This window comes from Triticum aestivum, chromosome 5D (genome assembly GCF_018294505.1).
Source record: "Triticum aestivum cultivar Chinese Spring chromosome 5D, IWGSC CS RefSeq v2.1, whole genome shotgun sequence".
NCBI classification, from domain to species: Eukaryota; Viridiplantae; Streptophyta; class Magnoliopsida; order Poales; family Poaceae; genus Triticum; species Triticum aestivum.
Genome location: NC_057808.1, coordinates 222,541,690 through 222,613,778, shown reverse-complemented (window position 1 = coordinate 222,613,778; position 72,089 = coordinate 222,541,690).

The following is a 72,089-nucleotide window of genomic DNA, read 5'->3' as shown; positions in this document are numbered from 1 at the left end:
CTCGAACCCTCTCACCAGTCTCCATGGGGGCTTTTTCCCCCGTGTGTCCGGTGGCCGAGGAGCCATCCTGGGGCATCACCCCGATGATCTCTGGAACCTCCCCCGGCCTGGGAAGGCCTTTTTGGACACCACCTCGTCATCACCCCTGGGTGAGACGGAATGGGCAGGTGGCGGAGATATGCTAGCCATCTCCTCTGTGTCCAGCGAATCCTCTGTCGAGGATCGCGGGGAGTCACCGCGCGCCGGACTGCAATGACAAAAGTTTACAATGTGTCAATATTACAAACCAGGAAGGCCAGACTTTTGTGAATTCTGGTACTTACGAAGCGGCCCGAGGCTTGGTCCGGCGAGGTCGTTTCGGACTGCTGTCGACGTCCCATGCGGAGTTATCCGCGAGGGAGCTTTAACCCTTTTAGGAGATTCCGCCTCCGGGCTTGTGGGGGCCGCTCTCTTCTTCCTCCCCGCTACGGGAGGGGAGTCGTTTTCTTCTTCCTCTTCATCGCCACCGTCAGTGGACGAAGAGGAAGTCTCTCTTTCGGACGTCTCGTCCAGAGTGCTTCTCCAGCGAAGGTCCTTCTTGGCCCCTTGGGCCGCCTTTTTATCCGTCTTCTCCGGCACCTCATAAGGCGCGGGGAACATCATCTTCTCCAATAATGGAAATACCTGGTCCTCAGGTAGCGGAGCCGGACAGTTAATCTTCTCGGCCAACTTAATCTAGGCCTGAAAATAGAGGAAGGAAGCTTAAGTTTTCCCTCAAAATATGCTAGTAGGGGGTACTCCTTGAAAACATTGAAGGAACTGACCGGATTGGGTTGGCGCTTTAAGCTAAGCCCGCGGTCTTCAGTCACAGGCGGTGGCGTCTCGCCGGCCTTGAAGAGCACCTTCCAGATTTCTTCATGCATTGTGCCGAAGAGCTCCAGTAGCGTCTGATGCTTGGCCGGCTCGAACGCCCACAAACTATAAGTTCGGCGTTGGCACGGAAGGACCCGACGAACAAGCATAACCTGGACTACGGTGAAAAGTTTGATCTTGTTCTCTATCATGTTCTGGATGCACGTCTAGAGCCCTGTCAGCTCGGCCAAGGGACCCCAGGTTAGGCCCCGCTCTTGCCAAGAAGTGAGCCGCATCGGGATTCTGGATCGGAATTCGGGGGCCGCCACCCAGTTGGCGTCGCGTGGCTCAGTGATATAAAACTACCCCGATTGCCACCCCTTCACCGTCTCCGCGAACGAGCCTCCAGGTGACGTTGGGCATCTTGCCTACCATGGCGCCTCCGCACTCTGGTTGTTGACCGCGCACTACCTTCGGCCTCACATTGAAGGTCTTCAGCCACAGGCCGAAGTGAGGCGGGATGCGGAGAAAAGCCTCGCAAACGACGATAAACGCCAAAATGTTGAGGATGAAGTTGGGGGCTAGGTCATGAAAATCCAGCCCATAGTAAAACATCAACCCGTAGACGAATGGGTGAAGAGGGAACCCAAGCCCGTGGACAAAATGTGTAAGGAACACAACCCTCTCGTGGGGCTCGGGAGTGGGGATGATCTGTCCCCTGGCCGGGAGTCGATGAGCGATCTCTTTGGCCAGATACCCGGCCTCCCGGAGCTCCTTGATGTCCTTCTTCTTGACGGAAGAGGCCATCCACTTACCTCCAGCTCCGGATCCGGACATCTTTGGAGTATTTTCTCGAACAAGAGAAGCTAAGGCTTGGGCGCTGGAGCTCAAGGACGGAAGGGCTGAGGAAGAGAAAGGGCGTGGGTGGAAGAAGGTAGTCCTTACCCCCTTATAGAGGTCGCGAATGTCAAAAGCCTCTCTACTCGCCTTAAACTCGCCTATTCCCAAGGGCCGTGTAAACGGCACGGTTGGGTTACCCATGCCCGCATTGATGAGAATCCCGCAATAAGGGGACACGATCTCTGCTTCGACAAGACATGCCAGTAGCAACCGCGTTTTGAAACGTGGGATGGCAGAAGAACAACGGTTCGAAATTATGACCGGACAGGCGTGATATCACGTTGCCGGAAGCTGTCAGCGGATGGAACTCGTGTGGAATATATATATTCTCTCTGCGGTTGTGCATGGTGTGTAACAGGTCCGGATACAATCATCACGTCCGAAGACTATCTTGGAAGCTCGGAAGAAGGGGAACCCGCCTTGCAATGCCGAAGACAAACTGCGCGCCGGACTCCTCGTCATTGAAGCCAGGTTCAGGGGCTACTGACGGAGTCCTGGACTAAGGGGTCCTCGGGCGTCGGACCTGTTATCCATGGGCCGGACTGATGGGCTGTGAAGACACGAAGACCGAAGACTATACCCGTGTCCGGATTGGACTCTACTTGGCGTGGAAGGCAAGCTAGGCGACCGACTATGAATATTCCCTCCTATGTAACCGACCTCATGTCACCCTAGATCTCTCTGGTGTCTATATAAACCGGAGGGCAGAGTCAGGATAGGACAGATTCATTACCATATACTCATAGGCTAGACTTCTAGGGTTTAGCCATAACGATCTCGTGGTAGATCAACTCTTGTAACACTCATATTCATCAAGATCAATCAAGCAAGAAGTAGGGTATTACCTCCATAGAGAGGGCCCGAACCTGGGTAAACATTGTGTCCCCTGTCTCCTGTTACCATCGATCCTAGACGCACAGTTCGGGACCCCCTACCCGAGATCCGCTGGTTTTGACACCGACAGTGACCCATCATGGTTACAATGTCCTCAAATGCCAGGGAGCTGCGGCATCATCACAGTCGCTTGCGAGGAAAAAGATGTGATGTGCTCTCTCGAGCGCGCCTACCAGGCTGCGGCGGCCGAAGACCTAGACAACTAAGGTGCCACCTACCCTCCTAAGGTTGTCCCCAAGAAGAAGAAGCGGTTGTGCTGTCAAGAGCCTCAGGAGAGCGGTGTCTCTAGCGGCACCACCTCAGGACCTGCGCCCACGGCATGGGCGCCTCCATTTATCGCATAGGAAGGTGCGCCCGGTGCCCTCCTCAGGCTGGGCTTAGGGGCTCTCTTCTGGAGGGCCTCTGACTTAGCCAATGTAATGAGGGAGGCGCTCGGGCACCACGTGGAGGCATGCTTCATCGCACGCTTCCCTCATGAGGGCACAAGGCATGGAGTGCCATGTGCTCAGGAGTTCATCACCAAGGCGACTGAGGAGCTTATAGAGGCGAGAACCATGCGCGGCGACCGCCGCCCACCACCTGGCGCAGCTCCTTGTCCTGGCGAGGATGACGAGCTGCGCGTCTGCGTCAACATCCCAGGGCTCAACAGGGCCGCATCCCAGGAGTGTTTCTGTCCTTCGCGCGTTGGTTAGTGCGAGGGTCCGCCTCACAGCTATGTTCGCATGCCATTCGGCCTGCCGAACGCGGCTGTCACCTTCCAGCGCCACCTTCAGAGCGTTTTGGCGGCTCAGGAGGCTAGGCATCACACAGTCCTGGTGGAGATGGCGACGGTTCTTCATGAGCCTCCTGGGCCCCCAAAGCCTCCCGAGGCTCTGGACTCAGGTGGCTCATGAGGAGCAACTTCTTCGGCATGCGTCTTCAGCTACTTCAACACCTCTTCAGCAATGGGGCCAGGTGACATTTTCTGGTTTATTCAGTTGGGGCGCCCCTCGGGCTGCATCATCCCCAGGTCGCGCGGGCCTATCCCTGCGACACGTAACCTTTTGCATCTCTAGCTTACTCTGTTGGGGGCGCCCCTCGGGCTGCATCATCCCCAGGCCGCATGGGTCCGTCCCTGTGGCATGTATCGCATTTACCTGAGCTAGCTTGCCTCCCCCCATGAGTTACTTTATAATTATCACCTGCTTTCCTGTTGCCCTTCACGACCTCCCGCGTTGCTGACCGGCCTCTTGCTCATCCCACAATGGGGGCTACACATGCTGGCACGATGCTTGTGCTCGGGTCCGTCCCTGCAACGCTGACAAACCTGAGAGATCGAGCTCTGGCTCGCGGCCGCCCCGCGCACGTCACCTCAGCAGATCCTGAGTGCCTTCATCTTCTTGCGGAAAGATCAGCCGCAGGACAGCAAACGCGATTACGGGTTGTATTCTCCCCTCGAACTAACCCGCAGGGACCTCTGGAGCTTGGCTACTGGTGGCCTCGCCGGTCGCCCTCCTTTCGCGTGATTTGCTTGCGTGTTAAAGGGGGGCTCTTGAGCATCGCGCCTCAGGAGCTCCTACTGACTCTCCAGCCCTCACCCCTGGCCTTGACCACGACATCGCGACCTGTCATACCAGCGGCGGCTGAGCTTGCTCAAGGGTCGGGACCCGAGGATACAGAGCACTTAGATGAGCAAGGAAGGGGGAAGCCGGCGTGAGCCTCACCCAGTAACACTGCTGCTGAAGCGCGAATCAGATGCTGTACAAGGAACCACCTTGGGCTCGACAATATAAGTCACATATTCGCGTTAGCACGACATCGCAATTGGAATTTTTGGTTCGGGTAGCCTTGCTCCGGCAGTGCCGCCTTCCTTTTTTGCCTTCGGGACGCTACTTGCATGCTAAAGGGGACCTCTTGAGCATCGCGCCTCAACAGCTCTTACCGGACCTTGGGCCGCTCACCTCCTGGCCTTGACCATGGCATCGCGACCTGGCATACCAGCGACGACTGAAGCCTGCCTGGGGACTGGGACCTGCCGGCGTAGAGCGATAAGCTACCACAAGGATGAAAAGGGGGAACAATGCCAAAGCAAGATACGCAACCACAGCCTAGAAGTATGAATAATAAACATCGGGGCAAAAGCATTATAGGTTCTTTACATACACCCACGGGGTTCGTTCCGATTCCTCGCAGGGAACAAAAGAAGAAAAACTTCAGGGGTCCTAGCTACGGGCGTCACCGCCGACGCCATCATCAACAGTGGGCCACGAGGGGCCGACGCCAGCCCCATCCAGATCATCGACGACGACGAGCAGACGCCGCTGCCGCGCTCCGGGCACGACGAGAGCTCGGTGGCACGTAGCTGTCATCGCTCATCTCCGGAGACTCGTCAGGCTCGGGAGATTCGCTGGACTCCCAGGAGCCGCCGCTGCTGCTGGAGGAACTGCCGGCAGGGCCGGGGGCGGGCTCGGCGCCTGCTGTTGCGCCATCCAGGCGGCCCCCTCCAGGGCAGCACTCCAGGCGGCGGCCTTCCTCGTTGAAGACCTTGAAGAACATCGTGGATGGCGAGGGCCCCCTCCGCGCGGCAAGTGCGGGCGACCTCGCCCCATCTAGGAGTCATGAAGATCTTGCCCGGGGAGACGACCTCAACCTCCACCCCCGTTGCCGTCATGCTGCACTCGCCGTGCTGCAACCACAGCTCGAGCGGCCCTCTCGGCGGCATCTCTTCGGCAAAGAACCACGCAAGCTTGATCCATGTGCGTGGTGGCATCACCGCCCATACCACGAACTCGCGCGAGGAGCCCTCGACGTGGGTTCGTGGGCCGGAGGCTCGTGCAACCACAGCGTGGCAACCATGGCCGCAGCGTGAGCAGCTCGGGGCGCTGCCTCCTCCTCCGGAGCCTTGCACTTGGGCGTACAAGGGCAGCGGGTAGCCAGGAGGAGGCTGCTCGTACCAAGGCCTCGTCCCCTCCAGCCTCACACCAACATCGCGGGAGCAGCCGAACCTCTTATTCGGCAGAAGTGGCCCCTGCTCCTCGCTGGGGATTTTCTCCTTCTCAGTGTCAGAGAATCTCCTTATCGACGCCATGAGTGACGCTGCAAGACGGTGAGGCAAGGAGGAAGAAGGAGAAGCAGGCGGCGAGAAGAAGGAGATGAGCAACGGGGGCTCTGCCCCTCCCCTCGTTTATAACCAGAAGGAGGCCAATCGCCGGCCTCCACGATCGCAGGTAATGTGGTTTTCTTCTGCATGCAGTAGGGTCTCGTCAAGTCGAATAGTTGCCGAGGCAGCGTGGGGAAGCGGAGGCGCCCACGTTCCATCAATCACCACGCGTCAATCAAGGCCGCAGGCGGTTGGGGCCCGCCGCACTCCGCAGTTGCCCCTTGGCTTCGCCTCAAAGCCAAGTTCGAGCGTGCCTTGCGCCCGGGGGTACTATCGGCGTCCTTGGAACGGGAGTGCCCAGACTTGCCTGCCTGCGGCCCGTGGCATGGCTTCGTCAACGGCCCGGTACGGCCCAGCTCCAGCAGCAACAAGCAAGACCCTCGTGAGGGGCCAAGCCTCGCGAGGCGGACGACACCAAGACCTCCCTAGGGGTGGCCTCACTAGGCTGGCTCCCAAGGAGCGGAGATATCTATGCAAGGGGCACCTCGCGAGGTTCATGTGACGTGAGCCATGACGACCAAGGACAGGCGGGCTCCAGCGGGCACGGTGTACCAGTTTTCTCTTTGGTGCTAAGGAGGCAAGCGCAGGCGCGGGGTCCCGAGGTATCAGGCAAAGGTTTCTATATCGGTGCAACAAGACCAAGACCAGCAGGACGGCAGGACGGAGGTCATCGCGGATCCCACAGCAGCATCACAACTAGAGCCTTTGGTAGGCGAAGACTACTTTTGTCAGGGTAGCTTGTACTAGTTGTCCCCCTTCAAACTTGGCCGTTGTGGGATCCCTTCCCGCCTAAACATTTAGGAAGAGAACCAAGGCCACTATAAGTAGGACCTAGCCACCACCGTAGCAAGGGGGAGGGGGATTCGGACAGATCACTCAGATCATCCTCACACCCACCAGCTCATCGAGTTCAAGAACACCTCACCTCCCGAGGCTGTTACATCCACTGTACTAGTTCATCCTCAGCCCCTCGAGGCAATCCACCACACACTGGAGTAGGGTATTACACCGCAAGGTGGCCCGAACCAGTATAAACCCCTGTGTCTCTCTGTTCTTCGGGTTCGTCGAGCTAAGCCGTGGAATCATTGAGCGAGCGAGTTAGGGAGAGAGTGTTCTTCGTGCGCACCCCTGAGTTCGAACCTCTCAAGGGTCTGCGGAACCCGTAATCCAACATATACTATTAACCATGCTCACTGATCTCTCTTGGGTGATGTTCAAATAAGATAGTAGAAAAATCTCATGATATATGATCATCATGATCTCCGTGGGAGACTTCGGAGAAGAGTTGTGAGATTAGCGGTGATCGAGCGAACGGTAGGGTGATGCGAACATCAAGCTTTTTTATCGACGCATAAAAGCTCGTATTAGGGCATTGTCAACGCCGACTCTAGAATTGTCTGCAACCATCCGGACCGTGTGGTCCAGACATGTTTTGCATCCAACACGGTCCTGTATCTGTCTGTCAACCAGTCATGCGGTCTGGACGTGTTTTGCATCCAAAACAGTCCTGTATCGGTCCGTCAACCATTCCATACATGTTTTTCTCGCAAGCGGAAAACAAACTGGGGTCTTTGCGGTGTCCGAACCACTGCCACGCTCGCTTCTGATTGCCCTGGCCCATTCAAAACACTTCTCCCGAAGCCAGTTGCCCGCATTCATGTCGGCCCAGTGAAGGAAATATGCCCTAGAGGCAATAATAAAGTTGATATTTATATTTCATTATATCATGATAAATGTTTATTATTCATGCCAGAATTGTATTAACCGGAAACTTAGTACATGTGCGCATACATAGACAAAACAGAGTGTCCCTAGTATGCCTCTACTTGACTAGCTCGTTAATCAAAGATGGTTATTTTCCTGACCATAGACATGTCTTGTCATTTGATGAACGGGATCGCATCATTAGAGAATGATGTGATGGACAAGAGCCGTCCGTTAGCTTAGCATTATGATCGTTGAGTTTTATTGCTATTGCTTTCTTCATGACTTATACATGTTCCTCTGACTATGAGATTATGCAACTCCCGAATACCGGAGAACACCTTGTGTGCTATCAAACGTCACAACATAACTGGGTGATTATAAAGATGCTCTACATGTGTCTCCGAAGGTGTTTGTTGGGTTGGCATAGATCGAGATTAGGATTTGTCACTCCGTGTATCGGAGAGGTATCTCTGGGCCCTCTCGGTAATGCACATCACTATAAGCCTTGCAAGCAATGTGACTAATTAGTTAGTTGCGGGATGATGCATTACGGAACGATTAAAGAGACTTGCCGGTAACGAGATTGAAATAGGTATGATGATACCGATGATCAAATCTCGGGCAAGTAACATACCAATGACAAAGGGAACAACGTATGTTGTTATGCGGTTTGACCGATAAAGATCTTCATCGAATATGTAGGAGCCAGTATGAGCATCCAGGTTCCGCTACTGGTTATTGACCGGAGATGAGTCTCGGTCAAGTGCACATAGTTCTCGAACCCGTAGGGTCCGCACGCTTCACGTTCGATGACGATCGATATTATGAGTTTATGTGTTTTGATGTACCGAAGGTAGTTCGGAGTCTTGGATGAGATCACGGACATGACGAGGAGTCTCAAAATGGTCGAGACATAAAGATTGATATATTGGATGACTATATTCGGACACCGGAATGGTTCCGAGGAGTATCAGGTATTTACCGGAGTACCGGGGGGTTACCGGAACCCCCCGGGGGGTTAATGGGCCTTCATGGGCCTTAGTGGTAGAGAGGAGGAGGAGGCCAAGTGGATGCGTGTGCCCCCCAGGCCCAATCCGAATTGGGGGGGGGCTTTCCTTCTCTCCCTCTTCCCCTTTCCTTCCCCTCCTAGTTGGACTAGGAAAGGGGGGAACCTACTCCTAGTAGGAGTAGGATTCCCCCCTTGGGGCGCGCCCCATGAGGCCGGCCGGCCCCCTCCTCCCCTCCTTTATATACGGGGGAGGGGGGCACCTCATAGACACACAAGTTGATTTCTTAGCCGTGTGCGGTGCCCCTCCACAGATTTCCACCTCGGTCATATTGTCGTAGTGCTTAGGCGAAGCCCTGCGTCAGTAACTTCATCATCACCGTCACCATGCCATCGTGCTGACGAAACTCTCCCTCGGCCTCAGCTGGATCTAGAGTTCAAGGGACGTCACCGAGCTGAACGTGTGCAGATCACGGAGGTGTCGTCCGTTCGGTACTTGATCGGTTGGATCGTGAAGACGTTCGACTACATCAACCGCGTTACTTAACTCTTACGCTTTCGGTCTACGAGGGTACGTGGACACACTCTCCCTGCTCGTTGCTATGCTTCTCCTAGATAGGTCTTGCGTGATCGTAGGAATTTTTTTGAAATACTACATTCCCCAACACCCAGAGCAGACGCGACCGCTCACTAGAGCCGGCATTGAAGCGGCTTGCCGATCGGCAGTGTCGCCCGCTGCGCACACCTTCTCTCTGGATTGAAACGGCATTTGTCTGCACGCCCACCTCCATAAAACTAGTGCGTGCGCCAAGTGTTGGGAAACATAGTAGAAAACAAAAAATCGCTCTACGATCACGATCTCAGGAACACTATGAAGATGCAATAGAGGTTTAGAATGGATCATTACCAACTTCGGGTTGTTGTGGAAGAATATTTGGTCTAGATCATTGATGAAGCCACTCGAACCGTTCACAGATGATCGCTCAAACCGAAAACCAAAAGCACAACCTCTTTATAAATTACATGTTTCATGATCCGGCAGCGCTTCGCCGTTCAGAGCAAATCATCGCCTGAGAGTCAGAGGAGGAGAAGAGAACCTCACGGGGCTTGTCTATTATGAGGATTAGAGAGAACTAGAACTAGTTCAAGTCTAGATCAAAAAACTAGAACTAGAGAGAGGGGGGCAAGATCATGGGAGAACTTGTGTCTCTCAAAGGGGGTGCCTCCCTCACATATATATAGGTGGAGGGAGGGGCTAGGTTGACTTGGAGGAGGGAAAACCCTCCCTTGTGGCATGGCCAAGGTAGAGGAGTCCTCCTCCAACTCCCCTGCACCCCCTTAGCTTGTCCAATAAGATAAAGGGGGGCGTCATCCCTACATGGGCCTTCAAGGCCCATTACCTCTCCACTAATAGCTCAATTGATATTTCCCTTAGCCTATTGACTCTAAAAAAAATCTAGGGACTCCTTGATCATTATCTAAGTCCTTTATTGTTTATATGGAATTTCTATTTTCATCCCCTGATTGCTTACTTGTGCTTAGCTTTGCCCAAGCCAACAAGCTTTGCTCACTTTTCCCCTCCCCGTCCACCACCTGCTCGCAAAAGCCAAAACGGAGCACTGCCATCCAGTCAAAGCCTTTGACCGTTACCTCCTGACTAGTGGGGCCACGTTATATCCTGGCAAGTGGGGCAACTTTACCTCTTGTGTGACATTTTTCATGCGTATTGGACAAAAAGTGACGTTTTAGAAGGTAGAAATAACCAAGGCCCGACCGGGCGATAAAACGGTCGTCGAAGAAGTGAGGTTAGGTTAAGACAAGTGGGTCCCACTTAATTTGGCAGTGCATCAAGCGAAACGCACCCGACTGAACCTGCTCTGCTCCCCTCTTTGTTCTCGACGGTAGGCGGCAGATGTGGTGAGTGAATTCAGAACCCTACTCCATGTCAATTTAGATTTGACTGTGTCACCTCTATTTTTGTCCGATTTGGATCTAGATTGTAGGGGGTGAGGGTGGGCTGAACGAGATGGAGCCGCCATTGACAAACAGGGAGGGTGATGTTGCAGGGTTTCTTGTGTTGATTGGAATTCAATAGAATTAGATGACCCTACAGATTTTCTCATTGCACCAATGTCTGACACTGAGATGGCAAAAAAATTGGCATTCCCGTAGATGATAGAGATAAGGAGGAGAGGGGTGAATCTATTTTGCCTGCTGATGCTAATAGAGTTTCTCTGAAGATGTGGATGGAGAGTTGATGGAAGATGCTGCAGATGATGTAGATAATGGACACATGATGATGAGCCGGTAAATGTCTATGACAAAGAAAACCATGTTATTGAAGTGAGGAAGTTGTGGCCAAACATGGATGAGTTTAGGGTGTGTTTCAAGACTTATGCAGTGGAACATGAGTTTGATGTCAAGACTAAGTGGACTAATAGAAAGAAGTTGTATGCGATGTGCAGAGGTTTTGATGGAAGTGCCTAGCCTTGCAAGTGGTACATATCTGCTAGACGCCAAGCTGATGGAAGTACCATCAGGATTAATCAAAGCCCACATCAACATACTTGCATTACAACTTCACAGAGAGTATCAACCATGACATCACACCTTTAGGTTGTAGAAAAGATCGGTCCTATTTTAGCCAAGAAACAAAACACTACTGCAGAGAAACTTTTAGTAGACTTAGAAAATTAGTACCACATTAAGCTGAAATATAACACATTGTGGAAGGCAAAACAAAGAGCAATGAAACAATTATATGTTGATTGGGCAAATACTTTTAGGATCCTTTATAACTTCAAAGCAGAGGTGGAGAAGAGGTTGCCTGGTGCTAACTCTTGAGCTTGCGTTGGTTTTTCCCTTGAAGAGGAAAGGGTGATGCAGCAAAGTAGAGTAAGTATTTCCCTCAGTTTGAGAACCAAGGTATCAATCCAGTAGGAGACAACGAACAAGTCACTGAATACATGCACAAACAATCAACAACTTGCACCCAACGCGATAAAAGGGTTGTCAATCTCTTCACGGTTACTTGCAAAAGTGAGATCTGATGGAGATAGATAAACGGTAAAGTAAATATTTTTGGTATTTTTGGTTTATAGATCGGAAAGTAAAAGATTGCAAAATAGTAGATCAGAAACTTATATGATGGAAAATAGACCCGGGGGGCCATAGGTTTCACTAGAGGCTTCTCTCAAGATAGACAATATTACGGTGGGTGAACAAATTACTGCCGAGCAATTGATAGAAAAGCGCAAAGTTATGACGATATCTAAGGCAATGATCATGAACATAGGCATCACGTCCGTATCAAGTAGACCGCCTCCTGCCTGAATCTACTACTATTACTCCACACATCGACCGACTCCTGCCTGCATCTAGAGTATTAAGTTCATGAAGAACAGAGTAACACATTAAGTAAGATGACATGATGTAGAGGAATAAACTCAAGCAATATGATGTAAACCCCATCTTTTTATCCTCGATGGCAACAATACAATATGTGCCTTGCTGCCCCTACTGTCACTGGGAAAGGACACCGCAAGATTGAAACCAAAGCTAAGCACTTCTCCCATTGCAAGAAAAACCAATCTAGTTGGCCAAACCAAATCGATAGTTCGAAGGGACTTGCAAAGATATCAAATCATGCATATAAGAATTCAGAGAGGATTCAAATAAATATTCATAGATAAGCTGATCATAAATCCACAATTCATCGGATCTCGGCTAACGCACTGCTAAAAAAGTATTACATCGAATAGATCTCCAAGAACATCGAGGAGAACATGGTATTGAGAATCAAAGAGAGAGAAGAAGCCATCTAGCTACTAGCTATGGACCCGTAGGTCTGTGGTAAAGTACTCATGCTTCATCGGAAGGGCAATGGTGTTGATGTAGAAGCCCTCCGTGATCGAATCCCCCTCCGGCGGGATGCCGGAAAAGGCCCCTAGATGGGATCTCACGGGTACAGAAGGTTGCGGCGGTGGAAAAGTGTTTTCGTGGCTCTCTCTGTTGGTTTTGGGATATACGAGAATATATAGGCGGAAGAAATAGGTCGGCGGAGTCACGAGGGGCCCACAAGGGTGGGGGCGCGCTCTACCCCCCTGGGCACGCCCTTCGTCCTTGTGGCCGACTCGTGGCTTCTCTAACTTGCACTCCAAGTCCTCTGAATGTCTTCTGGTCCAAGAAAAATCATCGCGAAAGTTTTATTCTGTTTGGACTCCGTTTGGTATTCCTTTTCTGCGAAACTCTAAAACAAGGAAAAAACATAAACTGGCACTGGGCTCTAGGTTAATAGGTTAGTCCCAAAAATAATACAAAATAGCATATTAATGCATATAAAACATCCAAAACAGATAATATAATAGCATGGAACAATCAAAAATTATAGATACGTTGGAGACGTATCAAGCATCCCCAAGCTTAATTCCTGCTCGTCCTCGAGTAGGTAAATGATAAAAACAGAACTTTTGATGTGGAATGCTACCTAACATATTTATCCATGTAATTTCTTTATTGTGGCATGAATGTTCAGATCCGTATGATTCAAAACAAAAGTTTAATATTGACATAAAAAAAGTAATACATCAAGCATACCAACAAGGCAATTATGTCTTCTCAAATTAACATGGCCAAATAAAGCTTATCCCTACAAAATCATATAGTCTGGCTATGCTCCATCTTCATCACACAAAATACTTAAATCATGCACAACCCCGATGACAAGCCAAGCAATTGTTTCATACTTTTGATGTTCTCAAACCTTTTCAACTTTCACGCAATACATGAGCGTGAGCCATGGATATAGCACTATAGGTGGAATAGACGGTGGTTGTGAAGAAGACAAAACGAGGGAGATAGTCTCACATCAACTAGGCGTATCAACGCACTATGAAGATGCCCATCAATAGATATCAATGTGGGTGAGTAGGGATTGCCATGCAACTGATGCACTAGAGCTATAAGTTTATGAAAGCTCAAAAAGAAAACTAAGTGGGTGTGCATCCAACTTGCTTGCTCATGAAGACCTAGGGCAATTTGATAAAGCCCATCGTTGGAATATACAAGCCAACTTCTATAATGAAAAGTTCCCACTAGTATATGAAAGTGACGAAAATAGGAGACTCTCTATCATGAAGATCATGGTGCTACTTTGGAGCACAAGTGTGGAAAAAGGATAGTAACATTGCCCCTTCTATCTTTTTATTTTTGGGCCTTCTCTTTTTTTGGACTTTCTCTCTTTATTTATTTATTTTATTTCCTCACATGGGACAATGCTCTAGTAATGAAGACCATCCTACTTTTATTTACTTACAACTCAAGAATTACAACTCGATACTAGAACAAAATATGACTCTAAAAGAATGCCTCCGGTGGTGTACCGGGATGTGCAATGAATCAATAGTGACATGTATGAAAGAATTATGAACTGTGGCTTTGCCACAAATACAATGTCAACTACATGATCATGCAAAGTAATATGACAATCATGGAGCATGTCATAATAAATGGAACGGTGGAAAGTTGCATGGAAATGTATCTCGGAATGGCTATGGAAATGCCATAATAGCTAGGTATGGTGGCTGTTTTGAGGAAGGTATATGGTGGGTTTATGGTACCGGCGAAAGTTGTGCTGCACAAGAGAGGCTAGCAATGGTGGAAGGGTGAGAGTGCATATAATCCATGGACTCAACATTAGTCAAAAGAACTCACATACTTATTGCAAAAATATATTAGTCATCGAAACAAAGTAATACGCGCATGCTCCTAGGGGGATAGATTGGTAGGGAAAGACCATCGCTCGTCCCTGACCGCCACTCATAAGGAAGTCAACCAAAAAATATCCCATGCTCCAACTTCGTTACATAACCGTTCACCATACGTGCATGCTACGGGACTCACAAACGTCAACACAAGTATTTCTCAAATGCACAACTACTCACTAGCATGACTCTAATAATACCATCTTCATATCTCAAAACAATCATAAGGAATCAAACTTCTCATAGTATTCAATACATTTTATATGAAAGTTTTTATTATATCCCTCTTGGATGCCTATCATATTAGGACTAAATTTATAACCAAAGCAAATTACCATGCTATTTAGAGACTCTCAAAATAATATAAGTGAAGCACGAGAGTTCATCGATTTCTATAAAATAAAACCACCGCCGTGCTCTAAAAAGATATAAGTGAAGCACTAGAGCAAAATTGCCTAGCTCAAAAAATATAAGTGAAGCACATAGAGTATTATAATAAATCACGATTCATGCGTGTCTCTCTCAAAAGGTGTGTACAGCAAGGATGATTGTGGCAAACTAAAAATCAAAGACTCAAATCATACAAGACGCTCCAAGCAAAACACATATCATGTGGTGAATAAAAATATAGCCTCAAGTAAAGTTACCGATAGACGAAGACGAAAGAGGGGATGCCTTCCGATCCCCAAGCTTAGGCTCTTGGTTGTCCTTGAATATTACCTTGGGGTGCCTTGGGCATCCCCAATCTTAGGCTCTTGCCACTCCTTATTCCATAGTCCATCAAATCCTTACCCAAAACTTGAAAACTTCACAACACAAAACTCAACGGAAAATGTCATAAGCTCCGTTAGTATAAGAAAATAAATCACCACTTTTGGTACTGTTGTGAACTCATTATTTATTTATATTGGTGTAATGTCTAATGTATTCCAACTTTTCCATGGTTCATACCCCCCGATACTAGCCATAGATTTATCAAAATAAGCAAACAACACAAAGAAAATAGAATCTGTCAAAAACAGAATAGTCTGTAGCAATCTTGATAGTTCGAATACTTCTGTAATTGAAAAAATTCTGAAAAATTAGGAAAACAGGGGAAATTTGTTTATCAATCTACTGTAAAAAATTAAGAATTTTATCACGCTTTTGTGATTTTTAAAAATTCTGGGACTGGGCGCAAAAGTTTCTATTTTTTAGCAAGATCAAATCAACTATCACCATAAGCTATCCCAAAGGTCTTACTTGGCACAAACACTAATTAAAACACAAAAACACATCTAACGAGAGGCTAGATGAAATATTTACTGCAAAACAGAACTTAAAAAGCAAAAAAAAAGTTGGGTTGCCTCCCAATAAGCGCTATTGTTTAACGCCCTTAGCTAGGCATAAAACACGAACAGATCTAAATATTGTCATCCCTCTCCTTTGGGAAACAAAGAGAGAATTTCTTATCCATGGCATTTATCATTCTAATTTTGTGAAAGCACATGGCCGTTAATAGTAGAAGAAAGATTAAGCACATTACAAAATTTTACATCTAAACTAGCCTTCATCTCTTTGATTATTTCATTTTGATAAATAAACACATGATAGCAGTTGATTCAACATTTTCTCCCTTGGGGTGCCCAAATATGGTTTTGATCTTCTCATAAGTGTCGATGGCATCCCCTCCAAGAAAACCATTTTCAAATATAGAATCCAAAACTTGCTTAAAAGAAGGAGGTAGGCCAATACAAAAGCTTTTCAAATATATCTCAATCTAATATTGGGGCACATAACTAGCTCGAATCCTCAACGGCCTATCCCAAACATCTTTCAAAGATTCATCAAGCAAATAACGAAAAATTCCGGGATCATCTTCATCAAAATTATTGGAATCTTCCTTAACCACCCCAGTAAGTCTTTCCATAGCATCATTTTTTATGAGCTTAGAAAGGAGAGAGGGGCTATCTAAAGTACTAAAACCTGGTAGAAAACCCATAGTCCTTCTAGAGTCGGCCATAGCGATAGAAAGACGAACGGAAGAGGGGCGAAGAAAAGGCAAATCTTTTCGAAAATCGTTTTAGAAGTGGGGGAGAGGAAAACGAGAGGCGAATGGCAAATAATGTAATGCAAGAGATGAGAGTTTATGATGGGTACTTGGTATGTCTTGACTTGTCGTAGATCACCCCGGCAACGGCGCCAGAAATTCTTCCGGCTACCTCTTGAGTTTGCGTTGGTTTTTCCCTTGAAGAGGAAAGGGTGATGCAGCAAAGTAGAGTACGTATTTACCTCAGTTTGAGAACCAGGGTATCAATCTAGTAGGAGAAAACGAACAAGTCACCGAATACCTGGACAAACAATCAACAACTTGCACCCAACGCGATAAAGGGGTTGTCGATCCCTTCACGGTTACTTGCAGAAGTGAGATCTGATAGAGATAGATAAACGGTAAACTAAATATTTTTGGTATTTTTGGTTTATAGATCGGAAACTTATATGATGGAAAATACACCCGGGGGCCATAGGTTCCACTAGAGGCTTCTCTCAAGATAGAAAATATTACTGTGGGTGAACAAATTACTGCCGAGCAATTGATAGAAAAGCGCAAAGTTATGACGATGTCTAAGGCAATGATCATGAAGATAGGCATCACGTCCGTATCAAGTAGACCGACTCCTGCCTGCATCTACTACAATTACTCAACACATCGGCCGACTCCTGCCTGCATCTAGATTATTAAGTTCATGAAGAACAGAGTAACGCATTAAGTAAGATGACATGATGGAGAGGAATAAACTCAAGCAATATGATGTAAAACCCATCTTTTTATCCTCGATGGCAACAATACAATACGTGCCTTGCTGCCCCTACTGTCACTGGGAGGACACCGCAAGATTGAACCCAAAGCTAAGCACTTCTCCCATTGCAAGAAAAACAATCTAGTTGGCCAAACCAAATCGATAGTTCGAAGAGACTTGCAAAGATATCAAATCATGCATATAAGAATTCAGAGAGGATTCAAATAAACATTCATAGATAAGCTAATCATAAATACAGAATTCATCGGATCTCGGCAAACACACTGCAAAAAAAGTATTACATCGAATAGATCTCCAAGAACATTGAGGCGAACATGGTATTGAGAACCAAAGAGAGAGAAGAAGCCATCTAGCTACTAGCTATGGACCCGTAGGTCTGTGGTAAACTACTCACGCTTCATCGGAAGGGCAATGGTGTTGATGTAGAAGCCCTCCATGATCGAATCCCCCTCCGGCAGGACGTCGGAAAAGGCCCCTAGATGGGATCTCACTGGTACAGAAGGTTGTGGTAGTGGAAAAGTGTTTTCGTGGGTCTCTGTTGGTTTTGGGATATATGAGAATATATAGGTGGAAGAAATAGGTCGGTGGAGTCACGAGGGGCCCACAAGGGTGGGGGCGCGCCCTCCGTCCTTGTGGCTGCCTCGTGGCTTCTCTGACTTGCACTCCAAGTCCTCTGGATGTCTTCTGGTCCAAGAAAAATCGCCGCGAAAGTTTTATTCCATTTGGTATTCCTTTTCTGCGAAACTCTAAAACAACGAAAAAATAGAAACTGGCACTGGGCTCTAGGTTAATAGTTTAGTCCCAAAAATAATATAAAATAGCATATTAATGCATATAAAACATCCAAAACGGATAATATAATAGCATGGAACAATCAAAAATTATAGATACGTTGGAGATGTATGACCTGACAGTGTTTTTTGAGATAGATACTGAGGTAAATGAGGATGGGAAAGTCGTTTTCTCTAAGTTCTTTATGGCATTAAAGCCTTGCATCGACGGCTGCAAAGTAGGGGGTCATCCATATTTGAGCATAAACTCATTTTTTTTACTAGCAAGTGGAATGGTCAATTGGCAGCATGCAATGCTCTAGATGGCCACAATTGGATGTTCCCTGTTGATATTGGCTTATTTCTGTTAGAGACAAGGGTTCCATGGACATGCTTCATGATGTAGTTGAAAAGATGCATAGGGCCAGTGTCACCTTTGGCATTCCACATAGATGCGTGTAAAGGGCTAGAAAATGCAGTCAAGAATGTTCTCCACATGCTGAGTAGAGGGAGTGCTTCAACCATATGTTGATGAATTTGATCAAAAAATTCAGTGGAGAAGAATTTGGGAGCATGTGGCCAGCAGCAAGATCTTACACTAATCAGACACATTCATATCATCTTGGTAAAATAATGGTAGCATGCACTGAGTTTTGTCCATGGATGAACACCCATCATTCTCTATTATGGTACAAGTCAGGATTTAACACTGCCATCAAGTGTGATCATACCAACAACTTGGCAGAAAGTTTTAACAACAAGGAGAAGCTGTTTAAATACCTGCATGTGCATGAAATGGTTGACCAAATCAGAATCATGATCATGCCCTTGTGGAAATTGAGAAGAAGGATTCGTGATTGTCTACAAGGGGACAAGCTTCCTGTAGTGGTACAACAGGTGTTCAACAGGAGCAGAAATCTTACACATTTGAATGTTGAAAAAATCTTCAATGTGGGGTACTGAAGTTAGAAATACCAAGACTGGAAGGCGGCATGTTGTTAACACTGAAATGCATTACTACACTTGCCTCAAGTTGCAACACATTGGGAAACCATGTGAGCATGCCATACTTTTTTGGCTTCCCAATCGATGATAAACATGCACCAATATTTGCATGAATATTACTTAGTCACAAGATTCAAGACTACGCATGCAGCTCCAATTCCAGCACTTACAGATCAGTCTCAGTGGCCTGAAGTGGAAACCAAAATTTCCATGCATCCTCCCATAACGAAAAGAAAGGCTGCGAGGCCTAAAGAGAGTATATCCAAGGCATGGTTTGAGAATGGAGAGAAAGATGCAAATCCTAAAAGGTCCCCAAAAGGTAACAAAAATAGATGTAAGGTGTGCTAGGAACTTGGGCACCGAAAAGGATCTCCAAAATGCTGTTACACTCCTGAAAGGCCAAAGTATGTTCATGTATGTGATGTTTTTGATTTGGCTGCTTTTTCAATTACTAACCAAATGACATGCTTTATTTGTCAGGAGGAAGCATGCGGGCCAGCCCCTTGTTGTTGAAACATTGCAAATTAAGCTATTCTAGTTGTTGTGTTGGAAACTGAAACTATTCCAGCTAGTCCAGTGAAGAAAACCAAGAGCATCAGTGAACTTTGTGTTATAAAATAAACAACAAGTCGTGGTAATAAGAACAAGAAAAATCAAGTGGTAAGAAAAAGCAGAAGTGAAAACTTCAGTGTCGATTAGTCACGATTATTCGATGAGTCTTATCTTTGTGTGATGTAATGCTATTTGTACTTTGATGTGTATTGTATTTTGAAAACTAAGTGCCAGATTCCAAATTTGAGCCAAATTCCAAATTTGATATGACTTTCAAATTTGAGCCACATTTCAAATTTGTGCTTTGATGTGTATTGATGTTCCAATCCATTATCAACTTTTATGCACGTTAGGTTATCAACCCGAGCCCTTTTGTGAAGTAAAACTCATAGTCATGAAAAATGTGCTCCAAAACTAGGGTAAATAGCCCCATTTCTAAGCAGTTTTTTTCCGACCTTCTCTAAACGAGCCCAAAAAAATGCTAGACATCTAGTGTGCAAATATAGGGTCCATGCCCAATATGGGATCATTTGGACAAACTATGTTATGCTTAACCCTAAACCCTAGCTCATTTTCCATTAAAACCCTGCAACCTCTTTTGTGATAGCTAAGTTATGTGAAGTGATTTTCATGAAAATATCCATAGACCAAGTTTCTTATTTTTCCTAGAAACTTAGTCATTAAGATGATGATTCGTGCATGTTTTACATTTTTATGATTTTTTTAAATTACTTATGCTCAACCGTAACCTCTGAAACCCTCTCAAAACCCCTCAAACCCCTCTCAAAACCTCTCAAACTAAACCTAAAACCCCACACCCTTTGGGGCATTGGATTGTAGTTTGGGGACGGCTTGGATCAGGCGCTAGGGTTACACATGGTCGATCCGCGAGAGGTGACCTGATAGGCTGGATTCGATCGGGTGCTCCGTGGCTACTTGGCTTGGAGAAAGAGCTGGTGTGAGTGGCCCACTTGGTAGTGGCAGAATGGGGGCAAGGGTCAATGGCCGTGGGACAAAAAGTGAGCGCTCGTGCATGGGTTTGGTTGGACACGCTCCTCAGACTTATGGGCTGTTATTCATCCTACCATGCATGCGTGCACAGCCACGCCATTGCCATGCATGCACACGCAGCCACACGACGCAATGTCATTGCATCAGGGCAATTAATGCAGCCTCAAGTCAGAAAGCAAGACATACCTCCTCGATTTAGTGTGAACAACGCAAAGGGCTCCGTTGGGCTATTATTGCCATTATTAGTGGAGGGCAGTGCCACAATGAACGCCATGAAACTAGTGCGGCAAACCACATCTATTTAAATACCACCCATCTACATCTTCCTCTCCACTCGATCTCGCATCCATCTGCGCCACTTCTTCTTCACCAAAAGCAGAGCAGACAAGATGCAGTTCAATGGCCCAAGCTACCGCCGGCTAGCTGATACCTCCTTTTATTGATCCTGTACAGAAAAGAGTATCCCGCACCTATTTCCCCAGAGGTGACCCTGGGTTATCGAACTCACGAGAGGAAGACTCCCTTGAAGGATGGTCTCTAGAAAGCTTTTGTCAAAGTGTCAAATCCATATTTTGACCGGATCGGCAAGCAAATAGTGATTCAAACACTTGTAAAAAAGAGGTATGTGTATGAGGTTTTACAACCTTGTATTTGCTCAGGGATCAAATAGGATATTAATTTGTGCGTTGGAAGTCACCCATCGAGATGTGCTTGTTACGGATCGAAGTGGAGGATGTGTCCAAATAACATCTTGAACGGCGCGAGTCCTGCATCAAGAATCAATTGTCCTACCATAGGCCCTATCCGTCGTGCGGGGTTGCCTCAATAATTTAGATAATGAAATCAGACAAGAGCTTTGGGCGGTTAATGACTACACCTCATTTATCCACAAGGATATGATACATGTTACCCTATTGAACCTTACTATCATTGGTGTTCAGTATAACACTTCACGGTCTCCTTGCTCCTAGCCTCACCGATGCTCGATCTCCATTATCCTGGGTACCTGCGGGGATGAAGATCGTGGACAAGATAAGAGACATCTTTACGGAACAATTTTACTTCACACAAAAAGGACGTTATGTCAAAGTCTTCCATTGATCCCCTCAACAAATACCTTGGGTTGCAATGCCTCAACCCATACCTTACCGAACTACTCACACATGGAGATCAGGTCGCAGGAAGAAAACATTGAAGATCACATCTTGAGATTGATTGATTGCAATATGTCTTACAATGGATACCTTGTGCAATGCACGATTACAAGTATGAACTAGATGGGAGAGCACTATGGTGGTGGTGGAGATGGCTATGGAGATGATGATGGCGGTGGCTAGGGTTTATGGATGAAGATGATGATGAAGAGGTTCTGGCTTCGGTGCCCGTTGCCATGTTGACATTTTGACGGGGTCCCTTTAATAGAAGTTGTTCAGGTGGATGATCTGCCTCAGAATCCACGCCAAACAAGCGCTCATAAGGGCACTCGCGCCCGTATGGAATGCTGTCTTTTGCTCTATTTTCCGCAGGAATGGCTCCTCTTGATTCCTTATTCCTCCATTTTCCTTCCAATAAATTTCCACACGTGATTTCTTACCTTTTTAGCCCATTTCCCGTGGAAACACATCAAAGAGAGGATTTGTGGAATCCTTTGTATTATTAGTCATTAGTGGCAATATCGGAGTGAATATCTCTTTTTAAATGAAATATCTCAGTTTAAACATAGGTGAAATGAGTGTAAAAATATCACTCATCAACTCCCCCAAGCTTAAACTTGATCGTCCTCGAGCAACATAAAGACAAATCCGAATCATAAGGAACTTAGTTGTTTAAAATGAAATAACGAGAAGGTTTTGGTTCACTTATGATAGGTCGTCTAGATAGCTCTCCACTTCTTGAACTTAGCATAGCTGTAGTAGTGGCATAGTTATAGTGCAAGTTAGTGAAGCAAACATAATCAATACAAAGTTCTTGATCTACTAGATAAAACAACTTTGCAACACTCTATTCTATTTATTCTAGACAATACTTGTTTGTTTTTGTTTGACTGTGAACTGTAGGGGAAACCCCCACAGCATATCAAAACTTTATTGAGAAAAAGAGATACAGTACAAGTACAATGGAGGATTACAAGAGGTAATCAAAGTAAGCTAGGGGAAGAAGGAGAATTAACAAGTTAAAAGATACAGACTATTGGCCTCAAGGTGGCAGAAATGAAATCCAGCGAAGAAGATCATCTTTGTAGGCAGCTTTCACTCTATATTGCATTAAGCTGATGTCATGGATGAATGCAGTTCTCCATTTATTGAATCTAGCTCTCTCATGCCTGAAGACCTTAGCGTTCCTGATGATCCAGATATTCCAGCAAGCAATGAACACCACTTCGGTGAAGAAGGGCTTCTTAAAACTCCTGCTAGTATTAATAACCAAATGAGCCATGGAGTCACCAGATGACCAATCAATTTGCAGATAGTTCCAAACTCTGACACTAAAGTTGCAATTAAAGAACAGATGATCCCTTGTTTCCCTAGTCTGCAAAGGACAAAGGACACAGTTTACTCCATCCTCCAAATGCCAATGCCTCCTATCCACCATGTCCTTGGTGTTCAACCTCTCCATAATAAGCATCCAAGCAAAAACGTTGATTTTCATTGTACAAGAGGACTTCCAGATACAAGCTGTCAAAGGGTTGAAGGATGCTGAGGCAAAAGTATGTGAGTAAAACAACTTTGGTGAGTATCCCTTGGCAGTGCCCTTCCAAAACCAAATATCCTTGGACCCAGGTGTTCTATTGAGGCCACCCAACATGGACTGGAGAATAGTCAGATCATCAAAAGCCTGGCTGGACAAAGGAAGGTGGAAGTGCTGGAACATATCCTGAGAGTCCAAGAACTCATGAATAGTGATCCAGGAGTCCTTAACATAGGAATAGAGCCTGGGAAATCTGAGTTGAAGGCTAGACACCTGACCATCAAACTGCAAGTTATCTGACCACATGAGGGCAGTGTCCCCTGCATTAATCTGAACCCAAGCACACTCCCTAAAATGATGCATGACCTTGCAAATATCCTTCCACCAGAATGATCCACAATCAGAAGTTCCCTGGGAGATCCTTTTTATTAAGGAAGTTATTCGCATGTTTGATCAGAAGTGCAATGTTCTGAGAACCAAGGTTAAGAATACCAAGACCTCCCCTATTTTTTGGCCTGCAAATAAGGTCCCACGCAGCTAGGGAGGGGGCAGGCTGACCCCTATTCCTCCTCCAGAGGCATTGTCTCTGGATTCTCTCCAATTGTTTAAGAATTCCAACTGGGACAGCCAAACTGCAAAGGAAGAAAATGGGCATAGATGACATAGCAGAGTTAAGATACTGCAACCTTTCCCCCTGATTCAAAAAAGATGAACTAGCTGTCATTCTCCTCTCCATGCAATCAACCAATGGCATAAAATCCACCATTTTAGGCCTTGTAGTTCCTACTGGCAACCCAAGGTAGGTAAATGGCATTTTCCCAATCTGGCATCCAAATGCAGAAGCTAATGCAGTCATGACAGCAGTGTCCACATTGATGGGAATAATAAAGGATTTGTGATAGTTCACATCCAGACCAGTGGACACAGAGAAGACCCTGAGCATATCCTTGAGAGCTATAAGATGGTCCTTGTCCGCAGGCAAGATAATAAGGGTGTCATCAGCATACTGAATCACGGGGTAATCCTGATCATGACAAGGTATAGGTAACTGAAGAATGCCCCTTCTGAACATGTCATTGATTACAGTCTGCAGGAGATCAGCAGCTAGGACAAAAAGGAGGGGAGAGACTGGATCACCCTGTCTGACACCCTTTTTGCATCTGAACTTCCTACCAGGAACTCCATTAAGCAGAACAGATGAGGTACCTGTGATAGAAGTTGCTTCATCCAAAGAATCCACTTCTCATTAAAGCCCTTATATCTCAATATTTGCACAATGGCCTCATGCTCAAGGGAGTCAAAAGCCTTTTCAAAATCCAACTTTAGAATCACAATAGGTCTCTTGGACTGGGGGCACTGGTGTAAATACTCAAAGGTCCACCCAATACAATCTTGAATTGTTCTGCTTTTTATGAAACCATATTGGTTCTTGTGGACACACTGCATAATCACCTCTTGAAACCTATTGGCTGCCATCTTAGACAAGAACTTAAGACCCATTCCTATTAAAGAGATAGGTCTGAAGTCACCCACCTCCTCAGGGGAGGGCTTCTTAGGCACCAGAGTTATGTAAGAGTCATTGATATTTTCCAGATGAGCAGTACCCTCAAAGAAAGCCTGGGCCAGTTCATAAAAATCCTGGGAAATTATGTGCCAGCACCTTTTGAAGAAAAGACCATTAAAACCATCTGGACCTGGAGCTTTATCAACTGGCATATGCTTGACAATCATGTCCATTTCCTCCTTCTCAAAAGGCTTAGTGAGAATATCCAAACCCACAACTGGTTCAATGAGGGAAGAAAGATCAAAACCCATGTTAATTCCCCTGGAAGAACCCATTCTGTTTTTAAAACAATTCCAGATAATACCCTCCATTTGTGAATGATCAGTCACCACAGTACCATCAGGCAATTTTAAGCTAGCAATAGAATTCCTTCGATACCTCTCCGTGGCCATAGCATGAAAGAACTTGGTGTTCTCACCACCCACTTTTATGTATCTGATAGTACATCTTTTCCTCCAATAGAGACATTGAAGGTGGAGCAATTTCTCTACATGGGTTTTAACCACTATCCTGAAATTGGATTCATGTCTGTAGAGTGTTCTATATTCCTCAAGCTCATCCAAGAGCAGGATAACATTATTGCATTTACAAATTAGAGTTTTCAGTTTGGAAATGTTCTTCTGCCATCTCTTGAGACACATTCTCAGGGACTTAAATTTGTCAGCTATCCTGGCAGTAATATGGCCCTTTCTGGATTGTTTCTGCCATGAGGAATCAACACAGTCCATAAAACCCTCCAACTCCAACCAATAATTCTCAAACCTAAAGAGATTAGACTTGGGAATAGAAGTTTTGATTGTAACCATACAAGGCACATGGTCAGAAGCTGTTCTGGCAAGAGGTAGCACCTCAGTCATGGGATAATCAGATATCCAATCAACAGAAGTGAAGAACCAGTCTAGCTGCTCAAGGAGTGGAGTATCCTGCATATTGGACCAAGTGTAGGACCGTCCTTTGATGGGCAATTCCAAAAGGCCGAGGTGTCCAATAATCTCATTAAAGATGAACATGTCATTCAAATCACCACCAGGTAGATTTCTGTTATCCACATAACGTAAGAAATTAAAATCCCCCAGTATCAGCCAATTCTCATCCACAGGAATGTTCAGGTGATACATCCAGGTTACAAAATTATCCCTAGCTTCCCCCTGACAAGGACCATAAACCACCACAAGTGTCCACTGCTCATTGTTTTGCCTAGAAACCAACTCGATCACCACTGCAAATTGTTGGACTTGCAATAAAGTACCACCAAATATAGACGAGTTCCAAACAACTAGAATTCCACCAGAGGCGCCCAAAGAAGGAGAGAAAGCAAAGCTGTCAAATCTCTTGGGGCAAAAGCTTTTAATCATTCTGGAATCGAATGAAGCACATTTAGTTTCTTGCAGTCAAGCAATAGCACAGTGACTTTTGTCAATCTTTTGTCTAACAGCTCTTTGCCTAGCCTCAGAGTTTAAACCCCTGACATTCCAGCACAGGACATTCCAGTTTCTACAGTGATTATTCATAAATAAATATCATAAACAAGTCTCCAATGCACATGACACACAATGTCAGATGCCCAAAAGCACATAATAGTTCCGAACCAACATTATTACATATCCAAGGATCTGAAAATGAAAACCAAACGCATAAAGCAGATTTATGGGCTTGCCAAACCCAGCAGAAGAAGAGCACACTATTCATTGGAGGCTTGATTTGCAGCAGCAGCAGGGTCCACCATAAGTGCATCCTCCGTGAGCAGAGTTGCATCAATCTCCAGCTCCTTGCCAATAGCTTGCAGATGACTTATGGGAGTAGGTGGAGGAGCATCTCCAAATGCAGGGTCATCAGACATCTCTGCAGAAAGGGGCTTGGCCTTGGGCTTCTTCTTCTTGGGCTGCAGAACCAGCTCATGGAAAGTGGGCTTAAACCCATCACGCTGGGCCGAACTTCTGGTACACCTTCGAACAGATGTTTCAACAAGAGGCGTTGGCACCAGAGTTTTGCATGGCCTCCTCGTAGGTACACGCGCAGGAGGAGAAGGGGCAACAGGCGCAGCCCTCTCAGCATCATCCACAAATAACGCTCTAGCCACAGGTCGGGCAGGTACCGGCTCCTTCCATGTCAGCAAAGGAAGATCATCTTGCTGGAAAGCAAAGTCCCAGTTTCTCTTGGTCAAAATGACAGGCGATAGGGGTTTAGGCAGCAGAGGTTTTGGCACCTCAAACACCATTGGAGCATTCAGCAGGTTTTCAAACGATCGCCTCCATATCATTTCAGGGGGCAGAGGGGGACTAAAGGGGATCTTAACCGCAGGCTGGTCCAAGGCTTGGACATCAATGAGAGGAGGTTGATAGACCACAATTGCCCAGTTACTAGCATCCTCCAGGTCCGGTGCAATCTCCATCAGATCATTCAGATTATCAGGTGGAGCCCCATCAATAAGAACGATAGGTGCAGGGGGCACCTGAAGTTGAACATCAGAACTTTGGTGAGCCGAACTGGGTTGAGCCTAGGCATTCAACACCATGGATTCTTGATCCTCTACAGCAGGCTCCGCAGCAGGTTCCTCCCAGTTTCCCCAATTGTCCTCATGCACCTCATTATGTGCAGGTTCAGGCGGAGGTGGCGGCACATCGTTCCACCCCAGAGCCGGGAATGGAGGCAGAATAAAAGGTGGCATCTCCGGGAAGGGTACACCAGGCAGGGGATGAGGATTGCCATTGATGGGCATCCAGTCTTCATCTTGGGGCATCTGTTCAGCAAAATTGGCCCCAAGGATATACAGAGGCACCGTCCAAGACACCCTGGCACCACCCCAGGCAGCATAATCCATGAACACCACATCTCTTGGCACCAAAATATCTTCTGGAAAGGACGCAAAGACCAAAGTGCGCACAAGGTATGGATCCTCACTAATCCAATGATGAAACTTCCCAAATGTGTTGACCGCTGCCCGAATACTTTCCTCATTGCGAAGATCAAGCGGAATCCCCAAGAACATGAGCAGTCTCTGACGAAAACCCTGAGCACCTCTAAAAGATTCACCCTCATCGTGTTTCATAAAACGCACAAAACGATCGTTGCCAAGAGGTTGGGGTGGCATCTGAAGAAGAGAAAACCTGACTGCAGCATCCCGAAGCTCAAAAAGACCCACCGATCTAATCCAAGGCTGAGCAGACCTCACCAACACCCCATGAGCTTGCAACCATTGAACCACTTCCTCTCTAGCAACACCAATCTGATCGGGAGGGGGGATGGGCATTACCTCAGCTAGCATGAACTCCTCATGGCGGCGCACAAGTGGGGTATGTGGCATCACATAGGTCCGAGGCAAACGAGCATCACCGCCATCCACAATGTGATGGCCTGCCGGCACATACAGCAAGGGGTCGGGAGGGAAGTTGGCCATCGGAGGGGTACAACCCGGGCTGGGAGCAGACGGCGAGAACTCCGGAGGAGGAGGGGTCACAGGCGGCGCGGTCGAAGGTGTTTTGGGACCAGGACTGATGGAACAGGGCGAAGCAGTAAATGCGGAAGTGCAAGAGGAGTCCAAGTTTGGTAAAAGCTGTGTCAAGGAGATATTCTCGGTGGGAGCTGAACAATCCTCGGAAGTTGCAACGTTACCGGGTTTCGGTTTCCAAACCAGACCCAAGATCCTTGCAAACTTGTTGCAATCCTTTTTACCATGCCCCACCCGCAGACAAGAGGTACAATGCAGTTTAGACGTGCACGCCACAGCAAAATGGCCCTTAGACAAGCAAATCTGACACGTTAAAATTTCATCCACCATACCCGATACCAAGTTATCAAAATCTTCTTCTGCTTGCTGAGAGGAAGGAATAGAAGGCCCAAAAGATAACACCGGCTCCACTTGGACCGTGGAACGTGAAGATGACGGCCCAACATGGGATGGCACGTCCACATTCAGAGAGCCAAAATTTCCGCCCGAGATAGACGGCGACCCATCCGCAGCTGTTTGAAGATCCCTAACCGTTCCAAAAGAAATGGAGGGGGTAGTCGACGTCCACCGGAGTTCAGCCGGCGGCGGGGGATGGATGACCACCCTTTCATGCGCAGAAAGCGTGTACCCCGCATCCTCAACAGTTTGAATGCAATTTTGTGTGGCCGGATAACGATAACCACGACAAGCAGGATAATTCTGGAACTTTGAAAATGAAAGCTTCTTGGCAGGGGCATGAGATGATCTTATCGAAGATTTACGGGGCTTGGTGTGCATAGCCAACATGCCAAGGGTAGCTCGACATTTGGAAGGACTAACAATGATCCACTTGGCATCACATTCCAATTTCCAAAGTTTAAACTCACGGCCCCAATTTCGGCCACCATTACCCCAAAGATGAAAGAAACATTTAAAATGATCACAAGAGAGAGAACGTAGCTTGAGAATGATCAAAGCCACAGCCTTGCAAGAAACTTGAAAACCAAAAACCCTATCCTTGATCATAAAAACCATGAACTCGATAGCAGAACCTCCGATGGCCGCCTCAAGTGCCGCTGCCACCGAATCCTCGGTCAAACGAAAATCGTGCCGGCCAAAAGAAATTACCATGGTGAAGAAGCCCGTGTCATCCATGGGGTGCACCGGAAAACCCATAGATTGAAAAACCTTTTCCGCAAAACCCAGACCCTTGAAGAAGTCCAAGCCAAGGGTGGATCCATCAGCAGAACCCATGGAGATGGGTATTAGGACGTAGATCTCAGTGCGCCGGAGAGATCTAATGGAGAGGAAATGAAATTTGGTGGCTAGGGGAGGAGATCACCGGAGGTGGTGGCGATCGCCGGGGTGGGGGTGGGAGCGCCTATCATAGGATGCAAGGGCCGGAGAATGCACAGAAGAGTTTTCTTTGATGGAGCCATTAAAACAAAAGTTAGGGAGTGAAAAGCATGTAGTAAAACATGATACTCTAATGCTCAGAAGCACACCCACAATCATTTCCTCCTCAAGGTTCTCAAGCACTTTATTTCAATCATTGTTTGCTATAACTTTGATTGTCACGTGAAGGGATTATGCCAACTAAATGATTATCCATAGGTTTTCACTGTGGCTTAATGTTTGGGAACAATAGGCCTCTGATATATGTATCTTTCGAGCTCTTTTGATCAGTCCCCTTTATTTACCACATACACACCATTTCAAGCGAAAGTTGAATAATATGCGTCTGTAGTGTTGGCACTATGTATGATAACAAACCCATAGCCGAAATCCGAGCTATCACTCTTGGTGGATCGTTCATTGGCCAGTGGAGTCCTTAGCATAATATCAAGAAAGGTGACAAAGCAATATTTACACATGTAAACGTGCATATAGTAGCAAGGCCATGGCACCAGCAAGGACCTGAAGAACCACGTAGGAGATACAACACAGATTTTTGGCATAAGCTCGTTCACCCTTCAACTAAGTTCCTCTAAACAATTTAATCCACAAGTGTTATTAAGTCTATTAAAATTAACAACATGGGGTTGAGCAATTCAAACATCACTTCTACTACAATTTTCTCAACTCACAAGTCTTGAAAGACTTTCTCTTGTGCATAGTTGTTCTTGGTTAATATCATTTCATTTAAAATAGTCCCACGACAATTCTTGGTTGTCTAAACTAAATAGAACAAAGGCTACAAAATTATTTCAGCTACTAGAACAAAACGTTTGTCTTAATTATCAAGACTTACTCCCATCTGCACGTAACACACATACTACTACTACATCTACTCTAAGTATTTCAAGTGCAAAAGATAGGGGGTCATAGGACATACATTCACGGTTGCGAATTTACACACTTCTCTTCCTTACTCTTGCATTCCTCGTTGTCCGGCGTAGATCAAATCCTATGGAAACAAAATGCAAATGAACTCCGAGGGGCTAGAATAAAGAACAAGACCAAAGCAAAGCTTATTCTATTTTTTGTTTTTGAAAACTAACTTGCAAACGGAAACCGCAAAGGCAAAAGGCAAATAAAAGCAAAGTGTTGGAAAAAACCAACTCGAGTGTTTGGAAGCTCCACGAGGTTAAGTACAACCTCATTACAATTATTAAAATACTGCCACATCTTGATGTAGAAGTGGTGATAGCCTCTCCCAAGGTTAGGATTTTGCAAGCCCAAACCGGCGAGATCATTGCGGTGGTTGGTCAGGAGCCCACTCTTGGCTCCAGTTAGAGAAGTTTGTGTTCATATAGGCGGTTGTGCCTCGAAGGGATGTGGCAAGGTTGCTCGTATCATCAATAGAGCCCTGAAGGCTACTGAGGTCCGTGTAGGTGGTGTGGTCTCCTTGTTGTGGCTTCTCTTGGGGCTGCTCCTCTTCTTTGTCGGTGGCGAGTTCTTCTTCATCTACTTGTTCTAGTTTTGGGCCTTCTTGGTCAAAAGTTGCATCTCCTTCATGTGCAACATAATGCAATTGTCCATGCTCGATGGAGAAATGGTTAGGCATTGGAGTAGGCGACAAGTGTGCCACTCCAGGAATTATAATGTAATGAAGACCATTACGAACTACTACCATTCCAGCGCTAGTAAGAAGGTGAATATTAACAAGAGTGTTACCGAAGATGATTGTAGTTGAGACCAAGGGAGTTGGCCAACATGGTGATCACTCCTCCACACACGATATCTCCTTGTGCATGATTTGCTTGATGCGCAAGGTGTAGAAAAAGCATTGCCCCTAGGCTGGGCGAATAACCGCCGTCAAGGTTCGTTGCTTTCCCGAGAACTAGCATGTTCTCATCATTCACCTTAGAAACTTCTCCTTGTGCCTGCAACGAGTTAGTAATAACATATTAGAAATAATGTATAACAAGACTTTCAATGCAACTAGCTCTTTGCCTTGAGACATGATGACTCATACGGTAGAAGGATTGCCTCGGGTGCGCGTTAGTGTAATCATAAACATAGCGGATGTCATCATCATTGTTGGTGAATACAACGTAGTTACACCACTCCTCAAAAGTGACATTGAAATCTTGGTCCAGGAAACGGAAAGTGGTCCTCTCCTCATCATAGGCATTTTCACCAAACCAACGTTATGCGAGAGAGTACAAAGAAACTCAAGCATCATGCATTCATATGTCTCACATCCCTGATAAACAAAATGATGCAACCGGCATTATGACAAAGCAAATTTAAATCAATAGTAATACCTAGCTTCGTGATTGTGGTCACGCAAGCCCACTTGGTTGCTTTGATCTTCCTTGAGCCTAGTTGCCTAAACTTTCTTCTTGCTTCACGGTCGTTGATGTCGGCGTTCTGGGAACGGGGGTACCCAGACTTGCGTGTCTGTGGCCCACGGCGTGGCTCCGTCAACGGCTCGGTACGGCCCAGCTTCAGCAACAACAACCCAAGACCCTCACGAGGGGCCAAGCCTCGCGAGGCGGGCGACACCAAGACCTCCCTGGGGGGCGGCCTCCCCAGGCTGGCTCCCGAGGAGCGGAGATATCTATGCAAGCTGCACCTCGTGAGGTTCATATGACATGAGCCATGACGACCAAGGCCAGGCGGGCGCCAGCGGGTGCAGTGTACCAGTTTCCTCTTTGGTGCTAAGGAGGCAAGCGCAGGCGCGGAGTCCCGAGGAATCAAGCAAAGGTTTCCATATCAGTGCAACAAGACCAAGACCACCAGGACAGCGGGACGGAGGTCATCGGGGAGCCCACCACGGTGTAACCACCAGAGGCTTTTGCAGGCGAAGACTACTTTTGTCAGGATAACTTGTACTAGTTGTATCCCTTTGAATTTGGCCGTTGTGGGATCCCTTCCTGCCTACATTTGGGAAGAGGACCAGGGCCACTATAAATAGGACCTAGCCACCTCCATAGAAGGGGACGAATGATTTAGATCATCCTCACACTCACCAGCTCATCGAGCACAAGAAAACCTCACCTCCTGAGGCTGTTCAACCATTATACTAGTTCATCCACAGCCCCTCGAGGCCAATCCACCACAAAGTAAGAGTAGGGTTTTACACCGCAAGGTGGTCTGAACCTGGGTAAACTGTCGTGTCTCTAGTCCGTTTGGTTCGTCGAGCTAGGCCGTGGAATCATGTGTAGGAAGACTGGGGGGACGAGTTCTTTGCACGCACCCCAGAGTTTGAACCTCTCAAGGGTCTGTGGAACCCTGAATCTGACATTTGGCGCGCCAGGTAGGGGTGCGTCAGAGCCTCTCTTCCGCCGATCGATTCACCGCTGCTCCACCGCTTCCATGGCTGACGCCCGTCGTGCCCGTGCTGAGCGTCGGGCCACCCTCGCTGCTCGAGTCGCCCAGACGGCACCTGCCGGTGGGCCTCCCTGTCGTTCTCCATCGCCTGCCGCCAATGCCGCCACCGGCCCGACGGGGCACAAGCAGCAAGCTTCGTCGTTGCATCCCTCCGTGCGGCGTGATGGACGCACAGCCACCCTGTCGCAGACTCCGGCTGGTTCGTCATCTCACGCTCGTCGCGGGTCGGCGGACACGCAGGCTGCACTGCTCATGGCACGCGATCTCCTGTGCTACCGCCCTGTCGACGACTTCTATGAAGACTGGCTGGACCGCATCACCGAGCTTGCCAGCGCTGCTGGGGGCTCTCCTGTACCGTCTCTCTCGCTGCCTCGCCTGCCGCCTGTCGTGGGCGACGTAGCCCATGGAGCACCTTCGCCACCTCCCCGTCAAGACGCCACCCTCGGAGGTGCGCGGCCCCACTCCATGACCCTCCGCGCAGGGTGCCCGCGTGTGGAGAAGAAAGCTGCCAGGAGGTCCAGCGGCCACAAGAACATGCTCCCGCACTCCCAGCACCACCATGTCAAGACCGTGCGCCGCCAGCGGTGGTGGCGCGTGAGCGCCAAAATAAGGCTCCACCTCCATGACCGGATCCCGTGACTACCGCGGGCTGCCGTGCCTTCACTCCCGAGCTATGCAGTGTCATCTGGCCAGGGAAGTTCAAGCCCGACCTGCCTCCACGCTACGACGGCACCCCGACCCTGCTGAGTTCTTGTAGCTCTACGAGTTGAGCATCGAGGCGGCCAACGGCAACGAGAAGGTCGTGACGAACTGGTTTCCCATGGCCCTCAAGGATGGCGCACACTCGTGGCTCCTGAACCTGCCCGTGGGGTCGATCTCCTCCTGGAGCGAGATGCGCGAGCGCTTCGTCGCCAACTTCCAGGGCACTCGCGACCGCTTGCCTGCTGCGGGTGACCTGTGACGCATCAAGCAGCAGCCAGGGGAGACCCTGCAGAAGTACATCCAGCGCTTCAACAGCGTTCGTCTCAAGATCCCCAAGGTGTTGGACGAGGCCATCATTTCCGCATTCACTGATGGTGTCCGCGACGTCAAGATGATGGAAGAGCTCGCCATATACACGAGGACCTGCGCACGGCTCTGGAGATGTTCAACATGGCGACCAAGTGCGCGAGAGCTAAGGAAGGACGCCTCTCCCTCCTCGAGATCCCAGAGACCGACCAAGAGGACAAGAAGGCCAAGGCCAAGAACGTGAAGCGCAAGGGGGCGGCCGTGCTCACGGCTGAGCCAGAAATGAAGCACGGCTACGACCACCCGGAGTCATCCAAGGGCAGCCGCCCGTTCTGCGTCTTCCATAATGTACACAGCCACAACACCAATGGCTGTCAGGAGCTCAGGGGCATCTGTGACGGGCGCCTCGGTCGTCGCCCCGAGCGCAGCGATCGAGGCTACAGCCGTGGAGGAGGCCGAAATGGAGGACGCTGGGACGACCGCGGCCCCCGCCAGGAGTGGCGTGATCAGCCTCGTGAGGAACGCTGGTAGGGCCAGCCTCGTGAGGACCATCCACAGGACAACGCTGGCCTCCCTCCGCTGCCACCAGCGCCGAGAAGGAACGACGACCACCACCAGGACGAGGGGGCTGGGGGCTTCCAGGAGCCTCGCGCCATCGCCTGCACTACAAAAAAAAGACACATCCATGACATTTTGGGCCGAACGAATTTTTTTTTGTCATGCTTATGACACTTCTATGACTATAATTGTGACAAAATCCAGTATCATCATAGATGTGGTGGGCTCCTACTTCTATGACAAAAATCATGACAGAAAATGGGCTTTTCATCCTGGGCGGGCCGGAGACGCAGCTGCATGACATTCTTTGGGCCGTCCATGACGGAAAAAATCGTGGTAGAAGCGAGGGCGAGGAAAATACCAGGGAGTTCCCGGTTACGGTGGGTGGTCGGGGCCGGAGCGATGCGTGTTTCTCTCATACATGTATGCGCGTGGGTGTGAGGCATTGGGCTCTAACTGAACCCGAGTGATTGCACTATAGGCTACGCGTTACTAAACCCGAGCGATCGATCGATGGCTGTTAACTGAACCCGATCGAGCGATTCCTTCGCTACTGCTTCTAACTGAAGCCGATCGATGTTGCCTCTAGATGAACAGTGAGCATTGTTGGGGGGATTTGGATGAACAATTCCCGGTGGGGGGTTGGATGAACAGTACTCCATGCTAGTAGAGGCCGTTGCCGCTGGATGAACAGGACCCCGATTGAGCCGGTTGGGGGTGGATGAACAGGACCCCGTGGAGCGCTGGTTGAACAGTAGCCGGTGGAGGGCTGGATGAACAGAAGCCCATGGAGGGTTGGTTGAACAGGACCCCATGGAGAGGGCTGGTTGAACAGTAGCCGGTGGAGGAGCGGTGGAGGCTCGATGAAGAGGAGCCCGTGGATGAACAGATGCAGGTGGAGGCTGGAGGAGGTCGACGGTGGATGAACAGTAGCCCGTGGAGGCAGTCGACGGTGGAGATGAACATTATCCCATGGAGTCCCGTTTTGTGGTACGCCACACCCCTCCCGATGAACAGGACCCCCGTTTCGACCGTAGCGCTCCAATACAAGTCCGTTTCCTCCATTTTGCGATACAGCACACCCCTCCCGATCAACAGGACCCCGTTTCAATGGTAGGAGGTCCAAGAGAAGTCTGTTTCCTCTGTTTTGCGGTACACCAGACCCCTCCCGATGAATAGGATCCTGTTTCGACCGTGGCCGGTCGAACGCAAGGCCGTTTCCTCCATTTTGCGATACGCCAGGCCTCATTTCGATCGGCTATTCCATCCAAGCCGGTTGGCTCCCGATGAACATGACGACGCATTCCGTTCCAACCTAGCCGGTTGGCTCCCGATGAACACGACGACGCAGATTCTCCATTCTGACCCAGCCATGTACACAAGCCCTGGCCGTACGTATGCGCGAGTAGGCGTTCGAGCGTCCCCCCCATATGTATGTACGTGGCCGTATTTTTTGGCGTGTGGCTGTATGTACATGTACACGGTTTAGACGGGACAGCCTGGACTGCTACGTGCGGGGCTCTACTGTGACATGTGCCGCTACTTACTCGACCACGGTTCATCGTTGCAGAGCGACCGATCGACCAGTATGTACGTACACGTTCTGACAAGACAGACAACGGTACGTACGCTTCGACCGAGTGGGTCCCAGCTGTCAGGGAGGATAAGGACGCACTTCCTTGCGTGCGAAGATATAGCTGCTGGGTCCCAGCTGTCAGGGGGGATATATTTTTTGCCCGTAATAAGACGCACTTCCTTGCGTGCGAAGATGTAGCTGGTGGGTCCCAGCAGTCAGGGGGAGAAAACATTATTTTTCAGGGTAAAAAGGATGCAGTTGCATGCATGCGTCCATGGGCGTGGTGCGTCCCCACTGTCAGCCTCTCACGTACAGTCATCGTTTGTTGAGCACGTTGACCACACCGTGCCGAGCGCACCAAGGCCGATGGACGACGGCGAGGCCCCAGACTGGAACAGCCCGGAGATGGGGAAGACGCGGCAGTGGAGTCGCAGATGGTGAGGAGTGGGAAACTTGACTGGTTCGGGTGCGCGGCAGCACTGCCGCCCACGGGAGACCGGAGCAGGAACAGAGGTTGAAGAAGGAGCACGGCTGTTGGATTAACATCCAACGGTCCAGCTGCTAGAATCATTTGTTGACTAAGTTGACAAAGACCTGCGTACACGTCCGCTAAGTAGGCCCACAAGTCAGCCACCAAATCTGACGGGTCCTAGATGTTAATGGGAGGAATAGTTTTTTCGCATAACAAGGTGGCACTTTCTTCCGTGCGAAGATACAGCCGGTGGGTCCCAGCTGTCAGGGGGAGGAAACTTTTTTTTCCAGCTTAATAAGGAGGAACTTTCCTTGTGTGCGACCATGGACCTCGTGGGTCCCAGCCGTCAGGCTCTCCACGTACAGTCCTCTTCCGATGACTCTCGTTTGTTGACCACGCCGCGCCGAGAGGCCCAGGACTGGAATGACCCGGAGATGGGGAAGACGCGGTAGTGGAGTCGTAGACGGAGAGGAGTGGGAAACTTGACTGGTTCGGGTGCGGGGTGGGCCTACACTCGGCAGAGAATAACAGGAGGTGCGGAGTGGAGGGATGGCCTGGCCGTCGGCGGGGTAGCGCTTCACAGTGATGCGTGCTAAGCAGAGCCGCTAGCCGCCGGAGGCCAGACCAGGCGGTCCCGGCGACGCTGGAGGAAGAAGACGAGAGATTGAAGGTGCATGCCTGCCGTTGGATATAAATCCAATGGCTGTGGATGTCATAATCATTTGTTGACCAAGTTGACAACACCCCGCGTAGGCTTCGACCTATTATCCCACATGTCAGCCTGCAAAAATGTGGCATATATATAACACATGTTTTCTAGAATGTACAGTCCATTTGCTGGGCTGGGTGAACAAATAATTTTGCGTCAATGCAACCCATTTAATATTTTCTAAGAAATCCCAGCCCATTTGCACTTTCTTGAAATACACGAATTAGCCGGGCTCGTTCTATATATAATGTTAGGGTAGAAGGAGCAATTAACATCAAAAAATAAACCGGAGCGACACATTTTATATATATAATTAACAAATTAGCGAGTTATTGCTCAAAATAAAAATGAGCGCGTTATTATTACATTGGTCCTTAAAATCTTCGCGAGCTTTTATACGCAATCACGAGGATTTTCCTTGCCTGTGAGTCAAAAACAACCAGGATTTTCCTTGCCAACTTCTGTTAAACATTTACTCTTATAAGTTAATAACACGTGGGATGTTTTTATAATGTATATAAAAGTCTCTATAAAATATACGACAATAGTAATAATATAAATATATATAATGTGGTTAGAAGGGAAAACATAAATTGGACACGGCATTATTATTCTTATATATATAGATAAATAGAACAGAGATCTGCGCTTTATTAAAAAAATACATTGGGCTGCCGATCTTTAAGAAAAAGTAAAACCTACGCTGGGAGGCCCATAGACCGGTATGGACCTCAAATAAGTTGAAACCACTGTCTCCGTATGTCGTGGGCTACGCATGTTAAAAAAGAAAACCTAGGCCTAGCTGATACTTGTTCGCCCTCTAGAAAACAATGATACCAGCTAGATGCCCGAGCGAACTGGATTAAAGAGGGGCCCGGCGGCGCGACTGAAGAAGCACATCAGACACAATTTTTTTCTTTAGTGGATGGCTCTCGATGGCTAATTTTTACTTGCCTCTACACCATACAACTTGTATTTTTAGCCTCCCAGTCCGTGGTGGACCAGCAGCCCATTTGCTGGGCGGTCCGACCTACAGAAACCAGCACTCGATTTTTCATCAAGCCCCAAAAACAACGCAATACTATGTTTGTTTTAAGGTCGAAAACATTACGGTAGGGGTTGAGCGGGGGAGGGGGGAAGACAGAGCAAAAATATTAATAAGAGTTGATGCGCCGTTGCTACCCTAACAAAGCAGGTGCAATTCTTCTCGGGAAGAGGTGTGCCATTGACACCCACATGTCACAAATCCCACAGTAGACATACTAACAAGTTCACACACAAGTACAACAGAAGAGGTAAACATTCGTATCAAACTCAGGTTCACAGGACACGTTCATATTCATAGCCAACATTCACAATCAACAACTCAAAAGATTCATATACACACAAGTTCAGCATGTCTATGCATCCAAATGATTGATAGATCACACGACAATATTCGTAGATAATTCACAAAAAGATTCACATATACACATGTTCAGTATGTTTATGCAACCAAATGATTGAGATCACAACCAATATTATCCATGGACGAACTTTAATACCTAGGGTACAAACTGGTAAATGGTGTTCAGTCAGAGGTACTTCTTGCTAAAATTAATGCTTGTACGAGTAAACTTTCGAGTACGTAAGAGGCAGCACAGACAATCTGAACTTTGCTTGTAGGTTTATCCTCAAATAGTGGCCTCGTGCCGAGGGAGGTTTGAGAAACTTGGCCACTACTTTCATCCAACTAGTTTACTGGCTCATCTTGGTCCTGTAGCTCGCCAAAATTCTACATTGCAGACAAGAAAGGAGGTGGTTGAGAAAATGAACCACCCAAATTTTTTGTGCAGTTCAACTGAAATGGAGCATCCCTGCGTGCAGACTGATTAAGTTCCAGATGAATATACGCGTCAACCAACTTGTCTGGAATCTTTAGACTCCATGCCATACAGTTCGCTACCATATGTGCCGATAACCAAAAGGCACAAGTTGGGACCAAAGACTGGACTGCGTTTTTCTAGGCTGTGCGCCAAGCAATATTTTTGGCGTTCACTCTCCTAATACTTGGAGTTTGACAACTGGTTGACACCAGTTGATACTCGAATGAATATAGGCACCTCTTCTTGTCAACATCGATGCTTGTCTGAGTGAACTTTGGAGTACATAGCAGCATCATAAGTATCTGCCCATCTGATCTTTTTGTGCAGTTCTACTGATATCACCAATGTAATGATTTGCCTGCGAGTTCAGGCTCCAAGTTACTCCTTTATGAAATCGGCAAGCAGTAGCACAATACCAAATTACCAATACATATGACAAGCACAATAATAAGGATAAAGACTAGTACCAACTTGTGTGAGGTAGCATATCAATTACTATTCTGTTTGAGTGGGAGCCGAGATAAGCGAAGCGATTGACAGCAAAGGAAGGAAGCAAGCCCAGATTAGCGACTGACGGGAAAGGAAGGAAGCTGTCGAGGCAATGAAGCACCCAAAGTTTTTGTGCAGTTCCACCAAAATCGAGCATCCCTGTTGGCACATATATTGAGAGAGTGAGATTACTGTAATAGTGGGACTAGTTGACGAAACATACACTAACAAATAGAAGCACCCTCATTATCTTAATGGGTAAAGTTAGCAACATAGTAGTCTTGCTTAAAGAGAGGTATTAGTTTATTTAATCAGTGCCAATTAGCTCAACACTCAAAGCATTGCCATGCATCATAGGTTGCAAAACTTTAACGTGCAAATATAAAGGAGTTTATCATGACAGTAGCACGATACAAATAGAGATGACAACAAACTAAGATGGATGAAGGCCTTAGGCCGGTACCAACCTGAGCAAAAAAGCTTATTCATGTAGTCCCTGAAGAGATGATAAAGCACTCACTGGAATCACTCAATAGTATATATTTTTGTGCACTTCAAATGTATGGTTGAAATCACTCATGTTTACCAGTGCTGAGATTATATCGAAAGATTATCAAGAACTTCCAGCAGAGTTAAAGCACTGGCTGGGATACAGTTCATTGTATTGTCTTGTGTAGTTCCACTAAAATGTATGATTGGCACAACATGATCCCTGTTTGCACAAGTAGGAACAAGGTGAAACTTTCATTAGCTTAGTGAGAAAGGATAGAAAGACATTAGCATATAACTCTAACAGTAGCATCAAATTCATGATGGACAATATGCAAACCATTGCATCATTGAACCAATGGCAATAAACTGACATGCAAAATAATAGCACTATTATGTCATGACACTACCAAGATTCCCTCCCTACTCCACCACATGATTCACCTCCACAGGCAAACATACACACGTACATGATTCAGCATAGGGTGCTACTAATGATTTGTTTAACTCCGACAGGAAAATTAGGCAGCAATAAATTAGTGGTACTTAAGTACTCCTAATTAATTAAGTGACCTTGCAAGAGAGACAGCAGAAGTGGAAGGGATCCCTGGAGGATCATCTCACATGTAAGGTAAACGTTGAAGGAGCCCTTGAATGTCCTCGACTGAGGCCTTGGCTTCAGCAAGATCACCTTGGCACTGTTTATTCTTCTTCTTCCTCCTCTTCATGCTCTGTTTCTCTTTCTCCTCACCAGTTGGTGAAACAAAGTACATGTTTGGCCTTCTATTTCAGAATTGGTTTTGTCGGTGAGGGAGTACAAGTGTACTAGTAAACAATAGCATTATTTTCTCATGGCAGTCGCAAAATAGAGATGAACACATGCATTAAATATCATTCTTACCTAAAGGAAGGTTATGGTGCCAATATGGATGATGAGGATTGGAACACAGATCTCCCTTTGTGCAGTTCCACCGAAATGAACCAACTGTTCCATTCTGACATTCCAGTTAAACAACACAAAAGTCACTTCTTTTAAGAAGTGTTTTGTGTAGTGCACCAAAAGGTCACAACAGCAACCAGGTGAAATGGATATCCCTGTTTGCACAAAAAGCTACAGAGGAAACAGTTAGAGTCTCATACAATTACAGGCAAAAACATTTGGCTAAACTTGTCATGTCTTATAACAGTGGCATGGCTTCATTTTATCAGGGGCATTAGATTAAGAACATCTAAATATTTGGTATAAGGGCATGGGACAGTGGGTGCACCAGCAGTCCAGCACCATGTACCTAAACCGGGGCATAAAGTAGTGATTCAGAATTTTTTCCCCGAGAAACAAACATCCAAGAAACATATCTGGGTTGGTCCCATTTTTGTTCACTCTAGCCACCTACTCCTATGTGTGGATAGCAAATCTAGTCCTGGTCATACCACTATGTACAGCGTTTCCCCTATATTTCCCTTTTCGACCAAGAGACCGGTTGGATGACCAGTTTGTACTACTTTCACCCCCTTTCCTTCCTGTTTGTACCAAGTCTGATGTACATACTAAATTACCCCACCCCCACTTTATTTCTTGTTTGAACCAAGTACAAGATTCGAATCCATGAAGTAGCTTTACCTCTAACAATAGAAGAAAAAAATAGGTGACGTTGGACCATCCGATCGAGAGGGGCTGAGAGGTAGAAAATGATGCACATGCAGCGACGCAGCGAAATGGGGAAGTAGAGCTAGGGCGGTTTCGAAGGAAGATATACCTGAAGGTCGTCAGGATGTGGATAGGTCGGCGGCGGGAGGCCGGATCCGCCCCACTAGGGCAACGACGAATGGATCGGAGGACCTCCCGCGCCAGCGCTCGGCCAGAGATAACGGTGTGGCCGGCAGTGGGTCTCCTCCCTCGCTGTCAACGACGGGATAAACGCTGCCCCTCCTCCCCTTCACCAGCGGAGGGGGATACGTCCGGATCTGTAACCAGCGGTGAGGATAGAAAGACAATGTTTTTTGAAGGGAGAAAGACAGTGTTACCACCGCTATCTTGTTTAGATCTGGAGAGGATGAGAGTGTGTGAATAGAGCAACCCTAGCAAGCAAGCGCGGAGGCTCCGGCCTATATATACGTAGTGGGGTACTTTTCCTTTTTCACTCCATCAAACCAATCGTTTAAAATTGTGTACATGCCAGGTCGCCATTTTTTTAGTTGTTTATTTTTTTTGAGATAGCTACCCGCTTATTCCAAGTGGTGTTATGGTGTGCCAGGTCGCACTTTGTATCGTTCAAGTCTGGTACAAGACCCTCCATTAAATGAACAACCACCCCCTCGTAAACTTTGTGAACAAGCCCACGGCTAAAATTATCGGAAACCTGGGCTGCCCCAACATGCATTATTATTTATATTTTCTATGTGGGAGTATCCTCAAAAAAAAAGTGAGTACAATATTTATTGGGCCCCTTTGTAATTGGTGCTAAATTTTGACCAAAGATTTAACTGACAAAATGTTAGTGCATGTTAGCAAAAATTATATCGTTTGATTCGTATTTGAACATAGTTTTCAATGATGTAATTTTTTGTGACATGCATGAACATTTGGTTAGTTAAATTTATAGTCAAAATTTGGCAAGGTGCATTAAATCAACACATGCAAGTATCAAAAGGAGAGTCACGGCAAGCATGCATGCGTTGTAATTAATGCATCGGTAAATGCAAATTATTGAAATATATCGAGTGCAGTGCTTTGATGTGTCACGTCAACTCGTACAACAACGAGAAGTTTGATTACTACAACGCCTTCTCCCTCGCGGACTGAGCTCCGGTGCCTTAACTACACCTGCCTTTGGCTGCATGACAAGTGGGCCACCCACCTGTTGGGCCCGACTGTCATACACGCAAAGGCAGGAGCAGTAAGTCAATGAAGCTGCGTCCCTCCCTCGCCCATGAGCGTAGTGGCTGGCAGGACTAGGAGAAGCTTTCGCTACACGCTCTCCCTCGCGCACACGGTGGACATGCAGCAGTTCATTCGGTGTCAGGTGGGCAGAAGCATACTGTAGTACTCCACCACTGCAGTAGTACTCCATCATTGTTTGACTTCCCGAAGAGGTGAAGAGCCAAGCGCAGCCCGGACGCTTGTGTGGCAGTTTCATGTGTAGAGTAGTCTAGGATAGCGTGTACCGTGCCGGTAAGCTTAAAATCGTTGGGGTTGGCTCCATGCTTTTTTTTATTAAAATAATCTTCTGGCCCTACCTGTCATCCTGGTGATTGTAGTTTGCACGCTCATCTGGTCAAGACAAGAATATATATTTTAATTTGTGGTGGCGTAAATGTTAGAGGTTGCCGCAAATATATTGTACATTGCGGGTCTTTCAGCCAAGTTTAGAGGCAACCATGTGGGGCCAGTGCTATGATGTGTCGCGTCAACTCATACAACAAGGAGAAGCTTGATTTTACTACTACACACCTTCTCCCTCGCCCATGTGCGCGGTGGCTCGCAGACGAGGACAGGCTTTTTCTTAGGCTGGTCGTAATGGAAAGTATCATATACTAGTATCATGCATATGATACTAGTGTATGATACCACACATCCGTAGTGCATAGTATCATATGTTAGTATCATAGATGACTTCATTTAATAGAATGCATGACACATAGTAGCACAACATTTAATATGATACGGTATCATGATATGATACTCAACCCTCTCTTTCTTCATTTAATTCTATGCCACCTCGTCAAATTTACCTAGTTGGCATGCATGATACTCCCTCTGTTCCTAAATATTTGTCTTTTTAGAGATTTCAAATGGACTACCACATACGGATGTATATATACATATTTTAGAGTGTAGATTCACTCGTTTTGCTCCGTATGTAGTCACTTGTTGAAATCTCTAGAAAGACAAATATTTAGGAACAGAGGGAGTACTTCCTATGATACTCCCATTACAACTAGCCTTATAGAGTACTACAACAAGCCGTCCCTCCTGCACGCGGTGGACGGACATGCAGTAGTGGATTCGATACTGTAGAAGTAGTAGTAGCATCATTGTTCGTCTTCTCGAAGAGGTGAAGAGCCAAGCGCAACCCGAACGTGGCAGTTGCGAACACTCGCGTGGCATTCTTTGTGTAGGGGTGGGGCATGGTGCGGTGCCTTGGAGCACGCATATAGCCAGGCTCTTGCATGAGACAAAATTGCTATTTGAGCCCACTATTGTAGTACTACTTGCTAGTATAGCCCTGTAAACCGGAAAGGAGTATTTGCCTTTCTAGAGATTTCAACTAGTGACTAGACTACACCCTAAATGAGTAGTACATATATGGAGCAAAATGAGTGAATCTACACCGTAAATAAATACATAGTTCTCTCGTTTTTCTCTCCGCCTTGGTTGCGGTGCACAATATTGAGTACTCCTATATGACTAGCCGCTCTATCTACATGCGGCGCATCAAAGCATCCGGGCACGCGTGCCATCCACCAAATCACAGCGAGGTGCTACAGTCGAGACTCATCGGTCACCTCGGTGTGGCCGTCATGACCCGTCATATCACAAAACCCACACCTTTACCAGTAGTGGTAAAGTGGCCTCGAAGTTGGACTGGACGAAGCAACCATCATTTCACTAGAACGCTCGTTGAAGCCCTTTCTCCCCTTTCTTGAAGAAAACCTCACTCCAGGCTACTCACTTCTGCCATTTTTCTTCTGTACCGATGAAGGAAAGGTGGGCGAATCAGTGATGCTACTATATTTTCATTCCAAGAAACTTCTTTTTGCGACGCACCGACCGATTCTCACAGCCGATTCTTTTCCCGTTTTCATTGCGATTGTGGTTTCCTTTCAATTCCTTTTTTGTTTGTCAGTTCATTGATGGATCCTGGAGCACTAGGCAAAGAGTTGCCGGCGGACAACCCACTAGAGACAGCGATCTCCAGGAAGCTAGCACCGACCAATGAGTTGTCCATGTTGGCGGGCCAACCCATGGAGATGAAGAACTCCAAGAAACAAGCACTGGCCAAAGAGTTGACGACGTTGGCGGACGAACTCCTCAAAGAAAGTTGGAATAACAGAAAGGACCCCACCGTGCCTACCCCAGAAACTCTAATGGCCACCTATGCGAGCCTCAAGGCCAAGTTTGAGGAGATAGTTGCCGTTGAGAAGCAGTATTCCCCTGGCAAGATGATGGCCCCCATCGAGGATGAGGAGATGGCCCCCGGAGGGATGGGATCCCGCGGTGAGCTGCACATGGTAAAAAATAATGGTTTACCAAAGTTGTGGTTTTTGATTATTTGCAATGTACTTGCTAATATGTTAGGGTTGTGCAGGTGCCGGTGGACGTCCTTGATGATTCCGATGTCGCGGCCCGTCCTGTGGACAACGCCCCAAAGATCGTTTTCGATGTCGCGGTCCGTCCCGTTGACATCGCCCCAGAGATCGATACTGATGCCGCTGTCCATCCTATGGACATCGCCCCAGAGATCGATTCTGATGCCGCGGTCCGTCCTATGGACATCGCCCCAGAGATCGATTCCCATGCCGCTGTCCGTGCTGTGGTCATTGCCGAGAGATCGATGAAAAGAAATAGTTGGTCGCGCTAATCCTTCAGGGTAGTTTGCATTGTGTTTAATTACCAGAACGATGCGTGTTATTAAACCATCTTACGACTAGTGCACTGCCTTGTGTGGGCGGTACTTGCTACTTTTGTTTGATAGTGAATCATGCGAACCCTCTCCGAGTTGTGGACACAGATGTATCCTCACCAGCTTTTGATGTAATATATGGCATGCTTATATGTAAGTTTGAACTGTTTATCATATCAGCAGGGCTTGTTTGATGATTCTTGGTGTTAGTAGCCTAGCTACTTTGTGAGCTATAGTACTTGCAAAACACTCACCAAAGAGAAACGTTGGGGCTGATGAGCTCATGGTACACTTATATTGATCTGTCGTCGATCGGCCAATAGCCCAAGCTCCTAAAATTGTAGGCTTAGCGATCGATCAGACAATAGTCGACACGGATACATTCAGGCCTCATTTGGTTCAGAGGGTAGGAAAATCGTAGCAAAAGTACAGAGACGTACAACACAAAATCATAGCAGTACAGAGACGTACTCCCTCCGTTCCAAAATAGATGACTCAACTTTGTACTACTAACTTTGAAACGGAGGGAGTACAAATCCTAGGCGGGCTAGTTTGGCCTAGTGGGTTTCAGTGATATGACGTGGTACAGTGTCGTCCAGTCTTTGCGTGTGGTAGCAGTATTGCGGGTACAGTAAGTTTTCTTGAAGAAGCGGAATTCAACGAGGTCATGATGGTTCCTTCGTCTGACCAACTTATAGTGGGAAAGGTTGGGCCTGCGCTACGACCGGGGTGGACCAGGATAATTTTGTGCATGGCAGGTGGACCAGGATGGTCGACATCCCACATGTCGGCGAATGACACAATTGTTTTTCTATGCCTCTTTTTTTTAGAATTAGTTTTTTATACCTAGGACCACGTGTAGAGACGGGCTTATATTTCTTGGAGTCCGTGCGCAGCGGGCGGGCGATCTCTTCTCCCTCCCCCGTCTCTCTCTTCTCAGCCGACACCTGCCAAGCGATTAGATTTCGGCTATCGACGGTTTACTCAATTGCAGTGCCACATGTCAGTGAAAATGCAAGACAACGCGTGTCCCTTCTGGTGAGCGGCGTGCAAGCCGGACTGTCGGGGGTGCGACGCGAACGCGACGCGTATGAGCTGTAAGTGTGCCGCCTTTTCCTTTTTAACTTGCAAACCGTAACATTTTCATGGGATCGATCGATAGAAATCCAGAACAAAATGATGAGGGCGATGCTTTCCCGCGCGTTAGGCGGGCTAGTTTGAGTGATATGACGTGCTACAGTGCCGTCCACTTGCTCCATTTTTATGTAAGCAAGAGTCTACACTCTTACGTGGGAGGAGTGCGAAACACGGCGGATCTGACTTTGATCGAGGGATAACTGTTCCCTGCGAAATAATGGAGCACTTTTAGCGATTATAGCATGATAGTTAGGGCATCCCCAGCGCTGGGCCACAAATTTACACTGGCATCTGTCCGAGGACACTGATGGATACCATCCAATGCTACCTGCATACCTTTCGACAACTATATGAACTAACCGGACGAAATTCGTGCAAACAAAGTAAATTCCAAATTAACCGGATGAAATTCATTACATTTTGAAAACTTTTCCTACAAACTGGACCAAATTCATTACATATTTCGCACAAACCGTACTAAAACCTACTGTAAACCTAATCTAAACGATCGCCGGCGCCCGACCATCATGTCCGGCCATGAACCCGAGAAAACCAGCCATTGCATTTGCCTCCTCCTCATCCGCCTCGATAACCTCCTCCTCCGAAGCACAAGGTTCTGAAGATTTCTGCCTCCACGTCACCGTCAAGCGGCTAATCGGCCGCCGATGTTCATCCCACCAAGCTTGGCGTCGACTGAGTGGAGGAGCGGTGGCCTTCCTGGGACCAGAGCGGCGGCGACCTACCGTGTACTACTCTTCCTCGCTGCCGGTTGCGCCCGCGCACGCGCGCCGGCTTTGTGGTCGTGGCGGCGGAGGGCGGCTGGGGGGAGCCGGTGATCTCCTTCGTCTGCTCCTGCGACAGTACGTCCAAGAGAGCTTTGGAGCGCGCCCGGAGCGGAGCCGCCGATGTCCTTCATCTGCTCCTGCGACAATATGTCCAAGAGAGCTTTGGAGTGCCAGGAGGCCATGGTTGAAGTGGTGCCGACAGAAGGAAGGGATCAGAGGAGAATGAGTGTGGGTCTTTGGCTATGGCTGGGAGCTGGGGCTCAAGTTAATGTAGCGGGAGAATGGCAATGAGCCGCAGTAGACGGATGGACAGCTGGCGCCGGAGTAGGTTCGTCGGCAGCCGCGTGTCATTAATGTGGGCGGCGGACGGAAGGATGGCCGTGGTGTCGTTAACGCGGAGCAGTCGCTTGCACCGGGATGCCGCGCTGGTGGTGCTCTCTCGGCCGTCGTGCTGCTGCAATGCCGGCGCCAGTGAGAGGTCTCGTCGGGCGTGAATGCGGACGCTGCTTTAGTGACTTAACTGCAGGTGTGTTGGGTCACTGACATGTGGGCCCAATGGGCATCTGGCCCGCATGTCGGTGACACACCAACTACACCTGCAGTTAAGTCCGGTGAATGCGGCATTGACGTTCTAGAGAGATGGTGACCATTTCAGGCGGGAAGCGCGCTGGCGATGGAAGGGGTTTCGGTAGGCCAGGGCGGTCAAACGCTGGCGTGGTAGTAAAATGTGAACTCATGGATGACAAGCCTTTGAAGCGTATGCGGCACCTATTGACAACCAGGCGTCCAGATTTCCTTCGTCTTCTGTCCTTGAGCTCTTGACAAACCAATGCACTATACGGTTGTCCGGCCACTCCACCCTAGAGCTGTCACCAAGCGTCGTTCATGCCACTGCACCGCACACTAACTGGTAAGGAAACAATGGCATCCCGTTGCACCGAGTTCCTCACTGCCCACGGCCGCACACAAAATGGTAGGGAAGCGATGGCATCCCGCCATGCTGAGTTCATCGCCGCTCGCGACCTCACACCTACGTGGGCGGTATTTGAAGTTACCAAGGCCGAATGGGTGGTAGAGCAAGAGGCAGCCAAAGCCGCACAGAGGGAGTGGAAAGGTCAGAAAGCACTCAAGAAAAGAGAGACCCGCCGCCGCAAGAAAGAAGAGGACGCCCGCACTGCTGCGGAGAGGTCGGCGGAGATCCAAGCACGGTGGGGTGTCGCCGACAAAGCCGGGAAGGAGAACGACGGTGTCTGGCCAGCATGTGAGAAGTAGTAGTACTAGTAGTTAGTGTGTGTGTCTGTGTCGCCTGTACGTTTGCTTAATTAATTACGAGCATGTACCACTACTAGTTACTACTGTAGTTTTTAGAGCAAATTACCAGTACATTAGCCTAGACTCAGTGGAAAAATTCCTATCATATGCATCAAATGGCATCTCTTTCTCTATAGGAATTGAGATGCATGTCATCTCACTTCCTGTGATTTTCATATTCCTATAAAATTCCTATCATATGAACCAAAGGAGGCCTCTGCTGGAGTAACTACTGTAGCTAGCAGTACTGTTGGTACAGTAGTTTTCTTCAAGAAGCGGAATTCAACGAAGTCATGATGGTTCCTTCGTCCGAGCAACTTCACAGTGGGAAAGGTTGGGCCTGTGATTTGACGGGTCATTAGTCATTATTACTATGGCGCGACGACCGGGGGTGACTCTCCCTTGGAGTTCTGCGTGCATGGCAAGTGGACCAGGATGGTCGACGTCCCACATGTCAGCGAACGGAAGTATTCTTTCCGATATCGAGGAGCAAGGAAACCGCGTGGTATAGTATCACTTCTGATTTATATTTATTTTTTATTTCTGATGAATGCTAGCGTTTCAACTCTTACGACGAAGGAGTGCCAAACACGGCACGTGCTGGCTGTCCCACACGTCAGCGAAAGGAGTGGGACATGAACAATGTGGTAGAGCGTCTCCACTTCTTCCACTTCTGGGTTGAAGACCACACATAGTAGTACTAGTGGTATGAACGATGCAAAGTGCGACCCGGAGAGAAATACACATCTAGTTGGAAGGTCTCAGGGCATACACGTAAACAAATATAAACCTAATATGTGCCTCCAATTAATATAGTAGTAGTAGAGTACTTAGGCACGTACTCCATAACATCACCGTGCATTGCACGTACAACATTTAGTGGTAGTAAGAGACAAATGCCTATATGCCACGCATGTTCATACTATTTGTGCCTTTCCACTTCACTTACTGCGCTACATTACTCAGGTTCGTACGTCCACTCCTGGGTACATGTCCGTCTCGTAATTCCAGTCCCACGTGTTCTTCATAGATGGAACAATCCATAACTGTGGGCAACGGGAGTCCATATCATCGCAGTTACTGTGGCTCCCCACGATGGAGACTCATCCAAACTATGGCTAGCCTCGATGTGGAGCAGCCGCATGCACCGGGAAGCGGCGCTCTCTCGGCCGTCGCGCTGCTTCAAAGCCGGCGCCAGTGAGAGGTCGCCTCCGCTCTGGCTGGGCATTAATGCGGCACTGACATTCCGGGGCGACGCTGACCGTTTCACGCGGGAAGCGCGCGCCGGCAAGGGATGGGGTTGGGTCGGCTAGGGCGGTCAGACGCGGGAGTGGTGGTGGTATTGGTTTTGAACCGTTTCAGGTGTAGTACTAGTAGTTTGCAAAACTACTCAATTATTGCACTCAGTTTCCTAAGAAATTATGGTAAAAAGCGTTACTCCACAGCCCGCTTCCCTTCTCCTTCCTCTTCCACCGCCCGCGCACGTCCACGGGAAGCGACAGGTCAACCCTTATATAGGAGTGCTAGCACAAAAAGATGCATGCATGACCACTATAATTTCCAGATTAAAGCGCTGCTCCGGCGGGAGTATGGCGTATGTCGTTACCTTCGGCCGGGCCATGGCAACCGGGCTACGGTGACCAGAGAAGAGGCGGCAGGAGGGGAATGAATGCAGCTACCGCTTGGGTTCTCCGTCCAGCTTAAATAAATGCGCACCATCACGTGTACCCGCGGGGTGCACAAATTGTAACATACGTGTCTGCTTAAGTGGGCGTCACGTAGATTGTGTGTGTGAGAGACTCTGAGAGACAGAGTGCGTGTGTGCGACTCTACTCTTCCGACATGTACTCAACCTTTTGCATCAGGATATAAGTATAATGGTATTACACTTTAGCTAGTGATTTACGTGGCCATGATAACGTGGTTGTGTAAAAAAATGTCACTTCCTGCTCGTGATTTGCATTATATAATTACTAGCAAGATGCTCGTGCATTGCACGGAACATCAATATGCATTTTTTTACAAAACACCTGTTGTGATTGACCCATGCAGGAGTAATCCCATGTGTAAAAACTAATGATATCTCGAGAATTTTATCGGAAAACTGGTATCTCGAGAATTTCATCGAAAAAATGAAAGATGAGAGATAAGGTGAGGAGGAGTGGAGCGTGGTGGTGACTGGTGGTCGGACTTGGCGGAGGCATGGGGATGGACGGCGCGAGCAGGTGGCATCGGCCACCATGCTAGATTGTTCCAGAGACTTCCTTTTTTAATTGCTCAGCAATGAGGTTGTGGGAGATAAGGATGAACGAGGCAAGGCCTTGTCTGTAAGAGCATAATTGGTTTGTGCCAAAAATAGGCATGCCAATGTTTGGCATTGTGCCAAATATTCGCTACTACTTGGTTAGTTACCGAGTTATCTTGCCTATCTCACATAAAGTTGTCAATATTTGGCAAGTCTTGGTATTGCCAATATTTGGCAATTCCAACATTTGGCTAGCCAAATATTGGTAGCAAACCAATCATGCTCTAAATGTGGAGAGAGGTGCGGGTATCTTTTGTAAAATTGTCATAGTTTGCTTTCTATCCGTCAGATATAGATCGGACGGTCTATAGTACAAGATGGCAGGCACACCATCATCACCAACTTGTTTTTTATAAGAGTAGAGATGATAAGTTTGCTAACTACTAAAGTAAAGTGGAATTTGTCCATGTTATACAAGTAAATTAAGGTGATTGCCTATCATACGGGTAAGGTTGGACGAAGGGTGGTAGGAACAAATGCTCCGCCTAGAGCATGTGTGTGTGAGATGGAGTCTTAGTGTGTGTGTGGGGTGGGTGAGTGGGTGGGTGGGTGTGTGTGTGAGGCAGGGTCCTTGGTGGCGGATGTAATTTAAGTGTGTGTGGCTTCATCATAGAGAGGTGATGTGTATGGCAGAGGCCACCAACGAGGGGGTGCGAGAGAGAAAAGGCTCGTAGAGAGGGAAGAGAAGGCGTGTGCGCATGAGAGGAGTCGACATCGAGAGAACGTGTTTGTTCGAGAGACATTGAGGAAGGCTACTATATATCGATGGTGCATGTAGGCGGGAATTAAACGATGGGATGGTCTTATTGGTTTCGGGGATATAGGGGAAGAGTGAGAGAGGGGGGGTAGCTAGAAGGAGATTGTTAAGTGTGAGTGTGTGTTTTACCCATCGAGGCAGAAGTTATGTGCACACAAGAAGAGAACGATTCGATGTGGCGTTAGGGTTGAGGGTAATTAACTACGTATGGAGACATAGGAGACCTTGAGCGTGCATGTGCGAGAGGTATACATGTATACATGGGATGTGTGTGTGTGTGCGCGCGCGCATGATCGAGATAAAAGAAGGAAGACATAAGTCATAAGATCAACAACATGGGAGAGACGGATCGGTATGACAATATGCATGCATGTGAGAGTGCAGGGAAGAAGGCCCGATAATTGAGCATGTGTTTTTGTCTTTAAGAGATAGTGGTGTGGGCTGGAGCATGCATCTATGGCAAGCAGAGGGAGTGAGACACAACGATTGTGCAAAAGAGATCAACCTATAAATGCATGTATGGAGAGACATATATAGTGTGGGTGATAGGAAGCAAGAGTGCGTGCGAGAAAGAAATGTTGACGGAGAAAATACAGATAGATACAGAGATAGAGATGCTAGCTAGAGGGACATCGGCTAGTTTGAGTGTTGGAGATGACTGCCGGGTGGTTCAGAGGGTGAAGTTATGTGTGTGTGAGAGAAAGATAAAAAGAGGGCACTTGACTGCATGTAGAGAGAAACATATATAGTGTGCATGATAGGAAGCAAGAGTGAGGGCGAGAAAGAAGGTTGATGGAGAAACATATAAATAGAAAGATAAAGATGCTAGCTAGTGTGCGTTAGAGATAGGAGTTGAGTGGATCATAAGGCTGAGTTATGTGTGTGGGTGCGAGAAAGATAGAGAGAGGGTGCATGTGAGTCACATACAAACAAATATCAGAGAGAAATGAGATCCCGAGAGACGGAGTTTTGTGTCTGCGAGAGAGAAAGATATTTCACAACGAGAGTGATAGCTAGAGAGACATATGAGGGAACGCAAGATATCTCTAGGGAGAGAGAGTGTGTGTGAGCGACATACAAGAGAATGGTGGAGAGATATGAGACTCTGGGAGACAGAGTTTGTGTTTGTGTGTGAGAAAGAGATATTTAAGAGGAAGAGTCGTAGCTTCTCATACCTAAGGAGCGAAAGACATATCTGTGTGAGAGGGGGTGTGCGAGTGGCACACATGGGAATAGTAGAGAGAAATGAGACCCCGGGAGACGAAGTTTGTGTTTGTGTGAGAGAAAGAGATTTCACATGGAGAATCATAGTTAGAGACACATAGCAGGGAGCGAGATATACTTAGAGAGAGATAGAGTGATGAAGGTCGAGGGAGAGAGTACCGTCATTGTGTTACAAAGATGAAAGATCATTGTCGACATACAGGTAGCATGAGAGATACCCAAGAGACGATGAACGCGTATAGGTCTAGAGAGATGCTCCTATATAAGCATGAGTGATAGCTATATGAGACGAATATCTTGATTAAAGGGGATTCAAATATTTAAACTGGAGATCACGACATCGATAATATCATAACGCAAATTGGTGTATCAAACATGCATATTCATTTGAATTTGGGGACACGTGTAATTTTATATAGCTTATCAATATTAGTGATCCGTAGATTCTTTAATAAGAGACAATGCACGGTTTATACGCAATTAATGTCTAAACGGGATTACACTATATGTTGCGTGTGTGAAACACATTATACATGTTTGAGAAGTAAAAAAACCCGCATGAAACACACATTAGTTGGAGACAGTTAGCGAGGAATGCATACATTGGATTTCAACATAAAGTGGTTTCAAATATTTGAAAATCAAAATTAAGATGGATACAGCCTTATGAATCTGACATCATGCCATTTGTAAACCATATTAATGTATAAAGGGTGTTGTGCTTTTGAAAGTATATAAAAAATGATGTATATAGAATTTTATTCCAATCGAAAATGGATCCTACCCGAAAAAATAGAATACAAACTGGATTCGAATTGAGTTGGCACGGTAAACATGCACTCTTGCTCTGCAAAAATTTGAACGAAGCGGGGAAAGTCGTAGTAACCACCCGAAACCAAAATCTGCGAGATGGAAATTACTGCCTATCCCTGACACGCAAAGCCTATCGGATCGATTTCTATAGGTTTCGATAGGGGTAGGTTTGTAATTTCACTCAAACGTGACATAACCGCCTCTCACCCAGATTAATACACGGTGGGCGCCAAAACACAGTGTCTCCTCGGCCGAAATCGACTCCCTCCCCGATTCATACACGGTGGGTGCCAAAAACAAACTCTCGTCGGCAAATATTCAGTGTATGCGAGATTACCGTCCTATCCCCAACCGACTAATATTGTTGTGATGTAGGAAATTTTAAACGAGGGCTAAGTTTGTAAATTTCCTCGCATTTGAGACATGCGCGCCCTGAAGACATGGTTCCCCCCTTCCTCTCTCCCTCCATTTCCCCATTCATACTCCGTGGGCGCCAAAACACCCTCTCCACCCCAGACTCCTCCATCCGCCACCCCATCCACCGCCGCCCACCTCCACCATTCCAGAGCTGATACCCCGACGTCGTCGTCCATTACAAGAGATCGACCTCTCTCATCCACGGCTTCGGACCGGGATCCTTGCATCCCGTCCTATCGCTTCATCCCCGTCGTCGTCCAGCTTGTCGGCGCCGCTCCTACGACCGTCTCGTCCACCGCGCCCCGCCGCCACCGTCTACCCTCCTAGATCTACTTGCACGCCGCTGACAGCCATCGCTACCTGTCAGAGTAATTAGCCACGGGTAGCCTCATCAGCTCCCCATGGCCTTTCGAGACATCGGGGTTGGCTGCACTCCTCAAGAATCAAAGACCAAAGCGCCGCCTTCTCGCAGCCGGCTGGTCCAAGTGGCCGGCTGCCAGAAGACAGCAAGGCCCAGAGGGCGGCCTCAAAGTGGACCGACTCCTAGCAGGCGGCCTCTAGAGAGGCCGGCTCCTAGCAGGCTACCCCAAGCGTCCTCAGAGTCTGCACCCACATAAATACGATGAGACGGGGCGTGGCTACAGCGCGCCCTGCCACCCCCAAATCCAGGGCCAAGCGTGGCCACAGTGCACCGTACCAGACGAAGATCTCCCGTCCGGCGCGGCACTGTTGCCACTCCACCCATGGCAGAGAGGGCCATGCCTCCACTACGGGCTGTCGGGACGGCCCACAGGCGGTGGGCCTTACCTGTTAGTGAGAAGCCAGAAGGCGGCGAGCACGGACCAGTCGGCATGAGGGAAGGCCGACTCCTCGCAGGCGGCCCTCCCCCTCCCTCAAAGTTCGTGCGCCATTAATCAAGAGAGATGGGGAATGGCTACAGTGATCGCCCGCCAGGCGGCGGTACTGTAGCCACGCCTCCCCCGACAAATCACGCATCATTACGAGCATCGCTACAGTGCTGAGCGGCCAGCAAGACCCACGAGCGGCGGGTGTGGCCTGTCGGCCAAGTACGAGACAACCGGTAGGGCCCACCAGGCAGCGGGCCCCATCAGCCAGCGGAGAAGCCGGCGGCCAGAGACACTGACAGCCGGGTCCTACACCTAGCCACTTTACCTTTGTACCCCTGGGGGTAGGCCTATATAAACCCTTCAGGGCACCCATGCAAAGGGTTCAGACCTTAGTTCATTCACACACACATATAGAGAGAGAGAGGGAAGCTAGGGCTAGCCATGTTCTTCTCCCCCCTCTAGAGAAACAGCTCAAGGAGCAAGCTTGTAACCACCGTTTTTGCTTGAGTGATCATGCGGAGACCCCAGAGCGGGAGTAGGGGTGTTATCTCCTAGGAGAGCCCCGAACCTGGGTAAGATTCGCCGGCGTGCATGTCTAGGCCTCATCCCATTTCCTGGCACCGGCGACGTATTATTAGCCCCCTCCATGATAAGCCATCCTTTGGCATATGTCGCATGACACCCCCGACATTTGGCGCCCACCGTGGGGCTAGGTGCACCGTCGTCCGGAGATCTGTTCTGGACGGGAACCCTCTTCCTCCCCAGCGAGCGTAGCCAGCCTGGCATGCCCGACGGCGTCTGCGCCGATGCGCTGCAAGGCGCTGAGCTCGCCTGTGCAGCGAGCCGCCTCTCCGACGACCTCGCGCCCGACGCGGGAGCCGCCAGCTCGGAGAGCTGCCTCCTCGACCTCCTTGGCAAGCTCGACATCGCCAACGAGCCGGCCTCCGACCTGGAGTCGATCGGCTCCACCGACCTGGAGTCGATTGGCTTCACCGACCCGATGCTTGTCGACTCCAACACGGCATCTCTTGACGCCTTCCCCACCAACGTGGTGCTCATCAACGACCCTCTCCCTCGCGTCGACAGCAGTGGCAGCACCATCACGGAGGTGCTCGTCATTAGCCACGACGGAGCCTCTGATGGCGCTCAAGACCCGCTGCAGGCGGCTCTGCGGGACCTGTCTGCGCCCATCCCAGAAGACGCCGACGCCGAGACGCTGGAAGCCCACCGCGTCTCGCTCGTCGAAAGCGCCAAGAAGTTGGCCACCATGAGACGCCTCTCAGAGGCCTACCAGCGTGAGATCGACCGCGCCGTTGGCGGCACGCCAGCTACCGGTGGGCCCAGCCGCATTGGCACGGTCCAGCAGCGCGGCGCCGCCATCGCCAGCATGTTTGGGGCAGACCGCCCTGTCTATGCCACGCCCAAGGAAAACATACGAGCTGCCCAGGCGGCAGCAGACGAGCTGGACCACCTCAAGGGCGACGAGCGTCGCTACATGACAGAGCGCGTCTAGTAGCTCATTGACGCGGTTGCCGCGCCGAAGAACCTGATCAGCGGGTTGAGAACCCGCCCCCTCGCAGAGAGCAAGGCGCGACCTCCCGGACGCCGACTGGTGGCGTCCGCAACAGACGAGACAAAGAGCCGGCTGCTAGTCACAGTCGCACATGCCTCACCATCGAGCGCGACCAAGATGGTCACCCTCGAGCAGTGGAACGATGGGACGATTGTCCGCCTCCTCCTCCTTCTCGGAGGGAGAGGTGTGCTTCCCTGCCGCCTGTTGACCACGCAACTCTCGGTGACCGGCTGGGCCGCCGAGAAGGAATCGGAGAGAATGATGCCCGCCACCGGATCGACCGTCTCAATCGATCCCTGGCGCTAGAATAAGAAGACGCGTTGGGCCCGCCTTGTTTCGGCCCCCGCATCCGCGACGAGCCCTTTCCCAAAGGGTTCACGCTTCCACGAGATACGCCCAAGTACAACGGCTCTGTGAAGCCGGAAGACTGGCTAGTCGACTACTCCACGGCCGTCAGCATAGCAAATGGTAACAAGCGTGTTGCCGTAAAGTACGTTCCGCTCATGCTCTAGGGCACGGCCTGGACGTGGCTGAATAGCCTGAAGCCCCGCAACATCAACAGCTGGGTAGATTTCACTGAGGTCTTCGTCCACAACTTCACCAGCACCTACAAGCGGCCTCCCAAGCCTCGCCAGCTTTCACTGTGCGTACAAGGCCCCAACGAGTCCACCCATGACTACCTGAGGTGGTGGGCCGAGCTGCGCAACTCCTGCGAAGGGGTGCACGAGGTCCAAGCCATCGAATACTTCACTGCCGGGTGCCGAGAGGGCACCTTACTCAAACACTGACTCCTCTGCGACGAGCCGGCCACACTCGACGAACTGCTGATCATAGCAGACAAGTATGCCACTGCCGACTCCTCTATGAAGTCGGAGCTTCGAGTGGACGCTTCTGGGAAGGTGCTCCCTCCGGCTCCTCGAACGCCGGCTGGAGACAACAGTCAGTGCCAACAGCCAAACGACAACAAGCGCAAAGCCCCCCAACCGGCTTCCACCAGCCGGCAGGTGGCGACAATTGAGGATCAACAACCTGAAGGGCAGCCACCCCCCCAAGCGTCAGAAAGGTGGCAAGCCGGCTTGGTTGCCAGCTTTCTCCTTTGAACAGACCCTCGATGCCCCCTGCAAGTTCCACAGCGGTGCGAAGCCGTCCAACCATACAACTCGGAAGTGCCACTGGCTTGTCTGCATCGCCAAGGGAGAAGGACTGCCACCTCCACCTGCTGGCCCACCTGCTCCGCCTCCTCAGTAGCCGGCCGCCCGTCCTGCAGTCGGTGCGATCCAAGACGATTACCCTGAAGAACATGGTGCCTACGTTGTCTTCACCAGTGTGGCCAGCGATAGGCACAGCCGATGTCAGCAGCACCGTGAAGTGAATTCAGTTGCCTCAACTGCTCCAGAGTTCATGCATTGGTTTGAGAAGCCTATCAGCCGGAGCCGTGCTGACCACCCGGACGTGATGCCTTCTCCAGGTTCCTATGCCCTGGTGTTGGATGCTACCCTTGCAACGGAGAGGCGAGCTGCTCGGTTCTCCCGGATTCTGATAGATGGCGGTAGCAGCATCAACATCCTTTACCGCGACACCATGGAGAAGTTGAAGATCAAAGAGAAGCAGCTGGTACCCAGTCGGGCTGTGTTTCATGGCATTGTGCCCGGCTTGTCCTGCTCACCAATCGGCAAAGTCAAGATAGATGTCCTCTTCGGAGACAACGATCATTTCCGCCGAGAAGCGATTTGGTTTGAGGTGGTTGACCTGGAGAGCCCTTACCATGTGCTCCCAGGCCGGCCTGCTCTAGCCAAGGTCATGGCAGTGCCTCATTATGCCTACCTCAAAATGAAGATGCCAGGAACCAAGGGCATTATCACGATCAGTGGAGACTATGAGAAGTCGTCCGCCTGTGCTGCAGCCAGTAGCCGGCTGGCCGAGTCCCTTGTGATTGCTGCTGAGAAGAAGCTCCTGGAACGGGTGGTGGCCATGGCCGGCAAGCAGCCGAACATGTCTCTAGAACCCAAAGAGTCAGAGACCCAGGGATCCTTCCAGCCAGCCAAAGAGACAAAGAAGATTCCCTTGGACCCTGAGCACCCGGAGAGGCACGTTGTCATAGGTGCCAACCTTGATAGCAAATAGGAAAGCGAGCTCGTCGATTTCCTCCGTGAGAATCGGGACATCTTTGCATGGTCCCCCAAAGACTTGCCGGGTGTTCCGACGGATTTCGCCGAGCACAAGCTACACGTCAGAGCAGATGCCAAGCCAGTCAAGCAACCCCTCCACCGACTGTCGGAGGAGAAGAGAAGAATTGTTGGTGAAGAGATCGCCCGCCTGTTGGCAACCGGCTTTATCATGGAAGTTTTCTTCCCAGAATGGCTAGCCAACCCAGTCCTTGTACTGAAGAAGAAAAACAAGTGGCGCATGTGCATTGATTACACTAGTCTCAACAAAGCCTGCCCCAAGGATCCGTTTGCGTTACCCCGGATTGACCAAGTGATAGACTCCATAGCCGGATGCGAGCTGTTGAGTTTCTTGGATGCCTACTCAGGTTACCACCAGATCAAGTTGAACCCGGCAGACCGCCTGAAGACCGCCTTCATCACACCATTCGGAGCCTTCTGCTACCTGACCATGACATTCGGCCTGAGAAATGCCGGTGCCACGTTTCAGCGTTGCATGCAGGAGTGCCTCCTCAAGCAGCTCGGCAGAAATGCCCACATCTATGTAGACGATATTGTGGTGAAGACGGAGAAACGCGGTACCCTCTTGGAAGATCTCAAGGAAACTTTTGAAAATCTATGTCGGATTCAGATCAAGCTCAACCCAGATAAATGCGTCTTTGGAGTACCAGCCGGCCAGCTCCTTGGCTTCCTGGTCTCAGAGCGCGACATAGAGTGCAACCTTGTGAAGATCAAGACCATCGAGAGGATGGAGAAACCCACCCGACTGAGAGACGTCCAGCAGTTCACCGGCTGTTTGGCATCCATCACCCGTTTCAACAACCGGCTGGGCAAGAAGGCTCTTCCCCTGTACCAGCTCATGAAGAAGACCACTCATTTTGAGTGGAATGACAAGGCGGACAAAGCTTTTCTACAGTTAAAGAAGATGTTGACCATGCCGCCTATCCTGGCGGCTCCGGCTGCTAAAGAGCCCATGTACCTCCACATCGCCGCCGCCAGCCGGGTGGTCAGCACAGTCATGGTGGTAGAGCGCTCAGAAGATAGCAGAGCACAGCCAGTCCAAAGGACTGTGTACTATTTGAGTGAGGTGCTGTCAACCTCGAAGCAGAACTACCCTCACTACCAGAAGATGTGCTGCGGCGTGCACTTTGCCGCCAAGAAGCTGAAGCCATACTTTCAAGAGCACCCAATCACGGTTGTCTGCACTGCCCCAGTTGCTGAGATCATTGGCAACAGAGACGCATCTGGCCGAGTGGCCAAATGGGCCATCGAGTTGGGCCCCTACACCATCTTCTACCAGCCACGCACTGCCATCAAGTCCCAAGCACTGGCCGACTTCCTTGTCGACTAGGCCGAGACCCAGTACCTGCCGCCAGCTCAGGACTCCACTCATTGGCGAATGCACTTTGATGGCTCGAAGATGCGCACCAGTTTGGGAGCCGGTGTTGTTCTCACCTCTCCCAAAGGCAACAAGCTCAGATACACATTGCAAATCCATTTCGCCGCCTCCAACAATGTAGCCGAGTATGAAGCACTAATACACGGCCTCCGGTTGGCCAAAGAGATCGGCATCCGCCGGATCCTGTGCTACGGCGACTCCGACTTGGTGGTCCAACAGTCGTCTGGCGACTGGGACGCCAAGGATGCAAACATGGCGAGCTACCGCTTCCTCGTCCAGCAACTCAGCGGATACTTTGAAGGGTGTGAGTTCCTCCATGTGCAACAAAACGACAACGAGCAGGCGGACGCCTTGGCACGGATCGGCTCCACCCGTCAAGCAATACCAGCCGGCGTTTCCCTTCAGTGCCTCCGCAAGCCCTCGATCCAGCCTTCTCCAGAGTCTGAGTCCATCTTCGTGCCGAATCCTCCCGAGGCAGTCGGATCCGACTCGAGGGCTGCAGCAGCCGGCACGGGGAATTCGGCAGGCGGCACGGGGACTGCAGCAGGCGCACCCGGCCCGGGGACTTCACAACCCGGCCCGAGGGCTGCAGCAGTCAGCTCGGGGACTTCACCAAGCGGCTCGGGGACTGCAGCAGTCGCACCCGGCCCGAGACTTCACAACCCGGCCCGGGGGCTGCAGCAGTCGGCCCGGAGACTTCAACGATGCAGCACGTGGCAACCAACTCCAACCCGCCACCTCCCAGCCCAGCCACCCTAGTACAGGTGGCTGTAGTGGTAGTAGAAGAAATTCAAGCACCATCATGGGTGGAGCCCATTCTCAAGTTTCTAGTGAACAGAGAGCTGCTGGCTGATGAGATCTCGGCCCGGCAAGTGCAGCGCCGAGCAGGAGCCTACACGATAGTAAACCAAGAGCTTGTCAGACGTAGTGTGACTGGAATCTTCCAGCACTGCGTAGAACCAGAGAAGGGCCAAGCAATCCTCAAAGATATCCACCAAGGTGAGTGCGGCCACCACGCGGCTTCTAGATCTCTTGCCGCCAAAGCTTTCCGCCATGGTTTCTTTTGGCCGACTGCTTTGGAGGACGCCAAGGAGTTGGTCAAGCATTGCAAAGGGTGTCAAAAGTTCAGCTCCCAGCAGCATCTACCGGCCTCTGCACTCAAGACCATCCCCCTGGCTTGGCCTTTTGCCGTCTGGGGGTTGGACATGGTGAGACCATTCAAGACAACACGCGGCGGCATGACCCATCTGCTCGTTGTCGTGGACAAGTTCACCAAATGGAACAAAGCCAATAAGAAGTTGAATGGTCCGACTGCTGTAACCTTCATTGCAGACATCACCACCTGGTATGGAGTACGACACAACATCATCACCGATAATGGCACGAACTTTGCCAAGGGAGCCTTGGCCCGTTTCTACGCGACGCAGGGCATCCGACTGGAATTAGCATCCATTGCCCATCCGCAGTCAAACGGCCAAGTCGAGCGAGCAAACAGCCTCATCCTCTCCGGCATCAAGCCCCGACTGGTCGAGCCACTGGAGCGGTCGGCCGGCTGTTGGATCGATGAGCTGCCGGCTATCCTCTAGAGCCTCCGTACCACTCCGAACAAATCAACTGGCTTTACTCCATTCTTCCTCGTGTATGGTGCCGAGGACGTCATCCCAACTGACATTGAGTTTGCCTCACCTCGCGTCACCATGTACACGGAGGCGGAGGCGAAAGAGGCGCGAGAAGACGGCGTTGATCTGCTGGAAGAGGGCCGGCTGTTGGCACTCAGCCGGTCCGCCATCTACCAGCAGAGTCTGCGCCCCTACCACAGTCGAAAGGTCAAGCCAAGATCCTTCCAAGAGGGAGACCTTGTGCTCCGACTGATCCAGCGAACAGCCGGCCAGCACAAGCTCTCGGCCCCTTGGGAAGGCCCCTTCATCGCCAGCAAAGCATTAGGCAACGACTCCTACTACCTCATCGACGCGCAGAAGCCCCGAACATGTAAGAGAGATGATTCGGGCAAGGAATCAGAGCGCCCATGGAACGCAAATCTCCTTCGAAGATTTTACAGTTGATTCAGTATGTACCACGCTACCTTTTGTATTAAGTACTAAGACATCGGGTACCTCGAGGAGCACTCAGGGGCTACCCTCTTTATCTATATTATAAGTTCTATGCCTATGAATATGTTATTATTCTGCCTGGCACCGGGTTCGACCAGTCGGCCCGGGGGCTTGCCGCCTTGTACTATGCAAATGCTACCTGCAGTCGAACAAGTAGTGTGCCAGCACCTAAGCCCTCTCCTGCCATAAGTCGCAGCTTGCAGAGCAACTGTCCGGCCGGCAAGAGTTAAAGGCAGAGAACGGTGCCCACATGAAAATGGCTAAGGACTAAAGCATTTTCATAGGCCGAGCCAGTTGCTCGCCTCACTGACCGACTGCTGAGCAGCCGGCTGCCCGGTTTCTAACTTTATTGCTACACTCTACCAACGGCTAAAGTACTTGCCTTCCAAAGCGGCCAAGTACTTCACCCAGCCACAGACCGTAGAGCGGCTGTCCGACTTGCAAGACGGCAGCCAAGGGAAGGCGGCAAAGGAAAAAGCCAAGGGAGTAAAAACGCAAGACAAGTCGGAAATCGGCAAAGACAATTTACACAGCAAAAGGCCCTTGGCCGGCATTCAACAGAGTTTGAATACACCCCCAGCGGGTGGAACTGCACAAGTCTAACAAATTTGTTCGAAGAGACTACAAAACAGGAAAGAAAGATAACTTGGCCGCCTAGGCCAGAGGAGCAGCAGCCGGATCAGAAGGGTCGGCGGAGGTCGAGGCTCCAGGTGGTGGAACAGCCGTCTGGTTGGTCTCATCTTGGTCGGCATCAGCAGCAGTCGGCTCGCCGGCATGTCATCCGTTGGTCGAAACCTGGTCAGGATGAGGCCGGCCGCCGTCTCCACCATCCGGCACATCGTCTTCGCCGTCCTCGTCCTCATCTTCATCCTCCTCGCCTTCATCACTGGAGGCGATCTCCTCCACCGAGTCCTCGCCGCCTTCTGGGTTCAGCCCGAACCAGTTGGGCGGCACCTCGGCGCCCACTTCATCCAGTTCGGGGAGGAAGACGCTGATGTCCGTATACTCGGCGATCGCCGCGGCACGGTGATATAGCTCGGACGCCACCGCATCCAGTTCCTCGCCGGCTTCAGCACGGAGTGTGGCCAGCTGGTCTAAGTTTAGCCCAGGGTACCACCCCTTGACGAATTCCAAGGCTCGGCATGCACCCGCCAGGGCGGAGGAGCCCTTCCACGCCTCAAGGTGACCGATGGCCACCTCCAACCAGTCGGAGGTCCGACTGGCGGTGCACAGAATGGGAGTACCCGGCCAGAGGGCGGAAACCACCTGGGCTCCGGCACGCTGAAGACGGCGGAGGGCCCGATGCGCCGGCTGGAGACGAGCCTGGATGGTGAGCATCTGCTCGGCGAGGGTCCGAGGGGCGTTGGGTGCGATTGTTGCACCATCCAGCCTCCGCTCGTCACGGCGAGCCACGACGGCTTGGCTAGCAGCGACGGAGTAACTAGGGAAATACTCTGCATAAAAAGAAAAAAGAAGTATGAGACCAGAAGCCGGCTCATACGACAAGACGGCAGGAGGAAGAAAAAGAAGGATGACTCACCATCGAGCAGGTCCTCGATTTCGCCGTAACCGTCCGACAAGGCCTTCTCCTTCTCGACCCAGTTCGAGCGCAGAGTCTCGAACTCGGCCTGAAGGGCCTCCTCCGCGTCCTTGAACTTCTGCAGCTCCGCTTGGTGCTTGTCCGCCTGGTCAGCCAGCTGCTTGGCCAGACGGTCTCACTCCTGCTCCATCTTGAGGCGCTCCTCCTCCTTGGCGTGCAGTGCGGTTTGGGCTTCGCCCATTTGCTGCCGCAAGGCGGCATTGGCTCCTGCAGAAGACAAGGGTGAGAAGAGATCAGCGAATCAACAAGGAAAAAGGTAGTTGCCGGAAGATCTGACCCGACTGCTCAGCAGTCGACCCGAATATCGGGGGCTACACCCCGCGGGGCGCTGGCGCGCCCCCGTGAGAATAAAGAATAGAGTGCTTACTCCGGCTGTCTGTCAGCTCGGCGGTCCGCTTAGCCAGCTCCTGGACTTGGGAGTTGTAGGCGGCCACTCAAATGTTGTGGCAGTCCTGCAACAGAATCAACAGAAGAGAAGAAAGGGTCTGCACTTGGAACTTGCCTTTTAGATCCGAGTCACCTGCTCAACAGCCAGCCGGGAACTCGAGGGCTACACCCAGTGGGTGCGCTGGCGCGCCCCCACAAAAGATTGCAAAGATTGAAGGCAAAAGAGCATACCCGGACGGCGGCTCGCGATGCCAAGAACTTCTTCGTATAGTCCTGGAGGGCGTCGCCTTGGGCCTGAAGCAGGGAGTGGACTTCCTGTGCAGCCTTGTTCAAGACGCCCGTCCTGCCCCCAGACGTCCACTCTCGCGGGACTGCACTAGTGGCCTCCGCCTCTGGGGCCAACGAGCTCGAGGCTCCGACTTCCTGAGGCCACGGCGCTGAAGTTGCCTTCTTCACACGCCGGCGCGTCGGAGTGCGGACGACGGGAGTCGCCCTCACCACTAGCTCACCGCTGACTCGAGGCGCCAACGGTGCGTCAGGCCGACTGCCCTGAGCGTTGGCAGCCAGCGTCTGCTGGGACACCTCCGTCCTCGAGATGATGGTGTCACCTCCTTCCCTCTCCATGACCGGCTGGTCGTTGCCGGCTCCTCAAGTCGGCGCCGGGATCCCTGTCGCCGGCGACATGGAGCATAGCGGAATGACCAGCTCTGGAGCCTGGCCACCCATGGCTGCTCCCGCTTGTGCCTTGGCGGCCGCGTCCGCCTGGGCCTTGATCGCCTCCTCCTCCTGGGCCTTGGCCGCGGCATCGGCCTGAGCCTCGGCCGCCGCGTCCGCCTCCTCCTCCTGCGCCGCCTTGGCCGCGTCTGCCTTCGCCTGCTCCGCCCTGTCCTTCTCCTCGCGCGCCTCCCGCGCATTCTTCTTCGTCGCCTCCCGGAGTTCGGCGAGCGGGTCTATGCGGCGGGTGTTGGCAGAGCCCTCCATCCCCCCGATGGTGGAGGCGGAGGCCGACCGCTCAAGAGAGAGCGGGGCCCTATTCACACAAGACAAGAAGAATTCAGAAAAGATTTAGGAAAAGACACAGAAAGGACAGAGGAAGACACAAGGGAAGATATGCTCTTACGCGGACACTGTCGGCGGCTGCTTCGGGGCCCTCTGAAACCGGTCGGCCTTTCATGCAGTCTCCTCCCGCCTAGTCGCTGCGGCTGAGCCCTTGGGCTTCTTCGGCCGGCCGCCTTGCAGCTGTGTGCTGGCTCGATGCTTCGGTGCGCCGCCTGGTGCGGGTGGCGCCGCTGAGGAGCTCGCCCCCGCCCTGTTAGCAACCGGCGGCTGGCGTGGCTCGGCCTCCTCCTCGTTGTCATCCGGCCACGTCTCAACGCCGCCTCCTCCACCGGAGCCGCCTGCCCCGTCACCACCGCCTGTGGCATCGTCTTCCTCCAAACCGGCCGCCCCCAAGTCGGGGTCGTCCGCGTCACTCACCGCTCGGTCCGGCAGGAACTCCTGGCCTTGCACCGGAGCATCGGCTGCCGACTGGGTCGTGAGGAACTATGACACGTCCGACTGATCAGTCGACAAAGCAGGACTCGGCAGAAGAATAAAATACCAAGAAAAGAAAGGAGATTCGGGAGCTTACGGCAGGAGGCGGATGCGCACGGGAGTACGACCGCTTGCCGAACTGCCAGTCCAACTCCGAGAGCTTGCAGTTCGCGATCTCGTTCACCATGCGGGCCACCTCCATGGCCGGCATCTCCCGAGTGGACACCCGACATGGGTCTCGGTGCCCACTCATCTGACTGATCATGCGAGGCTAGCCTTGGAGAGGGAGAATCCGGCGCACGACGAAGGCGGTCAACAAGTCGGACGCCTTGAGGCCCTCCGAGTCCGTCATCTCCTTAAGCCTGGCGACAGCGGCGATGGAGGCGGGCGACAGATGCTTCGGCTTGAAGGTCCAGTTGGTTCACGGCTCAGCCGGTGGACCGGCTACGTAGGCCGGCAGGTTGACGAAGTCCAGCGCCGGGTTGACGGTATTCACATAGAAGGACGACTTCTGCCACAGCTTGACGCACTGGGTCAAGGTGATGGACGGGAAGCGGTTGCCGGCTCTTGGGCGTCGTACCGCGACGAAGGCGCCGCACTGAGCCGTCTTTTCCTTGGCGGAGACGCCGAGTTTGGTGTAGAAGAACTCCCCCCATAGCTCGAGTGTGGGGAAAACGCCGAGGTAGCCTTCGCACAGCATGACGAAGGCCGACAGCAGCACCACCGTATTCGGTGTGAGGTGGTGCGGCTGGAGATGGTAAAATTGGTGAAAGGAGCGGAGGAAGCCGCTCGCTGGCAGGCCGAAGCCCCGGAGGAAATGCGAGCGGAAGATGACACACTCGCCTTCTTCCGACGCCGGCGAGATCTCCTCCTCCGGTGGGACGCGTGCCTTGACGTAGCCCTCGCCGGACAACCGCCGCGTGTTGCGGAGGTAGGTGATGTGGTCTTCAATAACATTTGAGCCATCCCAGTCGCCGACTCGTGCTCGCGCCATGGAAGCTCGAGGTTGGTGGGGCAACAGCGCGGCGGAAGGGCTGGGCTCGGTGATGACGGGCCGCGACGGCACTTCGGCGTGTTACGGGAGTGCTGCAGCGGTAGAAAGAGATAAGAGGAAGAGTAGAGTGAAGGGAGAGGAGGGCGCGTGAGCCACAGCCGCCCCCTCCTCCCCCTACTTATAGCCCTGGGCTACGAAGCCGAGGGGACGGGGTGTGGGGATCGTGGGATTAACTGTGCCCACGACCCCATGACCCTGCATTAACCGCGCAGTAACGGCATGGAGTAATCACGCCCCGGAATCCCAACCGTCTGCCTCGGCCACAGCGGATCCACGTGCGTGCCGAGGCCCGGTAGTGGTGGGCCCCGACCTGCGGCGATGTCCCATCACGCGCGTGGGCTGGCAACGACCCTAGCCGACTGGCGCCACATGGCGCGCAGATAGCTGGCGGCGAGCCTGGCGCCTGGCTGGCGTGCCACCTGGCTCCCACCGCGACGTTTCAAAAGCCACCAGGCGGCCCGCCTGGTCGAGTTCGGCTCCTGGCAGTCGGCGTTTCGGAAGACGAACGAAGCAAGATCAATGAAGCACTCTCTTTTCTGGCGCCGTTGCCGGGGAGGTTAGTGCTTGAAGGTATATCTTTAGATCTTGCAATCGAATCTTTTTGTTTCTATTTTAGCACTAGTTTAGTCTATAAAAGAAAACTACAAAAAAATGGAATTGAGTTTACTTCATACGCTTCATCTTTTTAATATCTTTCGTGAGTATGATGGAAAGGAAAATTGTGCCAGAGTGTTAGAAGAAGAATGCATTAAAATGTTTGGCACTAAATCTTTGAATGATGAGCATGATTGCAATGTTGTTAGTATGAACACTTTGAATATCCATAGTACTAATGATGATTGCACTAGTTATGATGAAAATGTCTCCTATAAACATGTCAATTTTTGTGGAGTGCATGGGTTTGCAAGTACACACCAAATAGGGAATATAGATATTGCAAGAGGCATAAGCATTTAGAAACTAAATTGTTGCAAGAAAGGCTATCTGTTTGTGCTGAAAATTTAAATTTTCTTAGCCGTACTTGTGAACTTTGCAATGAACATGATCATTTCAGTACCCAATGCAAATTGTTTCATGATCGTATCGTGTCCAAAAATTGTGATGACTTGATTTCCCTTGCACATCATAATGAACTTAGTTTGCTCTTGGGTTATGAAGAAATGAAACGTATAACTAAGATTATTCCAGAATTTGCCCTTGATAGAGTTCTTCATTTTGATCTAGAGGAAATTTATATGTATTGTGCGGTGAATTGCATTGAAAATCCTTATATTGCCAATTACATAAAGAAAAGAAAGCAAATAGAAGATGAAGAGAACACTAATGAAAGTGAAGGGACTTCCCAATATCCTCCTATTATTTCTTATGATGAATCAGGTAACGAGGAGGAGCTTTCTATTCAACCAATCTCATCAATAAGGAGCTCAAAAAAGAGGGATAAACCCGCACATGATGTGAAGAAGAAAAAGAAAAAACGGAGAAGCAAAGGTAAAAAGGTATCCCTCCCAAATGATGTTGCTCCTACTACTCATTGTGATGATGATAATTTCTATACTATTGGTGCTATCCATACTATTAATGATGAGAGTGATTATGCTTATGATATGAAAAGGCCCAAGCTTGGGGATGCTATGTTTGATGAAGATGATGTTTTTGAGAATATATTTGCTGCAATTAATGTTTGTCCCAAGCTTGGGGATGCTACGTTTAATGAAGATGATATTTCTAGTCTCCCAAGTTTTGATATGCAAATTTATAATAATGATAGCATGTCTCCTACTTATGAAGATTATATTGATGAAAGTGGGTTTGGAAGAGTGTCAACTTTAGGAAGTAGTGATCCCACAATTTTGGAGGATGTTGAATCTTATTGTGATAATTATGAAAGTGGATTTGGAGAGGTCATGACTTTATTTAGTGATGTATCCACTATTTCGGAAGAGGTTTCAATTGATTATGATGAGAACAAGGTTGCTACTTATGATGATTATTGTGATGAAACTTATGCTATAAAAAGTAGTGATGATTATATTTATAAAACTTGTCATGATTATGATTACCCTTTTTCTGAACATTACTCTTTTAATGTGGAAACAATTTATAGTATTCAAGTCTCTTATGATACTCCCACTATCCCGAATGAGAAGAATTTTGCTTATGTGGAGAGTAGTAAATTTTCTATGCTTGTAGATCACGAAAAGAATGCTTTAGGTGCTGGTTATATTGTTGAATTAATTCATGATGCTACTGAAAATTATTATGAGGGAGGAATATATGCTTGTAGGAATTGCAATAATATCAAGTTTCCTCTCTATGTGCTTAAAGTTTTGAAGTTATGCTTGTTCTGCCTTCCTATGCTAGTTGATTATTGTTCCCATAAGTTGTTTGCTCACAAAATCCCTATGCATAGGAAGTGGGTTAGACTTAAATGTGCTAGTCATATTCTTCATGATGCTCTCTTTATGTTTCGATTCTTATCTTTCATGCGAGCATCATTGAAATCATCATGCCTAGCTAGGGGCATTAAACGTTAGCGCTTGTTGGGAGGCAACCCAATTTTATTTTAGTTTCTTGCTTTTGGTTCTGTTTAGGAATAAATAACCCATCTAGCTTCTGTTTAGATGTGGTTTTGTGTTTTAATTAGTGTTTGTGCCAAGTAGAACCTTTGGGAAGACTTGGGTGAAGTCTTTATGATCATGTTGTAAAAAACAGAAAATCTAGCGCTCACGAGATTAGCTTCAACTTTTTACTGGAGAGTGCTATTTAGTTGATTATTTTTGAAGATTATTACTAGAAAAATTCCTCAGGTCCAACAATTTATTTTAGAATTTTTGGAGTTCCACAAGTATACGTTTGATACAGATTACTACAGACTGTTTTGTTTTTGACAGATTCTGTTTTCATTGTGTTGCTTGCTTATTTTGATGAATCTATGGTAGTAAAATAGTTTATAAGCCATAGAGAAGTTGGAATAAAGTAGGTTTAACACAAATATAAATAAATAATGAGTTCATTACAGTACCTAAGTGGTGATTTATTTTCTTATACTAACGGAGCTTACGAGTTTTCTGTTAAGTTTTGTGTTGTGAAGTTTTCAAATTTTGGGTAAAGATTCGATGGACCACGGAATAAGGAGTGGCAAGAGCCTAAGCTTGGGGATGCCCAAGGCACCCCAAGGTAATATTCAAGGATAACCAAGAGCCTAAGCTTTGCTTGATGTTTGAATAAAATACCAAGATCTGAAATTCTTAAATGTTAGAGAGTCTTCACATAGTTGCATAATTATTCGACTACTCATTGATCTTCACTTATATCTTTCGGAGTAGTTTGTCGTTTGCTCTAGTGCTTCACTTATATCTTTTAGAGCACGGCGGTGGATATATTTTGAAGAAATATATGAACTCTCATGCTTCACTTATATTATTTTGAGAGTCTTAAACAGCATGGTAACTTGCTTAATCCTAATATGCTAGGTATTCAAGACTAGTAAAAACTTTCTTATGAGTGTGTTGAATACTAAGAGAAGTTTGATGCTTGATGATTGTTTTGAGACATGGAGGTAGTGATATCAAAGTTGTGTTAGTTGAGTAGTTCTGAATTTGAGAAATACTTGTGTTGAAGTTTGCAAGTCCCGTAGCATGCACGTATGGTAAACGTTATGTAACAAATTTGAAACATGAGGTGTTCTTTGAGTGTCTTCCTTATGAGTGGCGGTCGGGGACGAGCGATGGTCTTTTCCTACCAATCTATCCCCCTAGGAGCATGCGCGTAGTGATTGGTTTTTGATGACCTGTAGATTTTTGCAATAAGTATGTGAGTTCTTTATGACTACTGCTGAGTCCATGGATTATATGCACTCTCACCTTTCCATCATTGCTAGCCTCTTCGGTACCGTGCATTGCCCTTTCTCACATTGAGAGTTGGTACAAACTTCGCCGGTGCATCCAAACCCCGTGATATGATACGCTCTTTCACACATAAACATTCTTATATCTTCCTCAAAACAGCCACCATACCTACCTATTATGGCATTTCCATAGCCATTCCGAGATATATTGCCATGCAACTTTCCACCGTTCTGTTTATCATGACACGTTCATCATTGTCATATTGCTTTGCATGATCATGTAGTTGACATAGTATTTGTGGCAAAGCCACCGTTCATAATTCTTTCATACATGTCACTCTTGGTTCATTGCCTATCCCGGTACACCGCCGGAGGCATTCATATAGAGTCATACTTTGTTCTAGTATCGAGTTGTAATCATTGAGTTGTAAATAAATAGAAGTGTGATGATAATCATTTTCTAGAGCATTGTCTCAAGTGAGGAATTAAAAAAAGAGAACGGCCATAAAAAGAGAAGGCCCAAAAAAATGAGAGAAAAAGAGAGAAGGGACAATGTTACTATCCTTTTACCACACTTGTGCTTCAAAGTAGCACCATAATCTTCATGATAGAGAGTCTCTTGTTTTGTCACTTTTATATACTAGTGGGAACTTTTCATTATAGAACTTGGCTTGTATATTCCAACAATGGGCTTCCTCAAATGCCCTAGGTCTTCGTGAGCAAGCAAGTTGGATGCACACCCACTTAGTTTCTTTTGTTGAGCTTTCATACATTTATAGCTCTAGTGCATCCGTTGCATGGCAATCCCTACTCCTTGCATTAACATCAATCGATGGGCATCTCCATAGCCCATTGATTAGTCGCGTTGATGTGAGAATTTTTCTTTTTGTCTTCTCCACATAACCCCCATCATTATATTCTATTCCACCCATAGTGCTATATCCATGGCTCACGCTCATGTATTGCGTGAAGGTTGAAAAAGTTTGAGATTACTAAAGTATGAAACAATTGATTGGCTTGTCATCGGGGTTGTGCATGATGAGAGCATTCTTGTGTGACGAAAATGGAGCATGACTAAACTATATGATTTTGTAGGGGTGAACTTTCTTTGGCCATGTTATTTTGAGAGGACATAATTGCTTAGTTAGTATGCTTGAAGTATTATTACTTTTATGTCAATATTAAACTTTTGTCTTG